Genomic DNA, 71,757 nt, shown 5'->3' with positions numbered 1-71,757 from the left:
GAAGAGCATAGAGCAGAGTGTAATAACTGAATTCGGCGACGGCTGTCCATTTTGATCCACCGCATCTCGGCCGGCGTGCCTATAAGTAGTGCTGCTACCAACTGAGTAGCTAGGTGTATATACACTCTGGCTCGTGACTCAGACCTTGCTCCGTCCGTAGTACTTCTCCAAGAGCTCCTCTGGCCAGCCATCTTCTCCGGCCTCTGGTCTCAATGGCGGACCAGAGCCCCGCCCCTATCCGTTGCAAAGGTAACTCCGAGACTCTTCATGCATGCTCGACCTGTCCTATTTTTCTTTGCTTCAATTCAACGAAGAGCTTGGTTAGCTGCTCACTATCGGTCCCATGGTGATGCCAAACGCAAACAGCGGCGGTGAGCAGAGCCAAGGGCGCGCCGCTCGTCATCGAGGACATCGTCGTGGATCCGCCCAAGGCCTACGAGATCCGCATGAAGGTCATCTGCACCTCCCTCTGCCACACTGACATCACCTTCTGGCGCGGCAAGGTACCTCCTACACGCTCACGTCCAAAGATCACTCAGTTAGAAGCAGTACGTGTACTTGCGAACTCAGATACGTACTTCCGATTTGGTAGGAAGACTTCCCGCTCCCACCCGTGTTCCCAAGGATCCTAGGCCACGAGGCGTACGGGTAAGCTCCTCAGATCCTGCTGCCGGCGAGCCCGCGAAGGCGGCCGGGAAGGGACGACGACGGCGAATGTATTATAAGATTGGGCGGTGCTGCGTGCGTTGCAGGGTGGTGGAGAGCGTGGGGGAGCGCGTGGAGGGGTTCGCGGTGGGGGACACGGTGGTGCCGACGTTCCTGGGGCAGTGCGACTCCTGCGCCGGCTGCGCGTCGGCGGGGAGCAACATGTGCTCCGCGCTGCCGTTCGTCGTCGGCCCCGGGATGCGCCGCGACGGCACCACCCGCTTCAGGGACAGCCAGGGGGAGCCGCTGCACGACTTCCTCGCCGTGTCCAGCTTCAGCCAGTACACCGTCGTCGACGTCAACCAGGTCGTCAAGGTCGACCCCGCCGTGCCGCCCAAGCTCGCCTGCCTCCTCGGCTGCGGCGCCGGCACCGGTGAGCAGGGCCTGCCTCACAAAGACTATCTAGCTATCACTGTAAGAATGATGGAGTAAAGAAGATGAACTCTCACATTGCATTGCTGATGCAGGGGTCGGGGCTGCGTGGAGGTTGGCCAAGGTGCAGCCTGGATCCTCGGTGGTCATCTTCGGGCTGGGAGCGGTGGGATTGTCGGTAAGCTGGCGCTGTGACGCAGGCTGCTGCTTCTCCTTCTGTTAAATGGCAAGCGGTTAGTAGATTTCAGTTGGTTGGTGCTGAAACCTACTGTGAACAACTTTTGGGTGGTCAGGTGGCGCAAGGTGCAAAGATGTGCGGAGCAGCCAAGATCATCGGTGTTGATCTGAACCCTGACAAAGAAGAACTCGGCAAGTCTTCTTTTCTCAGAGGAACGAGACACGGAGAAAACATTTGGTTGATTTCAAAATGCTATCTACTCGTGTTGCAGGCAAAAAATTCGGCGTGACAGATTTCGTGAACCCATCAAAACTCGGCGAGAGCCCACTCAGCCAGGTAAGAAGAATTTGGTACAAGGACAGCACAAAATACGCATCTGAATTCTGAGCTCAACGGATGCTTGTTCAGCCGTTCTCATTTTGCTTCTTAACTAACTTCAGGTGATCATCGAGATGACGGGCGGCGGCGCCGACTACTGCTTCGAGTGCATCGGTGTCGCGTCCGTCATGACCGAGGCGTTCAGAAGCGCTAAGCAGGTCCTCCATCTCCCACCACCACCACAATTTCGCTAACCCGCATCGTCGATTTTCGATGAGAACACGGCCATTCATATGTTGTGCTGTCTGTGTGGCAGGGGAATGGCAAGACGGTGATCCTGGGGCTGGAGAAGGACGGGAAGCCGATCAGCCTGCCGTCCATCGAGTTCCTCTTCGGCAAGTGCGTCATGGGGTCGCTCTTCGGGGGCATCAAGCCCAAGACCGACATTCCGATCCTCGCCAAGAAATGCATGAGCAAGGTCGTATGATATGATATCTCGTGGGTTCTGAGCTGACGCCCATTGTTTACACGAGTTCGGGAGCTGAAAAACGTCTTTTGTGTGGATGGATGCAGGAGCTGGAGCTGGAGAAGCTGATCACGCACGAGGTGGGCCTGCAGGAGATAAACACGGCCTTCGACCTGCTCCTGCAGGGGAAGAGCCTCAGGTGCATCATCTGGATGGACAAGCTAGCGGCGTGAAAAACCATGGGCGAAATGTTGGTCCAGGGCTGGCTGATGCGGCGAGCGAATAAAACTGTTGCTTGTTTCCCTAATAAAATTGTTGCTTGTGTTTATTCACTGGTGTTGCTAGAACATGGAAGCTACGTGGCTATCGTGACCGGACGCTTTGCCATCCTGTTCTTTTTAACCCTGGCCGTCGTGAATAATTGTGTGCTTGTTTGGGCATGGTTGCCATTGTTCGGTTGTCAAGAAGAAGATTTAAGGAACAAAACTTTTTTTTAAATACGCAACGCATACCATATCTTTATAGAATACCAGAAAGCTACCACTCGCTAGGATGCATAAAACATATTTTTTTTACTTTACCAGACTTTTGAATTTAGAATACCGACAGTTCAAATTTCAGATTTTTGTTATAACCCTGCAAAAAAAATAGATTTTTATTTTAATAAATAAAACAAGTCATATAATTCATTAAGGTTATGTTTACCCCATTTATGAATGGCCAACTCTTAGTACAAGGTTCTCTCGGAACAATTATTATTTATTTCAAGCTATTTCGGATATTTCTTAATCTTCAAAAAAAAAAGAATTCCGTAATGAAATTGTAGGATGAAAAAAGGAAGTGTGGAAAAAATGACAAGAAGAACGAGTGTGACACGAACACCACACTCGAACAAACACCACGTCAAATCAAGCTACAACGCAAAAGAGGCTATCCTAAGCTGATACACAACACCGCGTCACAAACGACGCCAGGCACCTCCGAAGACCACCAACTTCTACAGAACTTCGTTTGTCAACGCATTATCCACCCTGTACGCCTGAGAGAAAGTGGAAGATGAATGGCAGGACTCGGTCCGATCTAGGAAGACACTGTCTTGGACACACCGACGATGGGTGTACATAGTGCCGCGGAGGATCAAAAAGGACAGCGGCAAACACCAAAGGAGAGCAATGAGGAGCCAGTTGTGCCGATCCAAACACCAAATTGAGGCTTTCGCCCGGAGACATCCACCAACTCCATGAGAGCGAGAGGAATGGCGAACACGCTCGGCAACGCCTTCAAGGAGAGGAATGACATCCATGGGTGCCATCACCGTCGGCCCGGCAGAAGTCGAGTGAGATTTTCATCCGCGTGTCGCCCATCTCCACCCCTCCATGGAATTGGCCGTACTGTCCAAGAAGCCTCACACCGTCGCCACCGCAACACATGCTGACATAGCTGCAAAGCCGCTAGAGGAGGAAGAGGAGGAGGAGGCGTTTGCACCAGTGGAGAAGATGCTGTTGGAAATATGCCCTAGAGGCAATAATAAATGGTTATTATTGTATTTTCTTATTCATGATAATTGTCTATTGTTCATGCTATAATTGTATTAACTGGAAACCGTAATACACGTGTGAATACATAGACCACAACATGTCCCTAGTAAGCCTCTAGTTGACTAGCTCGTTGATCAATAGATGGTTATGGTTTCCTGACCATGGACATTGGATGTCATTGATAACGGGATCACATCATTAGGAGAATGATGTGATGGACAAGACCCAATCCTAAGCATAGCACAAGATCGTGTAGTTCGTTTGCTAAGAGCTTTTCTAATGTCAAGTATAATTTCCTTAGACCATGAGATTGTGCAACTCCCGGATACCGTAGGAATGCTTTGGGTGTACCAAACGTCACAACGTAACTGGGTGGCTATAAAGGTGCACTACTGGTATCTCCGAAAGTATCTGTTGAGTTGGCACGAATCGAGACTGGGATTTGTCACTCCGTATGACGGAGAGGTATGTCTAGGCCCACTCAGTAATGCATCATCATAATGAGCTCAATGTGACTAATGAGTTAGCCACAGGATCATGCGTTACGGAACGAGTAAAGAGACTTGCCGGTAACGAGATTGAACAAGGTATAGGGATACCGACGATCGAATCTCGGGCAAGTAGCATACCGATAGACAAAGGGAATTGTATACGGGATTGATTGAATCCGCGACATTGTGGTTCATCCGATGAGATCATCGTGGAACATGTGGGAGCCAATATGGGTATCCAGATCCCGCTATTGGCTATTGGACGGAGAGGTGTCTCGGTCATGTCTGCATGGTTCCCGAACCCGTAGGGTCTACACACTTAAGGTTCGGTGACGCTAGAGTTGTTATGGGAAATAGTATGTGGTTACCGAAGGTTGTTCAGAGTCCCGGATGAGATCCCGGACGTGACGAGGAACTTTGGAATGGTCCGGAGGTGAAGATCGATATATTGGACGAAGGGTATTGGAGTCCGGAATTGTTCTCGGAGTACCGGGTGACGACCAGCGTGACCGAAAGGTGTTTCGGAGGCCCCGGCAAGCGTTGGGGGGGCCTTATGGGCCAAGGGGAGGGGGCACATCAGCCCACTAAGGGGCTGTGCGCCCCTCCCACCCCATCTCACGTAACGTGGAGAGGTGGGGGCGCCTCGCCTAGGGCAGCCACCCCTCCCGGCTTCGGGGGCAAGTTTCCTAGGGGTGGGGGCGCCCAAACCCATCTAGGGTTTCCCCTGTGGCCGCCGCCCCTCCCCTAGGGAACCCTAGGGCACCTCCTCCACCCCCTTCCACCTATATATAGTGAGGGGGAGAGAGGGCAGCCGCACCCCTTCCCTGGCGCAGCCCCTCCCTCCTCCAACTCTTCCTTCTCCTCCGTAGAGCTTGGCGAAGCCCTGCAGGAATACCACAAGCTCCACCACCACGTCGTCGTGCTGCCGGAATTCTCCCTCAACTTCTCCTCTCCCTTGTTGGATCAGGAAGGAGGAGACGTCCCCGGGCTGTACGTGTGTTGACCCCGGAGGCGCCGTCCGTTCGGCGCTAGATCGGATCTTCCGCGAATTGAATCGCCGCGAGTATGACTCCATCAACCGCGTTCTTGTAACGCTTCTGCTGAGCGATCTTCAAGGGTATGAAGATGCACTCCCTCTCTCTCGTTGCTAGCATCTCCTAGATTGATCTTGGTGACACGTAGGAAAATTTTGAATTATTGCTACGTTCCCCAACAGTGGCATCATGAGCTAGGTCTATGCGTAGATTCTATGCACGAGTACAACACAAAGTAGTTGTGGGCGATGATTTGTTCAATTTGCTTGCCATTACTAGTCTTATCTTGATTCGGCGGCATTGTGGGATGAAGCGGCCCGGACCGACCTTACACGTACACTTACGTGAGACAGTTTCCACCGAATGACATGCACTTGATGCATAAGGTGGCTAGCGGGTGTCTGTCTCTCCCACTTTAGTCGGATCGGATTCGATGAAGAGGGTCCTTATGAAGGGTAAATAGCAATTGGTATATCACCGCTGTGGCTTTTGCGTAGGTAAGAAACGTTCTTGCTAGAAACCCATAGCAGCCACGTAAAACATGCAACAACAATTAGAGGACATCTAACTTGTGCAGGGTATGATATGTGATGTGATATGGCCAAAAGGATGTGACGAATTATATATATGTGATGTATGAGATTGATCATGTTCTTGTAATAGGAATCACGACTTGCATGTCGATGAGTATGACAACCGGCAGGAGCCATAGGAGTTGTCTTAATTTATTGTATGCCCGCGTGTCAATGAAAAATGCCATGTAATTACTTTACTTTATTGCTAACCGTTAGCCATAGTAGTAGAAGTAATAGTTGGCGAGACAACTTCATGAAGACACAATGATGGAGATCATGATGATGGAGATCATGGTATCATGCCGGTGACGAAGGTGATCATGCCGCGCCTCGAAGATGGAGATCAAAAGGCGCAAGATATTGGCCATATCATGTCACTTTATGATTTGCATGTGATGTTTGTCATGTTTACATCTTATTTGCTTAGAACGACGGTAGCATAAATAAGATGATCCCTCGCTAAAATTTCAAGAAAGTGTTCCCCCTAACTGTGCACCGTTGCGAAGGTTCGTTGTTTCGAAGCACCACGTGATGATCGGGTGTGATAGATTCTAACGTTCGCATACAACGGGTGTAAGCCAGATTTACACATGCGAAACACTTAGGTTGACTTGACGAGCCTAGCATGTACAGACATAGCCTCGGAACACAAGAGACCGAAAGGTCGAACATGAGTCGTATAGTAGATACGATCAACATGAAGATGTTCACCGATGATGAATAGTCCGTCTCACGTGATGATCGGACACGGCCTAGTTGACTCGGATCATGTATCACTTAAATGACTAGAGGGATGTCTATCTAAGTGGGAGTTCATTAAATAATCAGATGAACTTAATTATCATGAACATAGTCAAAAGGTCTTTGCAAATTATGTCGTAGCTTACGCTTTAGTTCTACTGTTTAAGATATGTTCCTAGAGAAAATTTAGTTGAAAGTTGATAGTAGAAATTATGCGGACTGGGTCCGTCAACTGAGGATTATCCTCATTGCTGCGCAAAAGGCTTATGTCCTTAATGCACCGCTTGGTGTGCTGAACCTCGAGCGTCGTCTGTAGATGTTGCGAAACATCTGACATACACGTTTTGATGACTACGTGATAGTTCAGTGCGTAATGCTAACGGTTTAGAATTGTGGCACCAAAGACGGTTTTGAAACGTCGCAGAACATATGAGATGTACCAAAGACTGAAATTGGGATTTCAGACTAGTGCCCACGTCAAGAGGTATGAGACCTCTGACAAGTTTCTTAAGCCTGCAAACTAAGGGAGAAAAGCTCAATCGTTGAGCATGTGCTCAGATTGTCTGAGTACTACAATCGCTTGAATCGAGTGGGAGTTAATCTTCCAGATGAGATAGTGATGGTTCTCCATAGTCACTGCCACCAAGCTATTAGAGCTTCGTGATGAACTATAACATATCAGGGATAGACATGATGATCCTTGAGCAACTCGCGATGTTTGACACCGCGAAAGTAGAAATCAAGTAGGAGCATCAATTGTTGATGGTTAGTAAAACCACTAGTTTCAATAAGGGCAAGGGAAAGAAGGGATACTTCATGAAACGGCAAATCAGTTGCTGCTCTAGTGAAGAAACCCGAGGTTGAACCCAAACCCGAGACTAAGTGCTTCTGTAATGAGGGGAACGGTCACTGAAGCAGAACTACCCTAGATACTTGGTAGATGAGAAGGCTGGCAAGGTCGACAGAAGTATTTTGAATATACGTTATATTATTGTGTACTTTACTAGTACTCCTAGTAGCACCAGGGAAATAAATACCGGTTCGGTTGCTAAGTGTTAGTAACTCGAAATAAAAGGCTGCGGAGACTAGCTAAAGCTGAGATGACGATATGTGTTGGAAGTATTTCCAAGGTTGATGTGATCAAACATCGCACGCTCCCTCTACCATCGGGATTGGTGTTAAACCTAAATAATTGTTATTTGGTGTTTGCGTTGAGCATAGACATGATTGGATTATGTTTATCGCAATACGGTTATTCATTTAAGGAGAATAATGGTTACTCTGTTTATTTGAATAATACCTTCAATGGTCTTGCACCTAAAATGAATGGTTTATTGAATCTCGATCATAGTGATACACATGTTCATGCCAAAAGATATAAGATAGTAATGATAGTACCACGTACTTGTGGCACTGCCATTTGAGTCATATTGGTATAAAATGCATGAAGAAACTCCATGTTGATGGATCTTTGGACTCACTCGTTTTTGAAAAGATTGAGACATGCGAACCATGTCTATTGGTAGATATGCATGAAGAAACTCCATACAGATGGATCATTTGGACTCACTTGATTTTGAATCACTTGAGACATGCAAATCATACCACATGGGCAAGATTGAAAGGCCTCGTTTTCAGTAAGATGGAACAAGAAAGCAACTTGTTGGAAGTAATACATTTTGATGTGTGCAGTCCAATGAGTGCTGAGCACGCAGTGGATATCGTTATGTTCTTACTTCACAGATGATTTGAGTAGATGCTAAGTATATTTACTTGATGAAACACAAGTCCGAATTAAGGTTTAAGTAATTTCAGAGTGAAGTTGAAGATCGTCATGACAAGAGGATAAAATGTCTATGATATGATCATAGAGATGAATATCTGACTTACGAGTTTGGCACACAATTAAGACATTGTGGAAATTGTTTCACAACTAATACCGCCTGGAACACCATAGTGTGATGGTGTGTCTGAACATCATAACCGCACCCTATTGGATATGGTGCATACCATGATGTCTCTTATCGAATTACCACTATCGTTTATGGGTTAGGCATTAGAGACAACCGCATTCACTTTAAATAGGGCACCACGCAATTCCGTTGAGACGACACCATATGAACTATGGTTTAGAAAAACCTAAGCTGTCGTTTCTTAAAAGTTTGGAGCTGCGATGCTTATGTGAAAAAGTTTCAGGCTGATAAGCTCGAACCCAAAGCGGATAAATGCATCTTCATAGAATACCCAAAACAGTTGGGTATACCTCCTATTTCAGATCCGGAAGCAAAAGTGATTGTTTCTAGAAACGGGTCCTTTCTCGAGGAAAAGTCTCGAAAGAATTGAGTGGGAGGATGGTGGAGACTTGATGAGGTTATTGAACCGTCACTTAAACTAGTGTGAGTGGTACGTAATCCTGTCTTGGAAGTCATGTTGCTAGACAACAATGAACCTACGAGCCATGGAGAAACGATGGTGGGCCCGGATTCCGACAAATGGCTCGAGACCATAAAATCCGAGAGAGGATCCATGTATAAAACCAAAGTATAGACTTTGGAAGAACTACTTGATGGTCGTAAGGCTGTTGGGTCCAGATGGATTTTAAAAGGAAGACGAACAATGATGGTAAGTGTCACCATTAAGAAAGCTCGACTTGTTGTTAAGATGTTTTCCGACAAGTTCAAGGAGTTGACTATGATGAGACTTTCTCACTCGTAGCGATGCTAAGAGTCTGTTGGAATTATATTAGCAGTTACTGCATTATTTATGAAATCTTGCAGATAGGATGTCAAAACATTGTTTCCTCGACGATTTTCTTGAGGAAAGGTTGTATGTGATACAACCAGAAGGTTTTGTCAATCCTGAAAGATGCTAACAAGTATGCAAAGCTCCAACAATCCTTCTAAGGACTGGAGTAAGCATCTCGGAGTTGGAATGTACGCTTTGATGAGATGATAAAAGATTTTGGGTTTATACAAAGTTTATGAGAAACTTGTAATTCCAAAGACGTGAGTGGGAGCACTATAGAATTTTTGATGAGTATATGTTGTTAACATATTGTTGATCAGAAATGATGTAGAATTTCTGGAAAGCATACAAGGTTATTTGAAAAGTGTTTTTCAATGGAAAACCTGGATTAAGCTACTTGAACATTGAGCATCAAGATCTATAAGGATAGATCAAAAACGCTTAATAGTACTTTCAAATGAATACATACCGTGACAAGATTTTGAAGGAGTTCAAAATAGATCAGCAAAGAAGGAGTTGCTGGCTGTGTTACAAGGTGTGAGTATTGAGTAAGACTCAAGACCTGACCACGGAAGAAGAGAGAGAAAGGACGAAGGTCGTCCCCTATGCTTTAGACGTAGGCTCTACAGTATGCTATGCTGTGTACCGCACCTGAAGTGTGCCTTGCCATGAGTCAGTCAAGGGGTACAAGAGTGATTCAGGAATGGATCACATGACAGCGGTCGAACTTATCCTTAGTAACTAGTGGACTAAGGAATTTTCTCGATTATGGAGGTGGTAAAAGAGTTCGTCGTAAAGGGTTACGTCGATGCAAACTTTGACACTAATCCGGATGACTCTGAGTAGTAAACCGGATTCGTATAGTGGAGCAGTTATTTGGAATAGCTCCAAGTAGCGCGTGGTAGCTGGATCTACAAGATGACATAGAGATTTGTAAAGCACACACGGATCTGAAAGGTTCAGACCCGTTGACTAATAACCTCTCTCACAAACGAGATATGAACAAACCCCATGGGTGTTGGATTCATTACAATCACATAGTGATGTGAACTAGATTATTGACTCTAGTGCAAGTGGGAGACTGTTGGAAATATGCCCTAGAGGCAATAATAAAATGGTTATTATTGTATTTCCTTATTCATGATAATTGTCTATTGTTCATGCTATAATTGTATTAACTGGAAACCATAATACATGTGTGAATACATAGACCACAACATGTCCCTAGTAAGCCTCTAGTTGACTAGCTCGTTGATCAATAGATGGTTATGGTTTCCTGACCATGGACATTGGATGTCATTGATAACGGGATCACATCATTAGGAGAATGATGTGATGGACAAGCCCCAATCCTAAGCATAGCACAAGATCGTGTAGTTCGTTTGCTAAGAGCTTTTCTAATGTCAAGTATCATTTCCTTAGACCATGAGATTGTGCAACTCCCGGATACCGTAGGAATGCTTTGGGTGTACCAAACGTCACAACGTAACTGGGTGGCTATAAAGGTGCACTACAGGTATCTCCGAAAGTATCTGTTGAGTTGTGTGACGCCCCCGATTTGACCGTACACTAATCATACACGCAAATGTGTACGATCAAGATCGAGGACTCACGGGAAGATATCACAACACAACTCTAGACACAAATTAAAATAAAACAAGCTTTATATTACAAGCCAGGGGCCTCGAAGGCTCAAATACATAAGCTCGAAAACACAAGAGTCAGCGGAAGCAATAATATCTGAGTACAGACATAAGTTAAACAAGATTGCCTTAAGAAGGCTAGCACAAAAGTAGCAACGATCGAAAAGGCAAGGCCTCCTGCCTGGGACCTCCTAACTACTCCTCGAAGCCGAACTCCACGTAGAATCATCCTCGGGATCTCTAGCTCCTGGACTCCAGCATCTGGTTGCGACAACCAGGTATAGAAAGGGGAAAAGAGGGAGAAAAGCAATCGTGAGTACTCATCCAAAGTACTCGCAAGCAAGGAGCTACACTACATATGCATGGGTATATGTGTAAAGGGCCATATCGGTGGACTGAACTGCAGAATGCCAGAATAAGAGGGGGATAGCTAATCCTGTTGAAGACTACGCTTCTGGCCACCTCCATCTTGCAGCATGTAGGAGAGAGTAGATGGTAAGTTCACCAAGTAGCATCGTATAGCATAATCCTACCCGGCGATCCCCTCCTCGTCGCCCTGTTAGAGAGCGATCACCGGGTTGTATCTGGCACTTGGAAGGGTGTGTTTTATGAAGTATCCAGTTCTAGTTGTCATAAGGTCAAGGTACAACTCCGGGTCGTCCCTTTACCGAGGGACACGGCTATTCGAATAGATAAACTTCCCTGCAGGGGTGCACCACATAACCCAACACGCTTGATCCCATTTGGCCGGACACACTTTCCTGGGTCATGCCCGGCCGCGGAAGATCAACACGTCGCAGCCCCACCTAGGCTCAACAGAGAGGTCAGCACACCGGTCTAAATCCTATGCGCACCGGGGTCTGGGCCCATCGCCCATTGCACACCCGCACGTTGCGTACGCGGCCGGAAGCAGACCTAGCCTAGCAGGCGTTCCAGTCCAATCCGGCGCGCGCCGCTCCGTCGCTGACGTCACGAAGGCTTCGGCTGATACCACGACGTCGAGTGCCCATAACTGTTCCCGCGTAGTTGGTTAGTGCGTATAGACCAAATGGCCAGACTCAGATCAAATACCAAGATCTCGTTAAGCGTGTTAAGTATCCGCGAACGCCGACCAGGGCCAGGCCCACCTCTCTCCTAGGTGGTCTCAACCTGCCGGTCGCTCCGCCACAAAGTAACAGTCGGGGGCCGTCAGGAACCCAGGCCCACCTCTACCGGGATGGAGCCACCTGTCCTTTCAGCCCCCTCATCAGAATCACTTGCGGGTACTCAACGAGCTGACCCGACTTTAGTCACCACATGTGTCATGTATATAAAGTATATAGTATATACCCGTGATCACCTCCCGAAGTGATCACGACCCAGTAGTATAGCATGGCAGACGGACAAGAGTGTAGGGCCACTGATGGAACACTAGCATCCTATACTAAGCAGTAGGATAACAGGTAAGGGTAACAACTGCAGCAACAATGACAGGCTATGCAACAGAATAGGATTAACCGAAAGCAGTAACATGCTACACTACTCTAATGCAAGATGTATAGAGAAGAATAGGCGATATCTGGTGATCAAGGGTGGGGGGGGGGGCTTGCCTGGTTGCTCAGACAAGAAGGAGGGGTCGTCGGTGACGTAGTTGACCACAGGGGCATCAACATCGTCACGGGGTCTACCGAAGAGAAGAGGGGGGAGAAACAGTAAATACATAGCAAGCAAGTGCATAACAGGACAACAGGCAGAGCTAGACGTGTTCTAACGCGGTATGAGGTGATACCGGTGAAGGGGGGAAACATCCGGGAAAATATCCCCGGTGTTTCGCGTTTTCGGACAGACGAACCGGAGGGGGAAAGTTGCGTGTTTGCTATGCTAGGGATGTGTGGCGGACGAACGGGCTACGTATCCGGATTCGTCTCGTCGTTCTGAGCAACTTTCATGTACAAAGTTTTTCCATCCGAGCTAGGTTTATTTTATATGATTTTCTAAAGTTTTAAATCATTTTTAGATTTTATTTAATTCAACATTATCCAGAATAGTGTTTGCTGACGTCATCATGACGTCAACAGTCAACAGAGGCGTTGACTAGTCAACTGACGTGTGGGTCCCGTTCGTCATTGACTGTTTAGTCTAATTAGGGTTTAACTAATCTAATTACTGTTTAATTAAACTAACTAGTTAATTAGATTAAATAAATAGGATTAATTAATTAATTTAATTATTTTTTTATATTCATTTTTTAACGTTCCAGGGGCTGGGCCCCGGTTGTCAATGGCCAGAGATTGAGGGGGGAGGTGGGGGGATCGTCGGAGAGGCTCACTGCGGAGCTCGTGGAGGGCTCGGTGAAGCCGTGGGAGGTCGAGGTCGTCCGGCGCGGTGGGGATGAGGACGACGGTTCCGGGCGACGACGGTTGGCGTCAGGGCGGCGAGCACGGCGTCCTGCGAGGCGGGCGACGGGGGGGGGGGGGGGAGGGAGCGGCGCCGACGTCGGGGCCTCAGGCGGCGGTGGTCGGAGACGGACGATAGGGACGACGGGGCGCTGGCGATGGGCACAGGGGCAAGGCGCCCCGATCCAGATCGCGTTCGGGAGGAGGAGCGAGGGGAGACGGGTTCGTGGGGAAAGTGGGGTTCGGTTGGGCTAGGGTTTCCCCAGGGGGGTTATGGAGAGGAGATGGGTGGGCCGGCTGGGTTAATGGCTGGCCGGCTGGGCCATTTGGCCCAGTTGGCCAGGGGGGTTCTCTCTCTCTCTCTCTTTTTATTTCCTTTCTGTTTCTTTACTTTTTTTACTGTTTTCTTTTAATTTACTTTTGTTAGTTTAGTTTCTTTAAAATACCAAGTTAGCACCTAAATTAGTATTATCAAAATAGGCCACTGCCAAACCTTGTTTGGACCCAAAATTATTTAGTTTAATATTTTTGTACTTTCAAAAGCAATTAAATTATTATTTTAGCCACTGTTTTTACTTAGTTCAGGGCATTTAAACACTTTGTAAAAGGTTGGTTGCACCATCAAAACTAGTTAGGGATTATTGGCCACATGATGAACATTTTAGTTTTAATGTTTCAAAACTTTTGTTGTTGGCCCCTATTTCAAATTTGAATTTGGATCGGTTATGAAGTAATGTGAGATTAGCAACAGTGATTGTGGTGACGTGGCATCATTAGCAGGGTTTTGCTGTAGCTTAAATATCCGGGCGTCACAATTCTCCTCCACTACAAGAAATCTCGTCCCGAGATTTAAGAGGGGAGTAAGGGGGAAAGTTCTGGTTACGATATTCTATCGAATCTTCTCGTTCTTGGTTGCTCTTCTCGAGTAGGTCGACCTAGTACGTTGATGTCTTCATTTCCCCTGCTCCAGGTCATCATGATGAAGTCATCATCCTATCTTCGGGAACTCCATCGTACTTACGAAAGAATGAAGGGTGGGTATTCCGGGAGAACGGACCTTCGTAAGGTTGACTATCTGGTCGATAACATCGGGGAAGGTGGCGGAAAGTAACTCTCGAATTGCAACTTAAGAAATTATCGAGAGCAAAGTAAGAAGGTACAAAAATAGAATTTCAAGCGCATAGGCAATCGTTCGTTGCCTGAAACGAAGTGTTGAAGGGGTTTAGAGCAATGTGAATAAGCATTGCATCTGATACGAGTATAGATCACTAGGCAGGTGGCCCGTGAATTACATACAAAGTCAAGCGCGAGGAATAACTCTGACAACAAGGTGTACAGGAGAGTCAGGTTTTGATCCTGTGGAACTGTGGGTTATGGGCCCACCATGTGGGTTAAAGTAAGAGGGGCAGCGACATCTTGTATGGTCATGATAGCAAGGCATGTCAGAGGGTAGCCTGCTAGTTATGATGGCAACAATGCTGGTACCAAGGGCGAGGGACGAAGAGAACCATTTTCCTGCTCGTTGAAACGAGACAGACCAAAAAGTTCTCGTCCATCGGTGGTTACCGGAATGCTGTCAACCGTAGTAACAGGGTCTTACTGACAAGGTTGTACACCGAGGTGTTTACATAAGCAGGGAAATATTACTACTTATATCATATAGATCACCAGAAAGGTTAAACAAAACAATGGAAAGGAAAATTGTTTATCAGATTTAATCAGAACAATGGAAGGAAAATGTGTTTAAACACATATTTCAGGGGTATATCCTTCCCAAGGACAAGCAGAGCATGATATCCATGACAGGATATAATGTAGAAAACTCTTTAGGTAAGGGGAGAGAAATTTCATGACATTACCCATACAACGGTGTTTGGATAATTGAGCAAGAAAACATTTAGCATTGGGCTTCAAATGTTCTTGTCAAAAACGGAGTACCACAGACATGCTTCGGGATAGCATTGACATGGTCTTCAAGCAAGGGTCGGACTTTGGATACTCAATGGATGCATCAGGAATAACTTGTAGAATAAGTCTTACAATTTCCTCATGGAAGAATGGATAACCTTGCTGAAAGGAAGAACTATAACAATAGGTCCTCCGGTCAAGTGTGCTAGGCATGACATCACCTTACCGAGTCATATAAAGACCAATGTTATAACTCTTGAAAATATGCTCCGACCATCATAGCTGACCGAGATTCAGATCTGATCGGTGTTAGGAAACCTCAGACTCAAGATGCCTGAGAAGAAAAGGTGCCAGACAAATTGACGGGATGACACTGTAAGATTCTCAGGAAATGAACTATGAAGTGATTTCCGTTAAAAAGAGTTCATCATTAACCCAAGGAGAGGACAAGGAGGTGGTTGATGGGCTAAGGACAATTCATTGAGATTTCCAAAAGATGGATTTCCACAATTATGTGAACAAGGAGATAACACTTGTTAATTCAAATGATATAATGTTGTATGCTCTACGAAAACATACACCATCAATCATTAGTCGAAAGGTGTGCCCGGAATATGACCTTAGGCAGCAAGATCAATGTTAGAGTGACAATTCAATAACCAACAGTCTAAGAACTAACTGTCGATCGTTAACTTCAAAGCAATAGGGTTGCTAGAAGTACAGAACTCAAACAACCTCGTTAGCATAATGGTATCCTAGTTAAAAACAACACGGGGACCAAGGAAGAATGGTGATGGTGAGAAGTATCATCATACCGAGAATTTCTAAGAGGTGGAGAAATGCTCACGGCATTCTTGACATCAAAGATGGTAATACTCCACGGTAGAACATAACATAAGTTGGATAGCAAGGAACTCAAGGTACAACACAAAACAAGAACAAGTTTTTGTGTTGGGGGGAATGCAATAATGTTGTCGATGATAACCCAAACCATCGAGGGCAAAGGATGGTATTTCTCATCAAAATTCGATAGATCTCTTGGAAGAGCTCAGAATGTTGATGATATTCACGACACATTTGTCGCGAGAGTTCATGAAGATGTAATCGATCGGCGACGACATCGAGTCAAAGGAATGATGAAGCGAAAGGTTATTGGAACCAAGGGTACGACACAAACTCGAAACCAAGCTTGTTGTTCAAGGCGAAATGATATGACGAGGAGGATCGACGTAAGGTTAGTTCATCGTCGAAAATTGTGCTCCGGGAAGAAGGACCAGGTAGCACAGTTAGAATTTAGCATGGTAATGATATAGCCGATCAGGCTAGGGATGTCGTGATCGAGTACAAACTCGTAAGCAAAGAAGATTACTAAGAATTGTTTAATCGCGATGCGGACTCGATTCAGTTATCGATGTCCTTGAGTGTTTAATAACTCGAAGCCCGTGAAAATTTGGAATCAATGAGAATGTAGCACTTGATGGAGAACTCATAAGAAGTTATGCAGTTCCATGATAATCTCGAGATACCAGGGGGGTAATACTCGATGACAAACCAAAGTAGAGGTTGGACTGGGGTATTGCTCCGCAGAAGACAAGTGCTTAAACTTGTACGAGGAATGGTATTTAAAGGAGAACATGGTCCGAACCACGATTGCAAAAGGCCAGATCCCAGATATAAGATGAACTTATACCAAGGGAATAATTAATTTAAGAGAAGCTTTTAATGATAAGATCTTCATCATGTCCATGGGCATGAACACAAAGTTCAAGGTCGACTCCCACTTCTCCAATGCACAACCTTTCATTTACTTCTCGTGTTCGATGAAGTTGTAGTGTTGAAATTTTATCTGGCAAAATACCAGAAGAGTATGACTCGTGAAAACTTTCGAGTTCACACATATTAAGGAAGGCATAGGTTCAACCCATCGGGGCATCTTAGGAACATATACCACAATCTGTAGGAGTAGTTAGCACAAGCTCGAAAGTAGAGCACGGTTGACAAGCAAAGGATACAAGTCTCCAAAGGCAAAATACAGGATTTACCAAAAGGCATTATGTATCCGAGGAAAACTCACAAGTTTATTGAATATGAAGGACGTTGTTGGATGAAATCCAACAAAGGATCTGGCGGTCCACAAGGGATCTGATGTGAGCATCGGTACTCAACTAGAAGGAGAAAGAATGCAAGGAGATCATATTATAGAAACAACTGACTAATTCAAAGCTCAATGTAAAGCGGTTATGATTTCCAAATCTAGCAATCAGAAGCAAACACTCTGATTAAGGACGGATAAGTTGAGTAAGCTTAGGGGTACAATCGACGACAATTTGACTGGTCGAGATCCAGCTCATGTTTAAAATGCCGTCTGAGCCGGAAGGATGAATTCTAGGATCTGGTTGAGGATTGCGAGCATTCGCAACATATTGAATCAACAGACTCAAAATGAAAATGATGAGGGATACCAATAAGATTACGAGATTTATGGTATTAACCATAACGCAAGCAAGAATTTCCGGAGCAATAGGCTGCTCAGGATTTTCGGAAGACCCAATGGTATTTCGAAGAATTTTGTGAAATACATGAATCATTTGGGGATGAGCGGATACTCGATAAGTGCAAGAAATTATCCGTAGGGGTATTCAGGTGGCAAAGAACTGCAAGGCAGTAGGCACAAAGTATTCTCGGGGTATTTTGTAATAACAAGATCGACTGGGAATAAAAGTAAGAATGACAGGAGTAAGTATTTATCCATAGGGATATTTTGGTGGTAGGGTATTGCAAAAGCAACGGGCACAAGGTCTCGAGAGAATATCGGAGAGTATCTTCGAAATCTTCTGGTGCAGCCGGCGATCATCTGGACCGAAGGGGCTCTCCGGGAGAAAGTATTTTCGAGAACCTAAAGTTCGATTTTAGTAAATTCATTAAACCCAAATAGAAGAGAGATCAGAGTCCCAGAGTATAGACGAGGAATAAAAGATCCTAATACCACCCAATGGCGACGTGGGCCCGTAAGCCACACAGCCATGTTAGTAAAAGTTTTTCAATGACTAGACTCGACTTCGGCCAAGGAGTTGGAAAGGGGGATTCCTACAGGCAGTCGGCTCTGATACCAACTTGTGACGCCCCCGATTTGACCGTACAGTAATCATACACGCAAATGTGTACGATCAAGATCGAGGACTCATGGGAAGATATCACAACACAACTCTAGACACAAATTAAAATAAAACAAGCTTTATATTACAAGCCAGGGGCCTCGAAGGCTCGAATACATAAGCTCGAAAACACAAGAGTCAGCGGAAGCAATAATATCTGAGTACAGACATAAGTTAAACAAGATTGCCTTAAGAAGGCTACCACAAAAGTAGCAACGATCGAAAAGGCAAGGCCTCCTGTCTGGGACCTCCTAACTACTCCTCGAAGCCGAACTCCACGTAGAATCATCCTCGGGATCTCTAGCTCCTGGACTGCAGCATCTGGTTGCGACAACCAGGTATAGAAAGGGGAAAAGAGGGAGAAAAGTGAAAGGATCGATATAGTTGACTAGAGGGGGGGTGAATAGGCAACTAACAATTTTTAGCTTTTCTTTACCAAATTAAACTTTGCATCAAACTAGGTTGTCTAGATATGCAACTAAGTGAACAACCTATATGATGCAATGACAACAAGCACGCAAGCAAGTAAGAGATATAACCCGAGTAAACTTGCGAAAGTAAAGGAACGAGATAACCAAGAGTGGAGCCGGTGAAGACGAGGATGTGTTACCGAAGTTCCTTCCTTTTGAAGGGAAGTACGTCTCTGTTGGAGCGGTGTGGAGGCACAATGCTCCCCAAGAAGCCACTAGGGCCACCGTATTCTCCTCACGCCCTCACACAATGCGAGATGCCGTGATTCCACTATTGGTGCCCTTGAAGGCGGCGACCGGACCTTTACAAACAAGGTTGGGGCAATCTCCACAACTTAATTGGAGGCTCCCAACGACACCACAAAGCTTCACCACAATGGACTATGGCTCCACGGTGACCTCAAGCGTCTAGGGTGCTCAAACACCCAAGAGTAACAAGATCCGCTAGGGATAAGTGGGGGGAATCAAATTTCTCTTGGTGGAAGTGTAGATTGTGGCCTTCTCAACCAATCCCGAGCAAATCAACAAGTTTGATTGGCTAGGGAGAGAGATCGGGCGAAAATGGAGCTTGGAGTAACAATGGAGCTTTTGGGGGAAGAGATAGATCAACTTTGGGGAAGAAGACCCCCTTATATAGTGGGGGGAACAAACCAACCGTTACCCCACTTCTGCCCCGCAGAGAGCGATACTACCGCTTGCCACTATAAGCGGTACTACCGCTCCTCATCGCGGTACTACCGCTTGGCCCACAGCGGTACTACCGCGGTGGGAGGGCGGTACTACCCCATACGAGCGGTACTACGGCCCCCCACAGCCGCGGCCAGTACCGTAAAACCCGACACGAAAAAAGAGCCCTCGAATTGAGGCGGTACTAGCACGAGACCACCGCGGTACTACGGCTGGGGGCTACTAGCGGTACTACTGCTCTGGAGCGGTACTACCGCTCCCAGAGCGGTAGTACCGCTTGTGGCACCCAAGCGGTACTACCGCTCTGTCCTGCGGTACTACCGCTGGGACCAGAGTGAGCACACAAATGGGGGCTACTAGCGGTACTACTGCTCTGGGCGGTACTACCGCTCCAGAGCGGTACTACCGCTTGTAGCACCCAAGCGGTACTACCGCTCTGGCCCGCGGTACTACCGCTAGGACCAGAGAGGGCACATTGAGAAGAGAAACAAGCCCATCATCGAAATGGAAAGGCTCGGAGGGAGGGGCAAAGGAAGTGTACGTGATGATTCCGCCCTAGCCTTTCCAAAACGGACCCCCTCTTGATAGTACGGTGATCCCTATGAAACTAGTCCACCAAACTAATCCGAAAGGACTACACCGTCTTCGCTTCAAGCTCCGAGGGGAGGGAATCGTCTCGTGCCAAAAGGATGAATCTCTGAAAAACACTCAATGCACACGATTATTCCGCAAAAGCATTGTCATCAATCACCAAAACATCTTAGGGATAAATATGCCCTTACAATCTCCCCCTTTTTGGTGGATTGATGACAATACGGGATTTGCACAACTGGGAAAAGACAAAGGACATAAGCAAACCCCAAATCTCTAAAATATAGACGGGCTCCCCCTAGATGTGTGCCATCAAGATAAGTGCTTTGGACTGCACGACACACATACTAGGATCAACACTCCCCCTGTATTTTAGAGACCAACAACCTAAGCGAGATACAAGATAGCAGGATATATAACATAATGAAGCATATAACTCATGAGATATCAAATGACTAGAGACAAAGATAAAGATATGATAAGGATAGGGTAGCATATGTGTCACACCATATGACTTGAACTAAAGTCTCACTGAACACAAAACCAAGCAAAGCACAAGGTAGCACACAACGAAAGCACAAAGGCAAAGACACACTCGCAACACAACGACGCAAATCCCTAAACTCTCTCCCCCTTTGGCATCGAGACACCAAAAGGGGCAAAGAGCTAACCTACGGCTCCAGGTGAGAGCATGCTGAGGATCTCGAACATCAAGACTCTGCGTGATCATCTGCACTGCCGTCCTCGCCCGGAAACTGCTCGGCATCTGAATCGGTCCACGGACAGTGCTGCTGGATCCACTCCTCCTCCTCAGTAATCTGACCCTCAGAGCCGCTGGTGACGGTCGCACCCATCTGACGCATAAGTTCCTTGTGACGTCCCCTTGCCTTCTTCTCAGCCACATGAGTCATGTACTGACCATGAGACTCCATGCAGAACAGCTTCTTCATCTTGTGTTTGAGCTTCTTTGCCCAAGAGGGCTCTGCCGCAGAAGGCTCTGTCCCAGAAGGCACATAATCCTCATCATCATCACCGGCATCAGCCTCGTCCTCGGTCTCCATGGCAGGAGCAGAAGATGGAACTCCAGATCTACCCCAATTATCCTTCTTCCTCAGACGCTTGATCTCATGAGAGACCAACTCTCCAGTTTCCAGCTGCTCCTCAGGATAGGTATGTCTCCAGGCCCTCTCAATAAGCAACATAATGAACGGACCATAAATTGGGCACTTGCGCTCAGAAACAGCCGCCAGAAGTTCAGACCACATGACATGAGAGATGTCCAGGGACTCGCCGGTGTTTGCTTCCTTCTCACGCTGGCAGAAGAGAAGCATGTCCACAAGATAAGAGTGTACCATGTCCAGATTCCCAATACGAGGGAAGAGAGTCTCACGGAAGATACGGTGAAGGATGTCCAGATAGGCAGACAACTCATAGGTTTCCTTCCTGGTCTCAGGGTTGACCTTTCGAGTACAGTAGGGCCAGAGGGCTTGCTTGTGAGTGGAGGTAACATTTTGGTGAGGACGAAAACCGACTGGAGTCTCGAGCCCTTGATCTTCCACCTCAAGCAGCCCCATGAAGGCCTGCCACTTGACAGCTAGCACCTTCCCATTAGTCATCCAAGTCAGAGTCCTGTCTGCATCAGTTCCTAGGTGAATAGTGGCAAAGAACTGTGCCAGCAAATCTGCATCAAAGTCCTAGTTGAACTGCATGATCCTGAGAATGTTCAACTGAGAGCACATCTGAAGGGCATCACCAGACTACTCAGGGTCCTTCTCCATAACCTCCGTGTTGATGGAATGAACCTTGAAAAAGAGGTTCTTCTTAGCCTTGATCACATCAAAGTATGTGGCATACTGAAACCGGTTCCAGAACGGGCGATTGACAATATTGGGTTCTTGGTCTTCCTCATAGGGGTTGCGCCGACGCCTGTCCCAGAATTCCTTGCTAGACATCTCAGTCACTTTCTTGCCACTTGGCTTCGGTCGGCTGGCAATCTTCTTCTTGCGAGGAGGATTAGCACTTGAGGAAGCACCCCCTGCCGGCGGTGGAGCACTGGAAGAACCACCTGCAGTCTCAGATGAGCGGTACCGCTTTGACGTTGAACGCCCTGGGTTGACACGGCGGACTTGCTACTCAGGATGTTCATCACCTGGAACCAAACACACGGACACAAGAAACAACCAGAAGGAACGATCAAAACCAGATAAACACAACACAAATGGATCAACATGTGGTAGGAAATAGGGATGGCACCCGCAGGGTATGGGTACGGGTGGAGCTACCCCATACCCTTACCCGTCCGCTGTGAGTTTACCCATCACCCATACCCATACCCGTCAAGGGTTTAATTTTTTCCCATACCCGTCACCCGACAGGGTTTATGGGTACCCGCAGGTAAAAGTACCCGCGTTTAGAACACATCAATTGAGTAGAAAATAGTTGTAAAAAGCAACATATAATCATAAATTATTAATAGCAACACATCTTAAACAACAATGTGCAACAACATATTGTAACAACAACATATTCTCATAAACAAAAGTATTTGCCTATGAAGTGACATATAAAAATGTTAAACAACAACACATAATCATAAATAACAACACATATGCATACACTTTAAGTTCACGAAATCATGATAAATTATAGAGATAATTTGAATACATATTAGAGTTTTTACCTAGCATGATTAGGAGGGAAATGAATACATTGGGATATTAACGGAAACCCACCTGTCAACATTTTAGATGGGTACATGGGTACGCGGGCATGGGTTATACGATCCCATACCCGTACCCTCTCTACCCGATGGGTATGATATTTTCCCATTTAAGTACCCATGGGTAATTTTTTGTCCCATACCCTTACCCTAATAGGGTTTTTACCCACAGGGTACGCGGGTAATGGGTACCCATTGCCATCCCTAGTAGGAAACGATGGAACTGGGCATCCAGCGGTAGTACCGTGCCTGTACTGCGGTAGTACCGTGCCCTCCCAGCGGTAGTACCGCTCTGGCGGTAGTACCGCGCAATATGGGCGGTAGTACCGCCCGAGACGGGGCACGGAGGATCCCTACTTCTGTGGTCAGATCCGGCACTACCGGGGATGCCAAATTCAAAAATAAACCTACCAAACATCAATCCAAGGAGTCTAGTTGCCTTCTCCAACCTACTCAAGCCTAGATTTGGCCAAAAATCTAGAGATGCAACTACTACTGCCCCTAAAACGCGAGATCTGGAAACTAGACAAGAAGAGAAAAGGAACGGGGGCAATACCGGCATCCATGGCAAGAGGACGAGGTGGGGATCGACTCCACCGAAGGGAATGGAGAGGGACGGTCCGGAGACGGAGGGCCGCCGGAGCCCTCCCGCGGCGAGATGGCGCTGGAGAGAGAGGAAGAGGAACCAGGGGACGAAGCAAATGGGTATGGGGTGGAGGAAACCACCCCTGCCCACGACTTAACCCCCTGGCCCCGCCCCTCAGCGGTAGTACCGTGGTGATGGGCGGTAGTACCGCTTAGCCACATAAGCGGTAGTACCGCTCTGTGGAGCGGTAGTACCGCTCCAGCGGTAGTACCGCACCTTCACAACGGTAGTACCGCCCAGCGCAACTCAAACCAGACTCAACACATACGGTGCAAAACGAAAGACGGGAAACAACGGCAAGAAGACCAACAAGAGCACTAGCAAGAAAACAAGAATCACACGCCTCTATACGAGAGGGTGGTGACCGAGGCCACCTATGTTTGAGTCACTTGGTATGGCACCGCGAAGAATTATCCTTGGGCCCATGACCAAAGCTCGTCTTTGAAGCACAAGTACCATAAAAAATGGCTAATGTGAAAGAGTGAGATCAGTTTATGCATTGTGGGGGGAGGGAAAGTTCATTGAGAGAACAACACTCCCCCTACGTCCATGCCTACACCTAGACAAGAATGCACAATGAATGTGAGGGGTGTGCAAAGGTTCAAACCACATTGCTCGAATCAATGATATTTAGCTCATGCCTTAACTCGCGAAATCTTGCTTCATCCAATGGCTTCGTGAAAATATATGCAAGGTTATCATGAGTGTTGACATAGTTGAGCTCGATCTCCCCTCGCCTAATATGATCCCGGATGAAGTGATACCGAATCTCAATATGCTTTGTCTTGAAGTGTTGCACCGGGTTGAGAGAAATCTTGATAGCACTTTCATTGTCACACCAAAGAGGCACTTTGTCACAAATGACACCGTAATCCTTTAAAGTTTGCCTCATCCATAAGAGTTGTGCACAACAACTTCCGGCCGCCACATACTCCGCTTCGGTGGACGAGAGAGACACACAACTTTGCTTTTTAGAAGACCAACTTACCAAAGAGCAACAAAGAAATTGGCACCCTCCGGAAGTGGACTTCCTATCCACTTTGTCTCCCGCCCAATCGGAGTCCGAATAACCTACAAGCTTGAAGTTTGCTCCTCTTGGGTACCATAGGCCAAAGTTTGGGGTATGAGCCAAATATCGAAAGATTCGCTTGACCGCCACAAAGTGGCTTTCCTTAGGTGCGGCTTGAAACCGTGCACATATTCCCACACTCAACATGATATCCGGTCTACATGCACAAAGGTAAAGCAAGGATCCAATCATGGAGCGATATACCTTTTGATCCACCACTTTACCATTGGGATCAATGTCAAGTTGGCACTTGGTGGGCATTGGAGTGGAAGCCGGCTTGACATCACTTAGCTTGAATCTCTTTAGCATGTCTTGAGTGTATTTGGCTTGGTTGATGAAGGTTCCTTCTCTTCTTTGTTTGATTTCGAATCCGAGAAAAAACTTCAACTCTCCCATCATAGACATCTTGAACTTTGAGGTCATGAGAGCGGCAAATTCTTCATTGAAGGCTTTGTTAGGGGAACCAAAAATAATATCATCAACATATATTTGGCACACAAACAACTCCCCTTTGACATTCTTAGTAAAAAGAGTGGGGTCGATTTTCCCGATTTCGAATCCACGATCTTGTAACAACTCCGTAATATGCTCATACCACGCACGTGGGGCTTGTTTAAGGCCATAGAGCGCCTTGTGGAGTTGATACACATGATCGGGGAAATAGGGATCTTCGAACCCGGGGGGTTGTTTGACATATACCAACTCATTTATGGGACCATTAAGAAAAGCACTTTTCACATCCATTTGTTGCAATGTGAAATTATGATGAGAAGCATAGGCAATCAACAAACGAATAGATTCAAGGCGAGCGACGGGGGCAAAGGTTTCACCGTAGTCGATACCCTCGACTTGGGAGTAGCCTTGTGCCACCAAACGAGCCTTGTTGCGAACAATGATTCCATGAGCGTCTTGCTTGTTCTTGAATATCCACTTGGTTCCAATGACATTATGATTTCCGGTTGGCCTTGGCACTAACTTCCACACTTGGTTATGTTCGAAGTTGTTGAGTTCTTCATGCATGGCGTTGAGCCAATCCGGGTCCTCGAGCGCTTCATAAACCTTTTGGGGTTCGACACACGAAACAAACGCATGATGTTCACAATAGTTTGCTAATTGTCTACGAGTGCTTACCCCCTTTCTTAGGCTTCCAACCACATTCTCCATGAGATGACCTTTGGTGGTGAGCTTGGAAGTGATCTTAGCGGCACGACGCTCCAATTCCTCCTCGGAAGTGAAGTGAGGAGGGGTTACTTGATCATCTTGAGTGTCGTCTTGAGCTTGTTCTTGATCTTGAACTTGCTCGAGGGGAGGAACTTGACCTTGGGCATCATTTGGTGGATTACCACCATCTTGAGGTTGATCTTGCCCTTGATCTTGTTCATGAGGTTGAGGGCCTTCACTTTGTTCTTCGGAAGCGTGTGGGTCTTGGGTTGGTGATGGCTCCACTTGAGTGTAGCATTGTCCTTCTCCTTCGGCCACAAGGGGTTCCTCAATGGGCAGGATATATCCAACACCCATTCTTCTTATGGCTTGGGGAGGAATTTCATCACCTACATCACAAGTACCACTTTGCTCCACTTGGGAGCCGTTATTCTCATCAAACTCCACGTTACACGTCTCCTCAATAAGTCCCGTGGACTTATTGAGAACACAGTAAGCATGGGAGTTTGTAGCATAACCAACAAATATGCCCTCATGAGCTCTAGTCTCAAATTTAGACAAACTAACACCTTTCTTGAGAATGAAACACTTACACCCGAACACCCGAAAGTACTTGAGGTTGGGCTTGTTACCGGTGAGTATCTCATATGGAGTCTTGTTCAAGCCTTTGCGGAGATAGAGCCGATTTGAAGCATGACACGTGGTGTTGATGGCTTCGGCCCAAAAGTTGTATGGAGACTTGAACTCCGCCATCATGGTCCTTGCCGCATCCATCAACGTCCGGTTCTTCCTCTCCGCAACACCATTTTGTTGAGGGGTGTAAGGTGCGGAATATTGATGCTTGATCCCCTCATCACTAAGAAACTCATCTAGGGTGTAGTTCTTGAACTCGGTGCCGTTGTCACTTCTTATAGTCAAGATCTTTGCATTGTGTTGACGTTGGGCTTCATTTGCAAAGTCAATGACTGTTTGTTGGGTCTCACTCTTCCTCTTGAAGAAATACACCCAAGTGTATCTAGAATAGTCATCCACAATTACCAAGCAATATTTTCTACCCCCAAGACTATCAAAGGATGGAGGCCCAAAGAGATCCAAATGAAGGAGCTCCAAGGGCCTCTTCGAGTAAATGAGAGTCGTGGGAGGGTGAGCCTTCTCATGAAGTTTTCCTTCGATACAAGCACTGCAAGCACGATCTTTAGCAAAACTAACGTTCGTTAGTCCACGGACATGGTCCCCTTGAGAAGACTTTGCAAAGATCTCATATTGACATGGGCTAAACGGCGATGCCAAAGCCATCCCACGTCAACTTTAGCCATTAGGCATGTCGCGGTCTTAGTGGGTCGCTCCGAAAAGTTAATCACATAGAGACCGTTCTCGACATGCCCAACAAAGGCTACTTTAAGAGTCTTGCTCCACAAGAGGGCCACGGTATCAATATCAAAGAAAGTGGCAAAGCCCATGATAGCAAGTTGACAAACGGAAAGTAAATTGTATGCAAGGGACTCAACTAGCATGACCTTCTCGATCGTGAGATCATGAGAAATGACAACTTTGCCGAGTCCCAATACCTTAGAAGACGAGGCATCACCCCACTCGACATTGGTGGGCATAGATGGAATATTGTGCACGTCCACCACCAAATCCTTGCTTCCGGTCATATGATTTGTAGCTCCACTATCGAGCAACCATGATCCCCCACCGGAAGCAAACACCTACAAGAGATCAATGCTTGGTTTTAGGTACCCATTTTGTAATGGGTCCTTTGATGTTAGTAACAAGGGTCTTCGGAACCCAAATGGACCATTCAATATACTCATGAGGAGAACCAACAAATTTGGCATAAACATGCCCATCACTTGCACGACATAACACATAAGAAGGATTAAAGTCGCCGGCTTTGTTGGATGGGGTGGAATTGCCCTTCTTGACACCGTCACCCTTCGCATTGTTCTTCTTCTCCTTGGAAGTACCCTCTCCCTCTTTCACAAAAGTTTTCTTGAGAGGGGGAGGTCGTTTGGTCTTGTCATTCTTCTTCTTGTTCTTGAGCTTGGGAGCGAACCCAATCCCCTCCTTGGCTACAACTTCCTTTTGGTTTCTCAAAAGGTCGTTGAGGTTCTTCTCACCTTGTATGCATGACACAAGGCCTTTCTCAAGTTGCTCCTTCAACTTAGCATTCTCCTCAACAAGATGCACATGCTCACAACAAGGATTAGTAGCATTTGCATTATCAATTAGCACCATATGAGGAAAAGTGGCTTTCTCCTTAGTGAGCATTACTTGGAGTTGATCATGAGACTCCTTGAGGCTAGCATGAGCACCCTTCAAGACCTTGTGAGCCTTGTCGAGAATGTCAAACTCCTCTTTAAGTCTAGCAAGATCAACCCCAAGTTTTGCCTTCTCGGAGTTTAGCACACGAGACACAACAAGAGCATGATCAAGATCTTTCTTTAACTTAGCATGATCATCGTTGTATGACTCCTCAAGAGCCAAACGAAGACCACGCTCTTCGTCAAGAGCATTGGAAAGATCCGAAATCTCATCGGCATAGTCACGACTATGCCCCTCCATCTTAGAGATGGTATCTTCATGAGCCTCGATCATGTCATTGGCTTCACCAAGTTGTTCCAAGAGAGCAACGAAGTGCTTCTTGGATTTACCCTTGAGTTTACCCATAAAGATCTCAAACTCATTTTCCTCCACATTTGTCCCCTCATGTTCATCAATGCTATCCGTCGAAGAAGGATGATTAATGATGGTAGTTTTGATGTTGGAGGTTACCTTATTGGTGGCTTTAGCCATGAGGCACTTGGCGGTGATGTTCTCATTGGGTGAGTCGAAGAGAGACACCCGTGGAGTCTTCGCAATGGCAACGGAGGCCATGGCAACCGACTCACCATCTTCATCATCGTCATCATCCTCATTGTACTCTTCTTGTACCACCAACGCCTTGGGAGGAGTCTTCTTGGTGAAGTTGCTCTTGTTGGGGAACGACTTGGCCTTGTCTTTTCTAATGAGCTTGCCACCATTGTCTTCCCTCTTCTCGTAAGGGCACTCCGCAACAAAGTGGCTCACATTGCCACAATTGAAGCAAGTCCTCATCCGTTGCTTGCCCTTTGCGCCACTTGAATTGCTCTTGTTGAAGTTTGGCCTTGTGTTCTTCTTGCTCCAAAATTGCCTTGAAGCAAGAGCCATGTGTTCATGATAGGCATACTTCGTATCTTCGAGGTTGCCCTCCTCTTCTTCCTCTTCATCCTCTTCCTACATACTAACCTTGGCCTTTAAAGCAAGGTTGGGCTTTTTTACTCTTTGAGAACGAAGAACCGCATTGTCGGCGGTCTTGTCCAAGATGCTCATAGCAACAAATTCATCCAACACTTCACTTGATGATAAGGTGTGGAAGTCCGGCCTTTGACAAATTACGGAGGACATGGCTTTGTGGTAGGGCATCATTGCCTTGAGGAATTTGCGCTTGATCCAATTGTCATCCGTGTCCTTACTTCCATGATCTCGGAGAGAGACCGCGAGTTTGGTTACTCTCCGGAAAAGCTCACGAGGTTCTTCATCTTCTTTCATTGCAAACTCGTCGGCTTCATCTTGCACCACTTCATAGTTGGAGCGTTGAATGCTTGCGCTTCCCCGATAGAGGGAAACAACTTGTAGCCAAGCATCTTTGGCCACGGTGTAAGGCCGAAGATGAGGAAGATCTTCGGGTGGGATTGCTTCTTGGATGATGAAGAGGGCATTCTCATTGAATTGATGATCCACAACTTCTCTAGGAGTGAAGTTACTTCGGTCATGCGGATAAAAACCCTCTTCAATGATTCTCCAAAGGTTAGTGTTCACATGATTTAAATGACGCTTAAAACGATAGACCCAAGAATCAAAATCTACATTGTTCTCAATCTTAGGGGTCGGGCCGGCATGATTCAAATGAGTGGAAGGGAGCTGTCCACCATAGACAGGTCGAGGTTCCACATGGGCAAAGATGCCGGTCCCATTTTTATCACTAGAACAAGGAGCTTTCTCGCTAGAAGCTTCCCCCTTGTCAGAGGTAGCATCCGTCACCTTGTTAGCGGGATCACCCACTTTCAACGGTGCGGTGGTAAGTTTAAGCCCTTCTAAGAATTTATTCAACATGCTTTCGACCTTGGTCGTCATGGAGGTTTTCAATGTGTCCAATGCCACATTGAATTCCTCACGAGAGACCGCGGTTCCCCATCTCCCGTAGACGAGACTGGATTCTCACCGGAGTGCTCCTCCACACCGTCTACGACATCAGCCATACTCTTTGGACGGTAAAGTCCTTAATAAAGAGACGAGGCTCTGATACCAATTGAAAGGATCGATATAGTTGACTAGGAGGGGGGTGAATAGGCAACTAACAATTTTTAGCTTTTCTTTACCAAATTAAACTTTGCATCAAAATAGGTTGTCTAGATATGCAACTAAGTGAACAACCTATATGATGCAATGACAACAAGCACGCAAGCAAGTAAGAGATATAACCCGAGTAAACTTCCGAAAGTAAAGGAACGAGATAACCAAGAGTGGAGCCGGTGAAGACGAGGATGTGTTACCGAAGTTCCTTCCTTTTGAAGGGAAGTACGTCTCCGTTGGAGCGGTGTGGAGGCACAATGCTCCCCAAGAAGCCACTAGGGCCACCGTATTCTCCTCACGCCCTCACACAATGCGAGATGCCGTGATTCCACTATTGGTGCCCTTGAAGGCGGCGACCGGACCTTTACAAACAAGGTTGGGGCAATCTCCACAACTTAATTGGAGGCTCCCAACGACACCACAAAGCTTCACCACAATGGACTATGGCTCCGCGGTGACCTCAAGCGTCTAGGGTGCTCAAACACCCAAGAGTAACAAGATCCGCTAGGGATAAGTGGGGGGAATCAAATTTCTCTTGGTGGAAGTGTAGATCGTGGCCTTCTCAACCAATCCCGAGCAAATCAACAAATTTGATTGGCTAGGGAGAGAGATCGGGCGAAAATGGAGCTTGGAGCAACAATGGAGCTTTTGGGGGGAGAGATAGATCAACTTTGGGGAAGAAGACCCCCTTATATAGTGGGGGGAACAAACCAACCGTTACCCCACTTCTGCCCCTGCAGAGAGCGGTACTACCGCTGTGCCAGCGGTACTACCGCTTGCCACTATAAGCGGTACTACTGCTCCTCATCGCGGTACTACCGCTTGGCCCACAGCGGTACTACCGTGGTGGGAGGGCGGTACTACTGCATACGAGCGGTACTACGGCTCCCCACAGCCGCGGCCAGTACCGTAAAACCCGACACGAAAAAAGAGCCCTCGAATCGAGGCGGTACTAGCACGAGACCACCGCGGTACTACGGCTGGGGGCTACTCGTGGTACTACTGCTCTGGAGCGGTACTACCGCTCCCAGAGTGGTACTACCGCTTGTGGCACCCAAGCGGTACTACCGCTCCGTCCCGTGGTACTACCGCTGGGACCAGAGTGAGCACACAAATGGGGGCTACTAGCGGTACTACTGCTCTGGGCGGTACTACCGCTCCAGAGCGGTACTACCGCTTGTAGCACCCAAGCGGTACTACCGCTCTGGCCCGCGGTACTACCGCTGGGACCAGAGAAGGCACATTGAGAAGAGAAACAAGCCCATCATCGAAACGGAAAGGCTCGGAGGGAGGGGCAAAGGAAGTGTACGTGATGATTCCGCCCTAGCCTTTCCAAAACGGACCCCCTCTTGATAGTACGGTGATCCCTATGAAACTAGTCCACCAAACTAATCCGAAAGGACTACACCGTCTTCGCTTCAAGCTCCGAGGGGAGGGAATCGTCTCGTGCCAAAAGGATGAATCTCTGAAAAACACTCAATGCACACGATTAGTCCGCAAAAGCATTGTCATCAATCACCAAAACATCTTAGGGATAAATATGCCCTTACAAAAAGCAACCGTGAGTACTCATCCAAAGTACTCGCAAGCAAGGAGCTACACTACATATGCATGGGTATATGTGTAAAGGGCCATATCGGTGGACTGAACTGCAGAATGCCAGAATAAGAGGGGGATAGCTAATCCTGTCGAAGACTACGCTTCTGGCCACCTCCATCTTGCAGCATGTAGGAGAGAGTAGATGGTAAGTTCACCAAGTAGCATCGTATAGCATAATCCTACCCGGCGATCCCCTCCTCGTCGCCCTGTTAGAGAGCGATCACCGGGTTGTATCTGGCACATGGAAGGGTGTGTTTTATGAAGTATCCAGTTCTAGTTGTCATAAGGTCAAGGTACAACTCCGGGTCGTCCCTTTACCGAGGGACACGGCTATTCGAATAGATAAACTTCCCTGCAGGGGTGCACCACATAACCCAACACGCTTGATCCCATTTGGCCGGACACACTTTCCTGGGTCATGCCCGGCCGCGGAAGATCAACACGTCGCAGCCCCACCTAGGCTCAACAGAGAGGTCAGCACGCCGGTCTAAATCCTATGCGCACCGGGGTCTGGGCCCATCGCCCATTGCACACCCGCACGTTGCGTACGCGGCCGGAAGCAGACCTAGCCTAGCAGGCGTTCCAGTCCAATCCGGCGCGCGCCGCTCCGTCGCTGACGTCACGAAGGCTTCGGCTGATACCACGACGTCGAGTGCCCATAACTGTTCCCGCGTAGTTGGTTAGTGCGTATAGACCAAATGGCCAGACTCAGATCAAATACCAAGATCTCGTTAAGCGTGTTAAGTATCCGCGAACGCCGACCAGGGCCAGGCCCACCTCTCTCCTAGGTGGTCTCAACCTGCCGGTCGCTCCGCCACAAAGTAACAGTCGGGGGCCGTCAGGAACCCAGGCCCACCTCTACCGGGATGGAGCCACCTGTCCTTTCAGCCCCCTCATCAGAATCACTTGCGGGTACTCAACGAGCTGACCCGACTTTAGTCACCACATGTGTCATGTATATAAAGTATATAGTATATACCCGTGATCACCTCCCGAAGTGATCACGGCCCAGTAGTATAGCATGGCAGACGGACAAGAGTGTAGGGCCACTGATGGAACACTAGCATCCTATACTAAGCAGTAGGATAACAGGTAAGGGTAACAACTGCAGCAACAATGACAGGCTATGCAACAGAATAGGATTAACCGAAAGCAGTAACATGCTACACTACTCTAATGCAAGATGTATAGAGAAGAATAGGCGATATCTGGTGATCAAGGGGGGGGGCTTGCCTGGTTGCTCAGACAAGAAGGAGGGGTCGTCGGTGACGTAGTTGACCACAGGGGCATCAACATCGTCACGGGGTCTACCGAAGAGAAGAGGGGGGAGAAACAGTAAATACATAGCAAGCAAGTGCATAACAGGACAACAGGCAGAGCTAGACGTGTTCTAACGCGGTATGAGGTGATACCGGTGAAGGGGGGAAACATCCGGGAAAATATCCCCGGTGTTTCGCGTTTTCGGACAGACGAACCGGAGGGGGAAAGTTGCGTGTTTGCTATGCTAGGGATGTGTGACGGACGAACGGGCTACGTATCCGGATTCATCTCGTTGTTCTGAGCAACTTTCATGTACAAAGTTTTTCCATCCGAGCTACGGTTTATTTTATATGATTTTCTAAAGTTTTAAATCATTTTTAGAATTTATTTAATTTATTAATTCAACATTATCCAGAATAGTGTTTGCTGACGTCATCATGACGTCAGCAGTCAGCAGAGGCGTTGACTAGTCAACTGACGTGTGGGTCCCGTTCGTCATTGACTTTTTAGTTTAATTAGGGTTTAACTAATCTAATTACTGTTTAATTAAACTAACTAGTTAATCAGATTAATTAAATAGGATTAATTAATTAATTATTTTAATTCTTTTTTTATATTCATTTTTTAACGTTCCAGGGGCTGGGCCCCGGTTGTCAATGGCCAGAGGCCTTAGCGGGTGCGGTGCTAACGGGTGGGAGCCCACGAGGAGTGGGCGTAGCCCGCCCGAGTGGGACAAGGCCGCCGGGCGCCGCGGGCAACCCGTGGGGGGGGGGAGTGGACGGCAGGAGGCCGTGGATGGTGCGGCAACGAGCCGCGTGGGCCGGGGAGTAGGGCGTCGTCCTGGCCAACAGCGGTAGGCGTGCATGCCGGCGCAGTGGCCGGAGGCGGGGCGTGGGTGGCAGGGCGCCGCTGGGGCGATGCGGGGCGGGACGAGCGAGGACACAGGCGGGGAGGCCGGGACGTGCAGTGATGGCGAGTGGCGGCGGTCGCCGCATGGCGAGCAGAGGCGGAAAGCGGCGGCAGTTCCGACAGCAGCAGGGACAGAGGCGCGCCTCGGGCAGACGTGCGCGAGCGAGGGCGCGGCCAAGTCGTGCGCGGAGCGGGGGTTACGGCAACGAGATTGAGGGGGGAGGTGGGGGATCGTCGGAGAGGCTCACTGCGGAGCTCGTGGAGGGCTCGGTGAAGCCGGGGGAGGTCGGGGCCCTCCGGCGCGGTGGGGATGAGGACGACGGTTCCGGGCGACGGCGGTTGGCGTTGGGGCGGCGAGCACGGCGTCCTGCGAGGAGGGCGACGGGGGGGGGGGGGAGGGAGCGGCGCCGACGCCGGGGCCTCAGGCGGCGGTGGTCGGAGATGGGCGACAGGGACGACGGGGCGCCGGCGATGGGCACAGGGGCAAGGCGCCCCGATCCAGCTCGCGTTCGGGAGGAGGAGCGAGGGGAGACGGGTTCGTGGGGAAAGTGGGGTTCGGTTGGGCTAGGGTTTCCCCAGGGGGGTTATGGAGAGGAGATGGGTGGGCCGGCTGGGTTAGTGGTTGACCGGCTCGGCCGTTTGGCCCAGTTGGCCAGGGGGGCTCTCTCTCTCTCTCCTTTTATTTCCTTTCTGTTTCTTTACTTTTTTTACTGTTTTCTTTTAATTTACTTTTGTTAGTTTAGTTTCTTTAAAATACCAAGTTAGCACCTAAATTAGTATTATCAAAATAGGCCACTGCCAAACCTAGTTTGGACCCAAAATTATTTAGTTTAATATTTTTGTACTTTCAAAAGCAATTAAATTATTATTTTAGCCACTGTTTTTAATTAGTTCAGGGCATTTAAACACTTTGTAAAAGGTTGGTTCCACCATCAAAACTAGTTAGTGATTATTGGCCACATGATGAACATTTTAGTTTTAATGTTTCAAAACTTTTGTTGTTGGCCCCTATTTCAAATTTGAATTTGGATCGGTTATGAAGTAATGTGAGATTAGCAACAGTGATCGTGGTGATGTGGCATCATTAGCAGGGTTTTGCTGTAGCTTAAATATCCAGGCGTCACAAGTTCGCACGAATTGAGACTGGGATTTGTCACTCTGTATGATGGAGAGGTATCTCTAGGCCCACTCAGTAATGCATCATCATAATGAGCTCAATGTGACTAATGAGTTAGCCACGGGATCATGCGTTACGGAACGAGTAAAGAGATTTGCCGGTAACGAGAATGAACAAGGTATAGGGATACCGACGATCGAATCTCGGGCAAGTAGCATACCGATAGACAAAGGGAATTGTATACGGGATTGATTGAATCCGCGACATTGTGGTTCATCTGATGAGATCATCGTGGAACATGTGGGAGCCAATATGGGTATCCAGACCCCGCTATTGGTTATTGGCCGGAGAGGTGTCTCGGTCATGTCTGCATGGTTCCCGAACCCGTAGGGTCTACACACTTAAGGTTCGGTGACGCTAGAGTTGTTATGGGAAATAGTATGTGGTTACCGAAGGTTGTTCAGAGTCCCGGATGAGATCCCAGACGTGACGAGGAACTCCGGAATGATCCGGAGGTGAAGATCGATATATTGGACGAAGGGTATTGGAGTCCGAAATTGTTCTCGGAGTACCGGGTGACGACCAGCGTGACCGAAAGGTGTTTCGGAGGCCCCGACAAGCATTGGGGGGCCTTATGGGCCAAGGGGAGGGGGCACATCAGCCCACTAAGGGGCTGTGCGCCCCTCCCACCCCATCTCACGTAACGTGGAGAGGTGGGGGTGCCTCGCCTAGGGCAGCCACCCCTCCCGGCTTGGGGGCAAGTTTCCTAGGGGTGGGGGCGCCCAAACCCATCTAGGGTTTCCCCTGTGGCCGCCGCCCCTCCCCTAGGGAACCCTAGGGCGCCTCCTCCACCCCCCTTCCCCCTATATATAGTGAGGGAGAGAGAGGGCAGCCGCACCCCTTCCCTGGCGCAGCCCCTCCCTCCTCCAACTCTTCCTTCTCGTCCGTAGAGCTTGGCGAAGCCCTGCAGGAATACCACAAGCTCCACCACCACGCCGTCGTGCTGCCGGAGTTCTCCCTCAACTTCTCCTCTCCCCTTGCTGGATCAAGAAGGAGGAGACGTCCCCGGGTTGTACGTGTGTTGAACGCGGAGGCGCCGTCCGTTCGGCGCTAGATCGGATCTTCCGCGATTTGACTCGCCGCGAGTATGACTCCATCAACCGTGTTCTTGTAACGCTTCCGCTTAGCGACCTTCAAGGGTATGAAGATGCACTCCCTCTCTCTCGTTGCTAGCATCTCCTAGATTGATCTTGGTGACACGTAGGAAAATTTTGAATTATTACTACGTTCCCCAACAGATGCCGGTGTCCGTGTTCAGGCACTTGCTGGTGGAGCACCAATACAATCTCCAGCTCCTGGAAGAGGACTAGCTGGAGGAGCGTGCGTCCGAAGCTCCCGTTGCGACCATGATTGAGGCGGACTCATACATCTCAAATGTATTTTTTTATTTCATGCTATTATATTATTATTATTGTATAATTTCTTTATAGCATTTTATATTATTATTTTTGGACAAACGTATTAATCTAGTGCGCAGTGTCAGTTATTGTTTTCTACATATTTTTTATTTTTACAAAAAACAATATCTACGGAGGTCAAAATACCCTGCCGATTTAATATGATCTTTTCGGGCACGAAGGTTCCAGGATGCATCAGATGGCAACAATCCTATAAATACAGAAACCCTCTGAGATTTGTTTATCTGAATTTTTCCACCGTCGTAAACTTGTGTTCCGTGGAGATCCAATCTGGAGGTCTGTTCCGGTGCTCTGGCGGAGGGGAATCAATTATCGAAGGCTTTTTCATCGACGTTACTATCTTCATGACTATGTGTGAGTAGTTCCCTAAGGACTAAGGATGCAACGACGGTGACTCATCATATTGATTGATGTTTTGCTGTCTACTTATGTCATCATGCATATTGCATGCTCTATTTCTTGGAAACTTAATAGTTTCAGATTCATGCTGGATAGCGATCTTGGGTGAAGTATTAGTACTAGATGAAGTTGGATTAACAGTTTACTTGTCATGGATGTAACTTCTATATGAGATTATACCATGAATGATTATAGTCATAAATATAAATATTGCAATTTAATCGTTGCCGAACTGTAATTGTTCACCACACGTGTTTGCTTGAGAGTGATGCCACTAGTGAACCTATGGTCCCCTGTGTCTATCTTCATGTATTGAAATCTTTGTTACAATTGTTATTTTTGCTTTTACCGTTTTACTTTGCTACCAACTATATCTATCACTTGAAGTTTAATCTTCTAACTAGAAAGACAAGGCGATTGCCAACCCTCTTGTCAGGTTAGGGACAAGTTTGTTTGTGTTTTATGTGCACACACCATTCACTTTGTTTTGCTAGGAGACTCCTACGGGTTCTATAAACCTTGGTTCTCTAACCAAGGGAAATACTTATTACTAAGTTACATCACCCTTACACAGGTCAATCAGGTCATGGTTGAGTCCCGGATGGCGCCCCTGTGATCCGCCACGAGCGTCAGCATCTCTGCGTCAACGAGGCGGAGCCAACTGACTCCTCGAAGGGCTGGCGGCGGAAGATGACGACGCGTCAGAGCAGCACCACGATGATGCCAAACAGGTATCTATCGTCACTTTGCCTCATTCGCGTCAGACACCAAGGACAACGAGGCTGAGCCATCCCATGTGGAGCTTGTCGACCTCACCTCCGATGGGTGGGGTAGAGTTGGATTTAGTTGTTTTTAGGTCCTTTGGCTAAGTAAAAGTAATTTCAAAAATCAATGAAAATTGGTCCAATTTTATGTGGTGACTCCAATTGGATGGTCGGCGCCCCACCCACCGTTCACGGACACGTCCAAACATGTGTGCAGACATTTGGTGTCGTCCATTTGGTGGTCCGCATCGGAGTTGCCCTTAGGGTTGTTATTTGGTCGCGAAAGTATACTACATGTCAAAGCCTCATTTTTTGGTAAATTCCCTAAAATACATTATCGGCTTCGTAAATTCTAGGCCGAAGTTTTGCACTCTAAAGCTTTCAAATTTTGAAATTTGCAGCTTTCAAAATTTAAAACTTAGGAGATTTTCGAAACTGTCAGAAAATCATGAATTCTACTTCCTTTGTTCTAGTATTCAAACAAATTCCCAACCTAGACAGATGGTGAGTGGTAAAATAATCTTCACAGTTTGGGAAAGTACTTAATAGTGCGCTTGTTTTTCTCTTAATACCTCGATGTAGCGATTTAATGCACCTCAAAATCTGAACAAATAATGATTGGCAAGATAAAAATAAACTTATAAAAAAAAAGATACGCCCCTAAATCGGGAGGGGAGAGAGTAAGGGCATCTAAAGCCAGACTGAGCAAATTTGGCCCCTTAAACGTCCACAGACGCGCCCGATTAGTATCCGGGCGTATTTGTTTTGACTCCCTATTTGTGCATCCACGCAACCACGTCCTTCACTTTTTTTCTATACATCTAGTCACATGCATGTGATTGATGGAGAAGGAGAGAAAGAAAGAAAAATCTCTACTCTCACAAAAAATAGAGTTGGTGATGATGGTGTGCCTGCCCGATTTATATCTAACGGATAGGAAAAGAAACTATGGCAATTTTCCAAAAAGATACCCACACCCCTCTGCACATTTGCAAATAAAGCCTTCCCTCGTTCATCCTTTTCTCCTACAAGACAAACTACTCATACAAATGCATCTTGATATTCCGTGCAACGCACGAGCATCTTGCTAATAATAATACAGAAAGTAAAAAAAGATGCTTCGTGATGGGCCAAATCCTATGTGACTCAGAACCACTGACTAGACACGCCCGGACACTCCTCATACTCATCCAATATATGAGGCCAATATGAGTATGTCTCTCCCGTCCAGTCAATGGTCTTGCGTCTGTCTTATTAAAAAAAATTGGAGTACGACCCTTTTAGGCATTTATTCATTCATCCATCGTACTCCCTCCGTCTAGGTGTGTAAATCATCTTATGTTGTGCACCGTGAGCAAGGCGGAGAGGAAAACGAGAAAACTGTCTTTTTGCTAATTAATAGTATTGCATGCAATGAACTAACCACTGCATGTCATGTTTGGTAGTCTCAAGTCATTGAAAGCATGCACGGCCCACATCTCTTATTGGTTGATATGTCACAAAACAAGAAAATGAGGAGGGAGTTAATGTACCGTGCCTAAGTGTTTTAGGATTATTTGGTTTTCGTAAGGTGACTTACACACCTAGACGGAGGGAGTACTGCACAGTCTAACTGCACCTCGTCATTGATCTTGCGTCCGTCTGGTTAATTTGGGGAGTCGGATGTAGATGCTGCTGTTATAGATTTCATACTCCCTCCGTCTAGGTGTATAAGTCATTTTAGATTGTGCACCGGGACCAAGGCGGAGGGGGAAACGAGAGAACTTAATGTTTCTTTGCTAATTAATAGCATTGAATGTAATGAACTAACCATTGCATGTCATGTTTGGTACTCCAAGGTGGAGTAGTCTCAAGTCATTGAAAGCATGAACAGCCCACATCTTTTATTGGTTAATATCTCACGAAACAAGAAACGAGAAGGGAGTTAATGTACCGTGCCTAAGTGTTTTGGGATTATTTGGTTTTCGTAAGGTGACTTACACACTTAGACGAAGGGAGTACTTCTAGAACAATACAGATTTTCAGAAATTTCAAATTCCACACAAGAAATAAGAAGACAGATGTCACATGATGGGTCCCGCTTCACTGGAGAGGGAAGCCCGAGGGAGAGAAAAATCTACATGGTCCCCAACGTTTGGCTGCGTGCACAGTACATGCATGCAACAGCCGCTGTGCGCCCCGGCGGGGGTCACCGCGCTCGCCCAAGAGTCATCTCGAGTTCTATTTTTCACCGAAAAGGAAAAACACTGTACTTATGTACTAGGCCGCGTTCCATCGCTTTCATGAAGTATATGTGTTGCTCCCCGAATGATTTTTCTCATCCGGTTTATTGCTACTTTTGTGTGGTCTAGGGTAAATAATCGGCATCTGGTGTTCTGGTGCAGATACCCTGGGCCTTTGTGGCGCTTTCGAAGATGAAACTGGAGAAGAATGCAGGTCCATATATAAACAGGCGCTATCCTGCCGGCCTCCCTCCCGAGCTCCCTTCAAACACTCCAACCAGACACCCCATCAGCAACATCGTCTTCTCCCGCCAACGCCGATGGAGGACAAGTGCCCCAAGCCCATCCGCTGCAAAGGTACGCCGCCAAAATCAAAATCACCGAGCTTTTCCGCATGAAACGTCCGCAGTAGCTAGCGATTCTGCTCCGTGCCCCGTCTTTTCTCGCGCGCCATGCATGGGCGTATGGCTAACCGTGTTGCCATGGCGGCGAGCAGCGGCCGTGTGCAGGGCCGCCGGCGAGCCGCTCGCCGTGGAGGAGGTGGTCGTGGACCCGCCCAAGGCCCACGAGCTCCGCATCAAGATCGTCTGCACCTCGCTCTGCCACAGCGACGTCACCTTCTGGCGCATGAAGGTACGCCCTCCGTCCATCCACCATCTCCGCTCCACCGTGAGCGCGCGTCCGCCATTGCTGTGCGCCTTTGCTGCTCCACAGCACAGCGGCTCACGCGCCGCCCAGGAGGACAGCCCATGCACGCGCGCGCGGTACTCGCCCCACACGTGTGAACGCCATTTATGACGCGTGTCTGCTGCTGCCCGTGCGTTTGCAGGACTTCCCCGGCGTCTTCCCGAGGATATTTGGCCACGAAGCGTTCGGGTGAGTGCTCCGTTTCCCATCCCTGTCTGTCCGTCCGTAGAATTGTAGTACCCCGCGCGCACTCTCTTTGAAAATTCCGCGCGTTCGTCTCCGGCGTTGATCTTGCAAGTCAAGCCTGCACGGCACATCATGGGTTTCGACCCAAATCGGCATGTGTACACACCTCTCACGACCCTCCTTTTTCTAGGGATGTACATTGCCCGGCACTGTTTGATAGGAACAGAGTAGAAAGTTGCTGCTTCCAGTGTACTGAATATCTTCTGTCTCTGTAAAAACGTGTGCATGTCATCTAATTGTCAACAAACTAATTAATGGGAAAATGCACCTCGACCAAGAAATATCAAGTGGGTCCTTATAAAGACTTAGAAAAAAAACAACTATTCTAAGTCTTCAGTAATGGTGAAGGAAACTTTAGAAAAGTGGGCGAACTTTAGTAAATTTGATGCAGAGGCCGGGGTAAACTTTAGTAAGTTTTTTGTCGTATACGTATAGAACACGTAATGCATCACTTGATGCAGAGGCCGGGGGGAAAACTTTAGTAGAAATATTGTGATCTTTTTTATGGCCAGCTCTTACTATGACTTGAAAACAAAATTAGAAAAGCGGGTGAACTTAAATTTGAAAAAACAGAAAATTCCCTGAAGTAACTGTTGGCTTTTTATCAATTTTTCTGTGTAGTACTAAGTCTCACGATGGACACAGTACACCCCCTTGTACGGCTTTGCCATCATAGTTGTAATGGACCTTCGCTATGCAACCGATAGATGAAGGGAAAATCATACTTTTCATCCCTCATCTTTATTGAAATAATTTATCCCCCAACTTCAACCCATGAAGCCGTAGTATCTCAACTTTCAAAACCAGGTAGTTTAGTCCTTCAGACCGTTTGAGGTGGTTTCCTGTCTGCATGGGCATGGTTTTGATAGAGACCCGACAAGTCGCATATGTTTGAATATTATCACATTATCTGGTATTAGCATGTTATTCTGGTATTTAGAAAACAATATTATTATCACATTATCTGGCTATTCAAAAACAAATTGAAGTCTATTATTCCGTTTTCTTTTAAAAAAATAATATGAAAAGACATATGCATTATCTATCAGTAACTGTTATAAGCAAGTACAGATTTTTCGCAAAAATAAAAATAAAAACAAGCAAGTACAGATGAAATTCTAACAAGACACAACTCTAGGGATTGTTCTAATGATTGGGATAGTAGGTTAAAGTGAAATATGATAAATGCCCCCCCATGTCATTGACTATGGTAGGCTGGAGCCTGCAAATGAGCTCGGCCCAAAAAACTGATTTATTTTTTGGATAATTCAATCAATCTTTACCTGAGTATTCTCGGATTTTTTTCACACATTTTGCTGGGCCGTCTGAAACTTTTGACAGTTTCTCTATTCTTCGGCCAGATGTGAAGTCACGCAAATTTGTGTTTCTGGTGACCGTCGATCCGTGACTGCAGGGTGGTGGAGAGCACCGGCGAGCACGTGGAGGGCTTCGCGGCGGGGGACGCGGTGGTGCCGACGTTCCTGGCGCAGTGCAGCGAGTGCGCGGACTGCAGGTCGTCGCGGAGCAACGTGTGCTCCAAGTACCGGTTCGCGGTGCGGCCGGGGATGCCGCGCGACGACACCACCCGCTTCCGCGACGGCGACGGGAACCCCATCCACCACCTGTTCGGCGTGTCCAGCTTCAGCGAGTACACCGTGGTGGACGTGACCCAGGTCGTCAAGGTCGACCCCGCCGTGCCGCCGGCCACCGCCTGCCTCCTCAGCTGCGGCGCCACCACCGGTCAGTCCACTACACCCACTGTTTGTGATCAGTATACAGTACGTACTAAAATGTTTGGGATCAGGCGTCGGAGCGGCATGGAAGCTGGCCAAGGTCGAGCCTGGATCTTCAGTCGCTATCTTCGGCCTCGGCGCCGTCGGATTGGCGGTAATATGATTCCTACTATTGTCATGGTTAGCCATCGCAGTCCATTGCAGAAACTAACTGACCAACGTTTCGCGGTCAGGTGGCTGAAGGCGCCAGGATATGCGGGGCGTCGAAGATCATCGGCGTGGACTTGAACCCCGATAAAGAAGAGCTCGGCAAGGCCTTCTTCCGCTTTACGCCATGAAATTGCTCTGAAAACTGCACTGAATACTTAAGTCGTTCTGTTGTCTGACACGTTCCAATTTCAGGAAAGAAGTTTGGCGTGACACATTTCATCAATCCAAAAGAACTTGGGGAGAAAACTGTGAGCCAGGTGAGCACCTGTCCATGCTGTTTCGCCAGTGGCCTCGTGATCAGGTCAATGTTTGTGTCGAAACCGTGCACTTAGACACCTCGTTTTTCCATGATATAAACAGGTGATCATCGAGATGACCGACGGCGGCGCCGACTACTGCTTCGAGTGCATCGGGCTGGCGGCGCTGATGAACGACGCCTTCCAGAGCTCCCGGGCGGTATGTGCACACACACTCGTCCATCTGTCATGCAAAGATGACTTTCACTTCCTGACATGGCTTTGCCGACGCAGGGATGGGGCAAGACGATCATCCTCGGGGTGGAGATGCACGGCGCCCCTCTCACCATATCTTCGCTGGAGATCCTTCACGGGAAATGCGTAATGGGATCGCTCTTCGGAGGCGTGAAGCCCAAGCAGGACATTCCGATCCTCGCCGACAAGTACCTGAACAAGGTGACACTCATCAGACTGACCATGCGTGGCACTGTCGATGTTCGAGAGCTTCTGATTCAGAGAATTTTTCCATGTGTTTTGTTTTGTAGGAGCTGGAGCTGGATAAGTTCATAACCCACGAGGTTGGCCTCAAGGACATCAACACGGCGTTCGACCTACTGCTGCAGGGGAAGAGCCTCAGGTGCACCATATGGATGGACAAGTGACAATGTTGCATGAATCTGAGGCAGTTTGGTGGAGTTTGCTGCTCGTTCCAGTACAAAATAATTGGGTTTCATTGCTGCCGCGTGTAGAAGTCCTCTTTGTGCCGTGCATGTGTTGACTTAATGTGCCGATGTAACTCCATCCATCCGTGTTAAACTTCATTGTTCATCAGTACACTATCACCAGTTGTGTGAACTGCAACAGTTATCTGTCTGTCTCCGTTAGTGCAATATACGTTGACTTGTTTCTTGAGTGATTCAGAGAAGTCTCGGGCGTGATCTTTTCTTGATGAAAAACCAGAACTTTCACATGTTCCTAAACCAAAGCTAACAACCGTCTCAACTTGTCATCACGCCCAAATTTAGGCACCCGGTTCCCAGCCACATATTTACCAACCACTTCGAGCGCACGCGCAATGCGCCTCCCTCTTTTATCCTCTTCTTCCCCCACATGCCTAAAATTTTAGCGCATTGCCAACCGCGGCACCGTTATGGCCTGAGCGTTCTTGCCCCGATCGCCGTGCAGCATTTCAACAGACGGATGCAGGCGGTCCGGCCGGACATGGAGCAGCAGGTCACCGAGCTCCGCGGCGAGCTGCGCAAGGTGCGGGAGGAGCGCGACCGCGCCCACCGCGTGCTGGAGGTGACGGAGTGGAAGGCGCTGGACTCGGCCAACGACCGCACCACCATCGAGACGCTGGAGGCGCGGCTGGACGCGTCGCGGGAGTCCGAGTCCCGGATGCTCGAGTCGCTGTCGCTGCAGACCAAGCAGCTGGAGATCACCAAGATGGCGCTCGAGGAGGCCAGGATCGACGTCGCGTCGCTAAGGGACACGGTGCAGCGGCTCGAGGCCAGCGCCGTCGCCGTCGCCGCCGCCAAGCCGAGGGGCCGCTACGACCGCGAGCTGCAGCGGGTCAGCGGCGAGCTGCGGGTGGCGCTGGCGGCGGAGGAGAAGAACAAGCGGGCCATGGAGGAGCTGGTGCTGGCGCTCAAGGAGGTGAACGCGGAGCTGCACACCACGCGGCAGCAGCTGGCGCGCGCGCAGCACGAGTCGGAGACGGCGCGGCTCGAGTCCGACCGGCTGCACGTGTCCCTGAAGCGCAAGGACGACAAGGTCCGCGCGCTGTCCGACGAGGTGGCCCGGCTCCGCTCCGACGCCGAGGAGGCGTTCGCCACGTTCCGGGGCAAGGAGGCCGGGTTCACGGCGTGCATGAAGTCCTCGGAGGCGGAGCTGGCCGCGTCCCGGCGCGAGAACGCGCGGCTGCTCGAGTCGCAGCGGTCCGGGCGGCACGAGGTGGCCAAGCTGCGGGACATCCTGAAGCAGGCCGTCAAGGACACCAAGTTCGTCAAGGAGGCGCTGGAGGAGGCGAGGAGCGAGAACGCGGCGCTCAAGGAGATGATCGGGAGCAAGGACACCGCCGTCAAGAGCAGCAAGGAGGAGCTGGAGTGCCTCCGGGTCAGCGAGGCCGCGGCGCGCGACAGCGTCAAGGAGCTGCAGAGCCTGCTGGTGGCCGTGAGCCCCACCCCCACCCCGTCCGCGGCGGCGGGAGCGGGCAGGTCGTTCGACCTGGAGGTCGACCCGTCGTCGCCGTCGCCGCGGACGCCGACGGATCAGCCGCCGCCCGAGGGCGAGAGCCGGCTGTCGGACGCGAGGATGAAGCCGCCGCCGGACGGGTTCACGCTGCCGCGGCAGATGTCGGAGAGCTTCGAGGGGTCGGTGTACGACATCTTCGGGACGGTCGAGGAGCCCAAGGCCGAGATGGGCGTCTTCACCAGGATGCCGACGATGCCTGGCCGGCGGCGCGTGGTCATGCGCAAGGTCGGCAGCTTGTTCCGGTGGAAGAGTTTCAACAACAAATAGCAACTTTGTGATGCTGGCAGTGGGATCGGTCTGCCGTGTATATGTTGTATAATGTCCTTGGTATTGGTAGTTTTTTGTTGGCTAATTGGCGTCTTTGTTCCGGTGGGCGGGATATTTCGTTGCCTAGTGATAAAAATTGCTCTTGTAAGTGACTAAGTGTGTATACGTGATCACCTGAATACTGCTTGGAAATGCTATTTTACAGCGCCGGCGCGTGACATGTCAAGCCCGAGGTGAGTCTTTTTGTTTGTAACGGAGGCAAAAGTTGTACCCTGTCTCATTCACAGATGCCCACGCTAGATAGCATGGAACATAAAATTCTCTAAGGCATACTCTCGACCAACCTATCTTACAACAAATACTTCGCACACAACCCCACAAGATAAAAAAAAGGCTAAGGTTATCGTCATCACTCCTCTACAAGCAACCGACTCCGATTTCATCATCGACGACAACCGATGAAGCCCTCCCCAAGTCCCAACAACATATGCGTGAAGCCGCGCTAAGGTCAACCAAATAATTGACCACATAGGCCGAAAATAAGATGGGTGTGTGCTTAATGAGTACAATACTCATGTTACTGAGTGCCGGACCTACTTTCCAAAATTAACCTAAATGATTCAATTTCAGGGATCACTCTCACATACCAAGGACATGACTATTCCGATGGCATGGGCGAAAAGTTTATCTGGGTTTGTACGTTGCATTAGGTACGGCGCGGCTCCTCGCGGCCGATAGGCTATCCGTGAAGGGGTGGTCTTGTAGCATGCTTGCCCCCTCCACGGTAATGCCCTTGAGACAATGAGTCGCCTCACTTAGGGGTGCAACATCTCGTGGCAGGTGCGGCACACGCTTCGCTTTGGTGACTAACCATGCATTCTCGAGTTCCAGGCTATGTTGACATTAAAGTGTTCTTTCATACATTGGTGTGATTGCGTTGGGGCCTCAATTCATGCTAGGGTTAGGTCAGTAGGTGGGTGATGACACAAATAGGTTGGTAATTTAGATATATTTTGTCCCAATAGGACATTGGCCACAACTGTTATGGATTTCGCCAATATTCGTATCATTTTAATTTCTAATAAAATTTACTTGATTTTTTTCAAAGAATAACAAAACTTCGAGCAACAATGGGTCTAGCTTGTAGGCACCTTCCCCCCTCCTCCCTCCTGAGAGTCACCATTGCTTCCCTGGCTCCTCTCCCTTCTCCTCCCGTGGTCTCACCGGAAGGAGTAGGGATGTGAGAGGCATTCGGGCTGTCGCTCTGAGTAGGTGTATGATTAGATCTAGGTCTAGGATTGCCTTAGGGCGATTGACTTGATGACGTGTCAAGTTGTTCCCTAGCACTCGCAAGTCACGCCTGCAAGTCGCGTACCTAACGGTTGATTCGATGGAAGCTCATGTAGTGAGTTCAACGGTTGGCAAGAGTGGGCTGGTGTGGTTGTCCATCCTATCCTCGTTGGTCATCATGGAAATAGAATGGGAGACGGGGACATATCTACATAACACTTGACCACATCTGGCGTTCTCGAGATGTTGAAGATGGCATGAGGTACCATTGTCATCGTCTGGCCACTACATTAGCGTCAGCTCGGGAAGCTGATGATCAAAGGGAGAATCTGTTTCGATTCGCCTTGTTCAACCTCCACACATAGGCCCTTCTTCCCTTGCTTGTTGCCAGCATTGATTGCACCAAAGATGGTGGCCAAAGCGTCTCCAATGAGGTCGCTATCTATGCAGGAACCCAATTACGGTCTTGTTGTTATAGGTGGACCCTTTTATTCAAAAGGAAGGGCATGCTTGTTATTTTGCTTTCTCCCTAGGTTCTTCTTACAATGTTGTAAACTTTTTGCTAAGAAGACGTTCGAGTCCCGGCGCATGTTAAAAAATTGTTCTAACTTCTAATCAAATAAGCAACTGCAACTTATTTCGGACCTCTTGCCTCTTCTAGTGCAAATGGCCAAACTGATAATATGGCCTCACATCTCGAAAAAGTTGATATTATTGTCGAAAGTGCTATTCTGCTCGCAAGCTCAAATGCACCTGCTATGAAATGTAAAATCAAAGAAAATAGCAAAGCAAATAAAAATTAAATTTTCTTGGCAACAAACATGGATGAATTCTCTACATATGTGCAAAATTTCATAAGACTTTATGTAGACAATTCAACAATGTTTGTTTGAAAAAAAATCTGATTTTTTATTTAACTGTTCTTGGGGGAGCATTTGAGCTCGTGAGAAGAAACTTCATGTCTTGTTATTTTTCGTGTTGCTTTCCATTATTGGTGCTGCTATATGGTGCTTTGTGTGAGCGGGAGCACCAAGCTACGCGAACGGAAGAGTAACGGGCCACTTACTAGTGCGACCCGTTAACAGGTCCAACATTTTTTATGTTAAATCTCATAATTTAAATACTTTATAATAATTTTGCAAATTGGTTTAATAAATAAAATATATATTATGTCTGGTAATTTTAAGAAATGCTTGTGCATTTTTAAGTTCTTCACGAAAATTTAAAAAGTGTTTGCGCATTTTCAAAACAGGTCCAACATTTTTTTGTATTTTCTTTAAATCACATAATTTATATACTCCCGCTTTAAACTAATATAAGATCTTTCAAATCACCAATCTACACCACTTTAGTGGTCTAGAAAATCTTATATTAGTTTACAAAGTGAGTACTTTCTAATAATCTCGAAATTGGTTTAATAAAGAAAATATACATCATGATGTGTAAATTTTAAAAGTGTATGCACAATTTTCGTGAAATTTTAAAAAGTATTCAGACATCTTCAAAATATGTACTTCTAATTTTACAAAGTGTTCCTTGTTTTCTAAAAATGTTCATGAAATTAGAGTTGACATATTTAGAAAAAAAATCATGCGCTCTCGAATGTGCTCATTTTTATTTAAATGTTTGTATGATTTCATTTTTGTGTAACTTTAAAAGTGTTTATTTATGTTAGAAATATTAGTTAAATGGTCGTGTATTTATTTCTAAACCGAGGAAGATACTTAACGCAGAAAATCTGTTCCTGAAAAAATCAAGGGAAACACGGGAACTAATAACAAAAAATGCAGCCGATAAAACTACATGAAATGGGCTAGCCCACCCTGCATCTCGCCAGCCCAGTGATGTATACTAGCATTTGCGTCATTGTGGCCTGGCCCATCAACTAGGTCGAAGTAGCAGAGCACGGCCACCGCCCGCTTCCCGCACGGCGACACGACGACCGTCCTCCGGCTCCGGCTCCGGCTCTCGCCCCGCGGCACCGGCCCCCTCATCTCTCCCCCCACACGCCATGTCCTGACCAAGTTTCTCCGGCCGGCCGTCCTTGGGTCGAAGGCTTCATTTGCCATTTCCACGTCGGCGCGAGGAGTCGTCGGGGTCGCTGCCAGGTCCCCATCCACCGGTCAGGGCAGGGGTGCAACTTCCACACAGTTGGAGGCGGGCGGGTGTACCAGTCACCATGGTTCCACCGGCCGCCGCCGTGCACGCGCCATCGACCGTGGACGGCACGATTCGGGGAGACATATTCTAATCTTGATTCGGAATGAGGATCCATATTCCGGCCATATATCTGGCCCAATCGGATGCAACCATTTAATCTGGTCTGCTGCACAGCTGCAGGGTACGGTCAACGGAGTTTTCTACCAGCTGTTCGTTTTTTAGACGCCTGCCGCGAAGGATTAGTATTCGGTAATGCTAAAAATCTCATTTGTTTTTTGGTTCCTCTGACCTTCTCTTGCTTCTGCGCCGGTCGTACACGGCTGCACGCACATTCCTCGTAGCTTTCGTCGTGGCCGTGGGTGCAGGCAGGTTTCCGAGCATGAACCACGTACCGTTCCTTGATCTGAGCTCGGCCTCAGGCTCAGCTACTTCGAGCGTTCGACCACTGTGCTTACATGCAGCTCGAAATGGTAACACAACTTTGTACTAAATCAACGACGATTAATATGGATTGAAGGGAGTATTGTTTTTCATGGTGGCTGTTCAGTTATGTGGGCGTACGTGTCGCGTTCTGGAGCTGCCTTACCCATCCAAGCAGGACGGACCGACGGGCTTTGGCCAAGATGGAAACAAGTCCGGATCGAGACAACCAGCTTCACGTCGAAACGATGGATCACCGGCGAAAAGATGGAAAGCAGCCGAGAAAATGGAAAGATGATTCAAGCATGACAAAAAAGCTAAAGTAACAAGAGTGGAGTAGCAGAGAAGCAATTATAGAAGAAGAAGTTAATTCTCTCTATCAGTGCGTTTGTGTGACCATCTGCGTGTATACGATGCAAACATTCCTTTCTCTTCCTCCTGATTTTGCATACTCCGTATGTTCAATCTCCTCCGTATGTTATCTTTGTCTCATATACATCGTCAATCAGAACAAGTAACGAGTACCAATAGTAACAACTAGCTAGATAGAGTAGTAGATACAAATACACGTTAATTTACATCTATACACTCTGTCCTAAAAAAATCAATAACCATATGCAATTTTTCACCATATACGTGTGCTTCTCCTTACGGTCAGCTACTTGATCTCGTGTATATACACGGCGCTTGAGAAAAATATCAAATCAAGCTCAAGAAGAGTACTTGTAAAAAATAACAGAGAAAATAAAGAAAAACAATACCCGATCGATCGAGAACCGAGAAAGGCCAAGCATGGTTTGTTCGTATGGTTGGTGGCCGGTGCCGGCCGGTCTGATCAAAAGAAAACCCACTTGGTCGACGACTTCTCCTTCATGGTGCTGGAATGGAAGAGCTCGCCGCCGTCGCCTGCTTCCCCTGTTTTCCGCCGCTTCTCCGTCCCGACCAGCCTCGACAAGAACCTCCCGATCTTCTTCTTGCTGCTGCTCTTCTTCTTCTTCTTCGCCTCGCCCTCCTTTCCCTTGGATTCTGCTGGTTTCTTCGAGGCCGTCGGCATGAGCGGCTGCGAGAAGGCGGAGACGTTGACGAAGGAGGAGCCCGCCCCGGCGCCGACGACGTGGACGGAGGTGGCGTCGGCGGAGAGGGCGGCGCGGTGGAGCGGAGGGGAGTCGGTGGAGGAGTAGGGGGAGGTGCTGGCCGAGTTTGAGGCGCGCGTCAGGGTGGTGGTGGCCGAGGAGTTGGCGGAGAGGCGGGCGAGGCGGTCGCGGAGGCAGCTCGGGCACACGCCCTTGGACAGCCGGTGCTCCGGGTGCCGCCGGCACCGGTCCTCCCAGTCCGACCTCCGCATGGCCGAAGCTCGAATCGATCGTAATCAGCTCGACCGATCGGCGTGCGCCCTCGCGTTGCCGTGTCGATCGATCCTCGTCGTGTTGGCGTTCGTGTTCTTGGCGGTGTTGATGCCCGGGGAGGGTGGGGGTGGAGAGAGGAGATATGAAGAGGAGGGGAGACCCGAGGTCGACGAAGCGAGGTGGAAATGTCAGCCTTGTCGCAAGAGGTGGTGCCAGGTGGTACTGTTTTATTGGCGCGTCAAAAGAAAAACATGAATGTTTTTTTTTCATTTCGGGTTCCTTTAGGATGCTTTTCCTTTTCCTGCCTAGTGGAGAGGGATTTTGGTGTTGGAACTGTAGCATCTATAGTAGAATTTGAAGGACAACAAGGTCACTGTGAAAGCCCGACATGAGTTGATCCCTCAACGCAAATGAGAGCGATATCACTTTCTCCGTTTGGCTCAAGGACATATTCATGTTATTTTGCTCTCATTGTATGGAATGTAATGCTCTATCCGTTTGCTTGCGCCAACTTGGTCATTTTAAGGTTCAATTGCTTGCGCCAACTTGGTCATTTTGAGGTTCGATTGCGCGCAGGATTGTAGGAGGCTATCGGACGGAGAGAGATGGCTGAGATCCACTCTCAAGCAGTTGGTGTTGGGGTTGGCGTCTCTTGAAAGAACGATCGCCAGACAACGATCGAGGATCAGGTACCTGCGGGACGGAGATGCGAATATCAAGCTGTTTCATCTGATTGCGAATGGGAGGAAGGCCAAGAACTTCATACTGGCATTCATGTGGACGGGCAGGTGGTGACAGACCAAAGGGCAAGGAGGAGGCCTTCTACTTGGCGTTCCAGGACCTGTTGGGGAAGGCATCAACGCGAGAGCATACACTCGACCTGGAATTCTTGAACATCAATCGTCTCGACCTCTCGGAGCAGGATATGATATTCCAGGAAGAGGAAGTTTGGAATGTGATCAAAGAGATGCCATCAGACAGAGCGCCGGGGCCGGATGGATTCATCGGCATCTTCTTCCAAAAAGCGTGGCCGATTGTCAAAGAGGATGTCATGGTAGCACTCCACAAACTGTTCATTGACAATGGAAGAGGATTTGGGAGACTCAATCAGGCTCTTATCACACTAATCCCCAAATGCCCAGAGGCATGCACTGTGAGAGACTTTCGGCCAATCTGTTTGGTCCACAGCATACCGAAGATTGCTTCCAAGTTGTTGGCCACTAGACTATGCAAACGAATGCCGGAGCTCGTCAACGTTAACCAATCGGCTTTCATCAAGGGGCGCAGCATACACGATAATTTCATCCTGGTGAGACAGATGGTACGAAGATTGCACAAAAGGAAGGCCAAAGGGGTGCTCCTCAAGCTGGATATATCAATAGCCTTCGACTCGCTGTCCTGGCCGTTCTTGTTCGAGGTATTAAGAGCCAAAGGTTTCTCTGAGCGTTGGCTTTCTTGGGTCGCGACGCTACTACACACTGCCAGTTCTCATGTGGTAGTCAATGGTTCGGCCGGGGAGAAGTTCATGCACGCATGTGGGCTGCGACAAGGAGAATCGCTCTCGCCTTTGCTCTTCGTGATAGCCATGGATGTGCTAACTGCGATCATCATCAAGGCCAATGAAGACCGACTGCTTAGCAAGATTAATGGATGTGATCCCACACAGAGGCTGTCGTTATACGCGGACGACGTTGTCTTCTTCACAAAACCGAATGCAGTTGACATGCATTTTGTTCAGGAGGTGCTACAGATCTTTGGCGAGGCTTCCGGCTTGCGGGTGAACTACGCAAAATCCTCTGCCATTCTTATCAGAGGAGAGGAGCGGGAGGAACAGCTTATTCGGAATACCATGCCCTGGAAGATGGAAAAGTTCCCTTGCAAATACCTCGGGCTGCAGCTTGCCATTAGACAGCTGACTCGTTCAGATTGGCAACCCGTCGTTGATGCAGCGCTCAAAATCCTCCCAGGCTGACAGAGAGGGCTGGTGACCAGACCGGGCAGGCTCATCTTGGTGAATCAAGTAATGAGGGCGAGACCCACGCATCATTTGATCATAGCGGATGCCCCCAAATGGGCACTGGACAGGATCGATAAAGGATGCAGAGCTTTTTTCTGGGCAGGCACGAATGAGGTAGTAGGAGGGAAGTGCGTGGTAGCATGGCAGCGCGTTTGCAGGCCAAAAAACCTTGGTGGATTGGGAGTCATTAACCTACATAAACAAGGGATTGCCCTCCGTCTGCGTTGGGAATGGTTGAAGCGAACGGATAACGATAAACCATGGCAGGGTCTGCATGAGATTGTTGACAAGGAGGCGTCAACGACGTTCCTGAGCTTGGTACAATGGCGCATGGGAGATGGCGCGAAGATACTCTTTTGGAAGGATAGATGGATTGGAGGGGCGAGAGTGAAGGAGCTGGCGCCCAGCTTACTGCCCAAGGTCAAAACTCGGACGATCAACAGGCGAACGGCGAAGGACGGGCTGTCTCTCCATACTTGGATGAATGATATTGTGGGGGACATGAACACCGAGGACTTGGCGCAGTTCATAAGGCTATGGGAGGCGCTGGTGAACATCCATGTCCACCACGGTTCGGAGGACGTGCCGTGCTGGGCTTGGAACGAGTCAGGCATCTACACAGCCTCTTCCGCTTACAAGATGATGTGTGAAGGAGGTATCAAGTTTCAGCCGGCGGCAGCCATCTGGAAAAGCAAGGCACCCCTCGCTTGCCAAATCTTTATGTGGCTGGCACTTCAGTACAGGCTATGGACTTTGGATAGGAGAGCTCGGCATGGTCTTCAAGAAACAACATCGCCATGCTTTCTTTGCGATCAAGAGGAAAGACATTGTGGACCACATTCTGTCTCAGTGCGTGTTCGCTAGGCAGGTGTGGTTCCTTTGCTTCGCCAGGACGGGGATTGATCTTACACTGCTGCCGGATGGCAATGCTCCCTTGCAAGTTTGGTGGATGAGAGCCAGGAAGACAGTGCAGAAGACCATGCGGAAGTATTTTGACTCATTTGTGATGCTCATTTCCTGGTGTTTATGGAAACAGAGGAACGGCAGAGTTTTTGGTAGGGATGGCATCACTAATGAGCTAGGCACTGTGGAGTGCATCTTTAGAGAGGGTAAGCTGTGGGAATTAGCCAGTAGGAATGGAGTGTTACATTTTTGTGAGTAGTCCCTTAGGTTTCCTACCGGAGTTCGGGAGGGCGGACGCTTATGTGAAGTGGACGCCGCTTTGTAACCTCTTGTACATACTTTTCTATCTTCTATAAAGCTAAGGTACGCCTTTGGCGTACTCTCGAAAAAGTAATGCCCTGTCCGTCTCTTTACAAAATTGTTCTTTATACTCGAGCTTTGAGCTTCAGCTCCAATATTTAATGCTCAAATCTTTGTTATGAAATCGTTGCTCTTTGGCTCTATTCATTAATTAAGAAGAAGAGAATTATTCGATGAATTAGAGAAAAACATATTGAAATTAGTTACATCACGCCCACAAAAATAGGGAACCCCACAGACCTGGTTGTCCGCTAAGACCCACCCACAGGCGGTCGTAACATTTGTTCGTATTGCCAGAGGGAGGGAGGGGGGGGGGGGGTGGACACACATAATATTTGTGGTCGGTACATGCCCGACTGGCAATCAGGATGCATATGTCAAGGAGGTTAGCCTGTATTTGGTAGCCTTATGACTTACTGCCAATATGAACAAGATCACCAGTCTTGAAAGCAAGGCTCCCAAAGATGGTTTCGTCGCAAGGACGACATCCTCACTCGACCCAACTGGGTCTTAAGCCAGATCCGGGGATGGAACGACCGAGAAATTGCACATCGGTGCCTCTAAAGTGGAGAACAACACGAGCATGCCTCGGCATTGCCAGACGACAAGAGCCGGGCAGGCTTTCGCTCAGAGCATCTTGGCAACCACCCACACGCAGCCGGCCCATGGCGACCCGCACCTCCACCGGCAGGCACACCTCTACGTGGCTCCACGCCGTTGGCACACCTCTACGTGGCTCCACGCCGTTGGCACGTAGAGATCACCTCTGCATCTCGCTTGCCAAATCCGACGTTTTTGAGTAACACATTACATTAAGGTGGCTACTTGAGAATTTCATGTGCATGCATTTATGTTGAAAATGAAACTATTAGCATGCGATCTTTATTTTGGCGTAATTTACACCATAGCGCCCCTTGAGAAAATGGCTCCCGAGTCATGACAGAATCAATCAAACAGGGAATGGCCGGACCACTAGCATGCAATCAATTCTGTCGGCAGTACTGACAACAACACCGGACTGAACTTCGTCACGACCACCACACGCGAGACGGCGAGAGGGGGAAACCTACCTGGTCGGTCATCCGTGCGGTGGGACGCGTCGATCGTACACACCCAGCTTCCGTGCTCGACACCCCGTTTCGCTTCGTCACCTCGCGCGTCTGCTAAGCAAAACAAAAACAAACATGCTTCTTGTTTTCCCAGCCCCTGTTGACCGGTGGAAACAAAAAAGAAAAAGGACTAGTACCACGGCGTGGCAAAAGATAAGGGCTGCCTCCCTCCATGGCCATGGCCACGGCGGTCAAAAGACGCTGGCTATCTTTAATCGCACGTCTCTCCCAGTGGGATCCGGTCGCGCTTTGCCTTCTCCTACCTCCTCCCTCCCTGCGTCCGAGTGTTTTACACCTGAAAAGTAAAAGGGAGATAGCAAAGTAAAGCCAAGAAAAGCGGTGAGAAAAATAAATAAAATGTATTATAGGGCTGTGGTCTAGCGGGAGACAGGGGCCCTGGCCCGCGACGGCGACGGGCGGGCCCATGCGGCCTCGTTGGTGGACGGGGGTACTAGAGCAAGACAAGAGTTTTGGCGAGTGGTGGCACTGGTCGCCGGTCGCCGCACGCGCACGCGCACGAGGAGACTGGTCAGACGCGCGCCTCGATCGCGCTAGCTACGGCGCGCTCCCGGCTCGGCTCTCCCTCCCCTGATGTGCACGTTCGCGCGTGCGCGTGGGGTCGCGGTACGTGCGTGGTGTGCCTCGAGTCGGGCCGCGTCGAGGAGTGTGGTGGTTTCGGTCTGCTTCCCTCTGGAGGCGAGTGACCTGTCTGCGCACGTACGGCGCGACGTCTTTGCTGGGGTTGGTGACTGGCAGATGGTGTGATCGTGCTCATGTTGAGCATGGGTTCGGACCATCGTGCACGGTCAATTCGTAATCTATACGGACCTGCGCGCGCAATCGAGCGGTGCCGCCCGTGAGTTTCCATGCAGTTTACTGGTGACGCGTTTGGTTGCCATCTCTTGTTTTTGGTATACTTGTTCTAATTGCGTCTGTTTGAGTAAATCAAGAAAGAAAAACTAATATTCGTTATCTTGTGACGCGTTTGGTTGTCTGCATTTAGACTAGATGCATCGGGGAAGCAATTTCTACCGCGGTATTTGGTTAACTAAGTCGCACTTGTTAGACGAACTTCACGTTGTGTGGCGAACATAATAAGGTGTGATCATCACTTCTCACTAGTGGTGACTTCACCACTAGTTTCAACTTCGTCTCGGTCTTGGCTAGAAAACAAATAACAGGTCATTTCAATTACTAACAAATGGCGGTACAAATTAAGAGTCATATGACTGAATAGGAGAAAGTTCATCTATGTTAAGTAAGTTGAAGTCCATCCTCCTCCTCCTCCTTCTCCTTCTTCTTGTCTCACTTTTGCTATCCCACATTGCCTCCTCCTCTTCCTCTTCTTCTTCTTCCTCTTCTTCTTCTTCTTCTTCTTCTTCTTCTTCTTCTTCTTCTTCTTCTTCTTGTCTGACCTCTACTATCCCACATTGCCTAAGCCCACTCCATCCTTTTATTCTTTCAGACTTCATTGTCAAATGCCACACCATGGTCGGAGTTGACAACATCATCTGGCGTCACGTCTTCCTCCTCTGGCACAAGCTCATCACAACCCCATTATAGGATCCAGTTATGAACGATGCAACATGCAAGAACAAGCTTAACTTGGGTAGGGTAAGGGTGAATGGTTTCTGATCTAGGATCTTAAACCTATTCTTCAGAGCTCTAAATGCCCCCACTCTAAGTATAGAGTGTCTGAGATTAAACAGTTCCTGTGGAGTCCTAGAATATTTCTTATAAGAGACCCCGTTCAAATTGTACCTGTTTTTTCTGAAGGGTGGAAGAACACCAGGCCGACATGCATATTGCTACTTCTTGAGCTTGCGTTGGTTTTTTTCTTGAAGAGAAAAGGGTGATGCAGCAAAGTAGAGATAAGTATTTTCCTCAGTTAAGAACCAAGGTATCAATCCAGTATGAGAAGAACGCGTAAATCACCAATACATGCACAAACAATCAAACACTTGCATCCAACGCGATAAAGGGGTTGTCAATCCCTTCACGGTCACTTGCAAAAATGAGATCTGATAGAGATAGATAAATAAAACTAAACAAAAGGTAAAATATTTTTGGGTTTCTGGTTTATAGATCTGAAAATAAAAGATTGCAAAATAGTAGACCGGAAACTAATATGATGGAAAATAGACCCGAGGGCCATATGTTTCACTAGAGGCTTCTCTCTTGAGGGCAAATAATATGGTGCGTGAACAAATTACTGTCGAGCAATTGATAGAAAAGCGCAAAGTTATGACGATATCCAAGGCAATGATTATGAAATATAGGCATCACACCCGTGTCAAGTAGACCGACTCCTGCCCGCATCTACTACTATTACTCCACACATCGACCGCTATCCAACATGCATCTAGAGTATTAAGTTCATAAAGAACGGAGTAACGCCTTAAGTAAGATGACATGATGTAGAGGAATAAACTCATACAATATGATGTAAACCCCATCTTTTTATCCTCGATGGCAACAATTCAATACGTGTCTCGCTACCCCTACTTTGTCACTGGGTGAAATCACGCAAGATTGAACCCAAAGCTAAGCACCTCTCCCATGGCAAGAAAAACCAATCTAGTTGGCCAAACCAAACCGATAATTTGAAGAGAAATACAAAGATATCAAATCATGCATATAAGAATTCAGTGAAGATTCAAATAATATTCATAGATAAGCTGATCATAAATCCATAATTCATCGGATCTCGACAAACACACCGCAAAACAAGATTAAAGTGGATAGATCTCCAAGAACATCGAGGAGAACATGGTATTGAGAATCAAAGAGAGAGAAGAAGTCATATAGCTACTAGCTATGGACCCGTAGGTCTGAGGTAAACTACTCACGCTTCATCGGAAGGGCAATAGAGTTGATGTAGATGCCCTCTGTGATCCAATCCCCCTCCGACAGGATGCCGGAAAAGGCCCCAAGATGGGATCTCACAGGAACAGAAGGTTGCGGCGGTGGAAAAGTGTTTTCGTGGATGCTTCTGGTGGTTTGGGAATATATGTGAATATATAGGAGGAAGATCTAGGTCAGGGGGTCATCGAGGGGCCCACAAGGTAGGGGGCGCACCCTACCCCTGGGCGTCCCCTCCACTCTTGCCACCGCCTCGTGACTCTTCTGACTTGCACTCCAAGTCTCCTAGGTGTCTTCTGGTCCAAGAAAAATCATCGTGAAGTTTTATTCCGTTTGGACTCCGTTTAGTATTCCTTTTCTGCGAAGCTCAAAAAGAAGGAAATAACAGAAACTGGCACTGGGCTCTAGGTTAATATGTTAGCCCCAAAAATAATATAAAATAGCATATTAATGCATATAAAACATCCAAAACGGATAATATAATAGCATGGAACAATCAAAAATTATAGATATGTTGCAGACGTATCAGACGACATCCATCATCCTCTGGCCAGACACAGGTGACTACGTCATAGGGATACCGGAACACGTTAATGAGAAAGAGGAACAAAACCAGTAACAGGAGCAACGGTGTAGTGAGCATGGTGATGACTCAGGAGGATACCGATGAATACTGGGTTTTGTAAAGTATCGGGAAGCAAAGGGAACATCACATGATAACCAAAGGTTCACTCGAATATCATTCATGTAATCATAGGGACCGATATGGATGTCCACGGTTCCGCTATCGGTCATTGAACGAAGGGGTTACGTCCATGTCTATGATTTACCGAACCTACGGGGTCATAAGCTTAAGGTAATCATGATCTGCTGAGTGTTAGTGGTACATGAGTAATGAGAATATATTTATGGAATTATTACATTAATATCCGAAATACTTTCGAGAGGTTCTGGAAGTGTTTTGGGGTCACCGGAAGGGTTTCGATGAATATCGGGTAATACCGGGTATTACCGATTAATATATAGGTGGAAAATATTTCCGGTGATGTAAAGTTATATATATATATATATAATGCTCTGAAATGTTTAGAATAGATATATACTTAATTTAATATCATTAATATCAATGGGCCTAATAAGGCGAAGAGGTGGAGAAGGAACTGGGCCACAAGAAGTAGGAAGGCGCCCCCTTTCCTTGTGGGGGGGGGGGGGTGGTGAATTGGACAAGGGGAGGGAGTCCAGCTCCCTCTCCCTAGGCAGGCGCCCCAAGAGGGACTTTCCCCACTTGTTGGCTTACCTCTCCTCCTCCTCCAACCTATATATACTAGAGGATTTCCACATATTGGTAGATATATGGTGGACTCATCTGGAATAACTTGGGTCTTAGGATTTTGATGCACAAGCAGTATTCCCTCTTAGTACATGCGAAGGCTAGCAAATAGGTTGAGAAGCAGCCAGCTAGAGAGCGAAAACGGTCATGAACATGCATTATGCATAAGTAACATTGGCTACTAGCATGAGTAGGATATGAACACCATGAACATAAATATCATAGAGGCTATGTTGGTTTTGATTCAACTGTAGGGGAACGTAGCAGAAATTCAAAATTTTCTACGCATAACCAAGATCAATCTATGGATTTTACTAGCAACAAGAGGGAAGGAGTGCATCTACATACCCTTGTAGATCGCGAGCGGAAGCGTTCAAGAGAACGGGGTTGATGGAGTCGTACTCGTCGTGATCCAAATCACCGATGATCCTAGCGCCGAACGGACGGCACCTCCGCGTTCAACACACGTACGGAGCAGCAACGTCTCCTCCTTCTTGATCCAGCAAGGGGGGAGGAGAGGTTGATGGAGATCCAGCAGCACGACGGCGTGGTGGTGGAAGTAGCGGGATTCCAACAGGGCTTCGCCAAGCGCTGCGGGAGGAGGGAGATGTGTCACGGGAGGGAGAGGGAGGCGCCAGGGCTTAGATATTGCTGCCCTCCCTCCCCCCACTATATATAGGGCCAAGGGATAGGGGAGGGCGCAGCCTTGGCCCTTCCTCCAAGGAAGGGTGCGGCCAGGGAGGAGTCCATCCTCCCCAAGGCACCTCGGAGGTGCCTTCCCCCTTTAGGACTCTCCTTTATCTTATCTCTTGGCGCATAGGCCTCTTGGGGCTGGTGCCTTTGGCCCATATAGGCCAAGGCGCACACCCCTACAGCCCATGTGCCCCCCCGGGGCTGGTGGACCCCCTTGGTGGACCCCCGGACCCCTTTCGGCACTCCCGGTACAATACCGATAATGCGCGAAACCTTTCCGGCGACCAAAATAAGACTTCCCATATATAAATCTTTACCTCCGGACCATTCCAGAACTCCTCGTGACGTCCGGGATCTCATCCGGGACTCCGAACAACTTTCGGGTTACCGCATACTAATATCTCTACAACCCTAGCGTCACCGAACCTTAAGTGTGTAGACCCTACGGGTTCGGGAAACACGCAGACATGACCGAGACGACTCTCCGGTCAATAACCAACAGCGGGATCTGGATACCCATGTTGGCTCCCACATGCTCCTCGATGATCTCATCAGATGAACCACGATGTCGAGGATTCAATCAATCCCGTATACAATTCCCTTTGTCTATCGGTATATTACTTGCCCGAGATTCGATCGTCGGTATCCCGATACCTTGTTCAATCTCGTTACCGGCAAGTCTCTTTACTCGTTCCGTAACACATCATCCCGTGATCAACTCCTTGGTCACATTGTGCACATTATGATGATGTCCTACCGAGTGGGCCCAGAGATACCTCTCCGTTTACACGGAGTGACAAATCCCAGTCTCGATTCGTGCCAACCCAACAGACACTTTCGGAGATACCTGTAGTGCACCTTTATAGCCACCCAGTTACGTTGTGACGTTTGGTACACCCAAAGCATTCCTACGGTATCCGGGAGTTGCACAATCTCATGGTCTAAGGAAATGATACTTGACATTAGAAAAGCTCTTAGCAAACGAACTACACGATCTTGTGCTAGGCTTAGGATTGGGTCTTGTCCATCACAGCATTCTCCTAATGATGTGATCCCGTTATCAACGACATCCAATGTCCATGGCCAGGAAACCGTAACCATCTATTGATCAACGAGCTAGTCAACTAGAGGCTTACTAGGGACATGGTGTTGTCTATGTATCCACACATGTATCTGAGTTTCCTATCAATACAATTCTAGCATGGATAATAAACGATTATCATGAACAAGGAAATATAATAATAACCAATTTATTATTGCCTCTAGGGCATATTTCCAATAGTCTCCCACTTGCACTAGAGTCAATAATCTAGTTCACATCACCATGTGATTAACACTCACAGGTCACATCACCATGTGACCAACATCCAAAGAGTTTACTAGAGTCAACAATCTAGTTCACATCACTATGTGATTAACACTCAATGAGTTCTGGTTTGATCATGTTATGCTTGTGAGAGAGGTTATTAGTCAACGGGTCTGAACCTTTCAGATCCGTGTGTGCTTTATGAATATCTATGTCATCTTGTGGATGCTACCACGCGCTACTTGGAGCCATTTCAAATAATTGCTCTACTATACAAATCCGGTTTACTACTCAGAGTCATCCGGATTAGTGTCAAAGTTCGCATCGACGTAACCCTTTACGAAGAACTCCTTTTCACCTCCATAATCGAGAAAATTCCTTAGTCCACTAGATACTAAGGATAAGTTCGACCGCTGTCATGTGATCCATTCCCGGATCACTATTGTACCCCTTGACCAACTCATGGCAAGGCACACTTCATGTGCGGTACACAGCATAGCATACTGTAGAGCCTACGTCTAAAGCATAGGGGACGACCTTCGTCCTTTCTCTCTCTTCTGCTGTGGTCAGGTCTTGAGTCTTACTCAATACTCACACCTTGTAACACAGCCAAGAACTCCTTCTTTGCTGATCTATTTTGAACTCTTTCAAAATCATGTCAAGGTGTGCGTTCTTTGAAAGTATCATCAGGCGTCTTGATCTATCTCTATAGATCTTGATGCCCAATATGTAAGCAGCTTTATCCAGGTCTTCCTTTGAAAAACTCCTTTCAAACAACCCTTTATGCTTTCCAGAAATTTTACATCATTTCGGATCAACAATACGTCATTCACATATACTTATAAGAAATGTTGTAGCGCTCCCACTCACTTTATTGTAAATACAAGTTTCTAACAAAATTTGTATAAACCCAAAAACTTTGATCACTCCATCAAAGCGTATATTCTGACTCCGAGATGCTTGCTCTAGTCCATGGAAGGATCGCTGGAGCTAGCATACCTTTTAGCATCCTTAGGATCGACAAAACCTTTCTGATTGTATCACATACAACCTTTCCTTACGAAAACTGGTAAGGAAACTTGTTTTGACATCCATCTGCCAGATTTCATAAATGCAGCTAATGCTAACATGATTCCGACGGACTTAAGCATCGCTACGGATGAGAAAATCTCATCGTAGTCAACTCCTTGAACTTGTGAAAATACTCTTTGCCACAAGTCGAGCTTCATAGACGGTAACATTACCGTACATGTCCGTCTTCTTCTTAAAGATCCATTTATCTCAATGGCTTGCCGATCATCGGGCAAGTTCACCAAAGTCCATGCTTTGTTCTGATACATGGATCCTATCTCGGATTTCATGGCTTCTAACCATTTGTCGGAATATGGGCCCACCATCGCTTCTCCATAGCTCGTAGGTTCAGTATTGTCTAACAACATGATATCTAAGACAGGATCACGTACCACTCTGAAGTAGCACGCATCCTCGTCGTCCTACGAGGTTTGGTAGCGACTTGATTCGAAGTTTCATGATCACTATCATAAGCTTCCACTTCAATTGGTGTAGGTGCCACAGGAACAACTTCCTGTGCCCTGCTACACACTAGTTGAAGTGACGGTTCAATAACCTTATCAAGTCTCCACCATCCTCCCACTCAATTCTTTCGAGAGAAACTTTTCCTCGAGAAAGGACCTGTTTCTAGAAACAATCACCTTGCTTCCGGATCTGAAATAGGAGGTATACCCAACTGTTTTGGGTATTCTATGAAGATGCATTTATCCGCTTTGGGTTCGAGCTTATCAGCCTGAAACATTTTCACATAAGCGTCGCAGCCCCAAACTTTTAAGAAACGACAACTTAGGTTTCTCTAAACGGTGTCGTCTCAACGGAATTGCGTGGTGCCCTTTTTAAAGTGAATGCGGTTGTCTCTAATGCCTAACCCATAAACGATAGTGGTAATTCGATAAGAGACATCATGGCATGCACCATATCCAATAGGGTGCAGTTATGATGTTCGGACACACCATCACACTGTGGTGTTCCAGGCGATATTAATTGTGAAACACTTTCCACAATGTCTTAATTGTGTGCCAAACTCGTAACTCATATATCTCTATGATCATATCATAGACATTTTATCCTCTTGTCACGACGATCTTCAACTTCACTCTGAAATTACTTGAACCTTTCAATAATTCAGACTTGTGTTTCATCAAGTAAATATTCTCAGCATCTACTCAAATCATCTGTGAAGTAAGAACATATCGATATCCACTGCGTGCCTCAGCACTCATTGGACTGCACACATCAAATGTATTACTTCCAACAAGTTGCTCTCTTGTTCCATCTTACTGAAAACGAGGCTTTTCAGTCATCTTGCCCATGTGGTATGATTTGCATGTCTCAAGTGATTCAAAATCAAGTGAGTCCAAATGATCCATCTGCATGGAGTTTCTTCACGCATATATACCAATAGACATGGTTCGCATGTCTCAATCCTTTCAAAAACGAGTGAGTCCAAAGATCCATCTACATGGAGCTTCTTCATGCGTTCTATACCAATATGACTCAAATGGCAGTGCCACAAGTATGTGGTACTATCATTACTATTTTATATCTTTTGGCACGAACATGTGTATCACTGCGATCGAGATTCATTTTAGGTGCAAGACCATTGAAGGTATTATTCAAATAAACAGAGTAACCATTATTCTCCTTAAATGAATAACCGTATTGCGATAAACATAATCCAATCATGTTTATGCTCAACGCAAACACCAAATAACAATTATTTAGGTTTAACACCAATCTCGATGGTAGAGGGAGCATGCGATGCTTGATCACATCAACCTTGGAAACACTTCCAACACATATCGTCATCTCACCTTTAGCTAGTCTCCTATTCCGCAGCTTTTATTCCGAGTTACTAACACTTAGCAACCGAACCGGTATCTAATACCCTGGTGCTGCTAGGAGTACTAGTAAAGTACACATTCATATAATGTATATCCAATATACTTCTGTCGACCTTGCCTGCCTTCTCATCTACCAAGTATCTAGGGCAGTTTTGCTTCAGTGACCGTTTCCCTCATTACAGAAGCACTTAGTCTCGGGTTTGGGTTCAACCTTGGGATTCTTCACTAGAGCAGCAAATGATTTGCTGTTTCATGAAGTATCCCTTTTGCCCTTGCCCTTCTAGAAACTAGTGGTTTTACTAACCATCAACAATTGATGCTCCTTCTTGATTTCTACTTTTGCGGTGTCAAACATCGCGAGTTGCTCAAGGATCATCATATCTATCCCTGATATGTTATAGTTCATCACGAAGCTCTATTAGCTTGGTGGCAGTGACTATGGAGAACCATCACTGTCTCATCTGGAAGATTAACTCCCACTTGATTCAAGCGATTGTGGTACTCAGACAATCTGAGCACATGCTCAACGATTGAGCTTTTCTCCCTTAGTTTGCAGGCTTAAGAAACTTGTCAGAGGTCTCATACCTCTTGACGTGGGCACTAGTCTGAAATCCCAATTTCAGTCTTCGGAACATCTCATATGTTCTGCGACGTTTCAAAACCGTCTTGTCGCCACAATTTTAAACCGTTAGCATCACACACTGAACTATCACGTAGTCATCAAAACGTGTATGTCAGATGTTTCGTAACATCTACAGACGACGCTCGAGGTTTAGCACACCGAGCGGTGCATTAAGGACATAAGCCTTCTGTGCAGCAATGAGGACAATCCTCAGTTTACGGACCTAGTCCGCATAATTGCTACTATCAACTTTCAACTAAATTTTCTCTAGAAACATATCTTAAACAGTAGAGCTAAAGCGTAAGATATGACATAATTTGCAAAGACCTTTTGACTATGTTCATGATAATTAAGTTCATATGATTATTTAATGAACTCCCACTCAGATAGACATCCCTCTAGTCATCTAAGTGATACATGATCCGAGTCAAACTAGGCCGTGTCCGATCATCACGTGAGACGGACTAGTCATCATCGGTGAACATCTCCATGTTGATCGCATCTACTATACGACTCATGTTCGACCTTTCGATCTCTTGTGTTCCGAGGCCATGTCTGTACATGCTAGGCTCGTCAAGTCAACCTAAGTGTTTCGCATGTGTTCCGAGGCCATGTCTGTACATGCTAGGCTCGTCAACACCCGTTGTATTCGAACGTTAGAATCTATCACACCCGATCGTCACGTGGTGCTTCGAAACAACGAACCTTCGCAACGGTGCACAGTTAGGGGGAACACGTCTCTCGAAATTTTAGTGAGGGATCATCTTATTTATGCTACCGTCGTTCTAAGCAAATAAGATGTAAACATGATAAACATCACATGCAAATCATAAAGTGACGTGATATGGCCAATATCATCTTGCGCCTTAGATCTCCATCTTCGAGGCGCGGCATGATCACCTTCGTCACCGGCATGACACCATGATCTCCATCATCATGATCTCCATCATCGTGTCTTCATGAAGTTGTCTCGCCAACTATTACTTCTAATACTATGGCTAACGGTTAGCAATAAAGTAAAGTAATTACATGGCGTTTTCATTGACACGCAGGTCATACAATAAATTAAGACAACTCCTATGGCTCCTGCCGGTTGTCATACTCATCGACATGCAAGTCGTGATTCCTATTACAAGAACATGATCAATCTCATACATCACATATATCATTCATCACATCCTTTTTGGCCATATCACATCACATAGCATACCCTGCAAAAACAAGTTAGACGTCCTCTAATTGTTGTTGCATGTTTTACGTGGCTGCTATGGGATTCTAGCAAGAACGTTTCTTACCTACGCAAAAGCCACAACGTGATATGCCAATTTCTATTTACCCTTCATAAGGACCCTTTTCATCGAATCCGATCCGACTAAAGTGGGAAAGACAGACACCCGCTAGCCACCTTATGCAACTAGTGCATCGGTGGAACCTGTCTCACGTAAGTGTACGTGTAAGGTCGGTCCGGGCAGCTTCATCCCACGATGCCGCCGAATCAAGATAAGACTAGTAACGGCAAGTAAATTGACAAAATCGACGCCCACAACTACTTTGTGTTCTACTCGTGCATAGAAACTACACATAGACCTAGCTGTGATACCACTGTAGGGGAACGTAGCAGAAATTCAAAATTTTCTACGCATCACCAAGATCAATCTATGGATTTTACTAGCAACGAGAGGGAAGGAGTGCATCTACATACCCTTGTAGATCGCGAGCGGAAGCGTTCGAGAGAACGGGGTTGATGGAGTCGTACTCGTCGTGATCCAAATCACCGATGATCCTAGCGCCGAACGGACGGCACGTCCGCGTTCAACACACGTACGGAGCAGCGATGTCTCCTCCTTCTTGATCCAGCAAGGGGGAAGGAGAGGTTGATGGAGATCCAGCAGCACGACGGCGTGGTGGTGGAAGTAGCGGGATTCCAACAGGGCTTCGCCAAGCGCTGCGGGAGGAGGGAGATGTGTCACGGGAGGGAGAGGGAGGCGCCAGGGCTTAGATATTGCTGCCCTCCCTCCCCCCACTATATATAGGGCCAAGGGAGAGGGGAGGGCGCAGCCTTGGCCCTTCCCCCAAGGAAGGGTGCGGCCAGGGAGGAGTCCATCCTCCCCAAGGCACCTCGGAGGTGCCTTCCCCCTTTAGGACTCTCCTTTATCTTATCTCTTGGCGCATGGGCCTCTTGGGGCTGGTGCCTTTGGCCCATATAGGCCAAGGCGCACACCCCTACAGCCCATGTGCCCCCCCGGGGCTGGTGGACCCCCTTGGTGGACCCCCGGACCCCTTTCGGCACTCCCGGTACAATACCGATAATGCACGAAACCTTTCCGGCGACCAAAATAAGACTTCCCATATATAAATCTTTACCTCCGGACCATTCCGGAACTCCTCGTGACGTCCGGGATCTCATCCGGGACTCCGAACAACTTTCGGGTTACCGCATACTAATATCTCTACAACCCTAGCGTCACCGAACCTTAAGTGTGTAGACCCTACGGGTTCGGGAAACACGCAGACATGACCGAGATGACTCTCCGGTCAATAACCAACAGCGGGATCTGGATACCCATGTTGGCTCCCACATGCTCCTCGATGATCTCATCGGATGAACCACGATGTCGAGGATTCAATCAATCCCGTATACAATTTCCTTTGTCTATCGGTATATTACTTGCCCGAGATTCGATCGTCGGTATCCCGATACCTTGTTCAATCTCGTTACCGGCAAGTCTCTTTACTCGTTCCGTAACACATCATCCCGTGATCAACTCCTTGGTCACATTGTGCACATTATGACGATGTCCTACCGAGTGGGCCCAGAGATACCTCTCCGTTTACACGGAGTGACAAATCCCAGTCTCGATTCGTGCCAACCCAACAGACACTTTCGGAGATACCTGTAGTGCACCTTTATAGCCACCCAGTTACGTTGTGACGTTTGGTACACCCAAAGCATTCCTACGGTATCCGGGAGTTGCACAATCTCATGGTCTAAGGAAATGATACTTGACATTAGAAAAGCTCTTAGCAAACGAACTACACGATCTTGTTGTAGGCTTAGGATTGGGTCTTGTCCATCACATCATTCTCCTAATGATGTGATCCCGTTATCAACGACATCCAATGTCCATGGTCAGGAAACCGTAACCATCTATTGATCAACGAGCTAGTCAACTAGAGGCTTACTAGGGACATGGTGTTGTCTATGTATCCACACATGTATCTGAGTTTCCTATCAATACAATTCTAGCATGGATAATAAACGATTATCATGAACAAGGAAATATAATAATAACCAATTTATTATTGCCTCTAGGGCATATTTCCAACATCAACTACATGCATGAACATGTGCCAAGTCAAGCCACTTGAATCATTCAGAGGAGGATACCATATCATCATACTACATCACAATCATTTTAACGCAATGTTGATATCCAAGATAAATCATTATCCACTCCTAGCTACTTAAGCATGGCATGAGAAACTATAATCTCTAATTGTCATTGCAAACATGTTTGATCATAATAGGCTGAATCTGTTGGGGAACGCAGTATTTCAAATTTTTTACCTACGATCACGCAATATCTATCTATGTGATGCATAACAACGACCGGGGAGAGTGTGTCCACGTACCCTCGTAGACCGAAAGCGGAAGCGTTTTATCAACGCGGTTGATGTAGTCGTACATCTTCACGATCCGACCGATCCTAGCATCGAACGTACGGCACCTCTGTGTTCAGCACACGTTCAGCTCGATGACATCCCTCGTACTCTTGATCCAGTTGAGGCCGCGGGAGAGTTCCGTCAGCACGACGGTGTGGCGACGGTGATGATGACGTTACCGGCGCAGGGCTTCGCCTAAGCACTACGACAATATGACTGATACGTCTCCAACGTATCTATAATTTTTGATTGTTCCATGCTATTATATTATCTGTTTTGGATGTTTAATGGGCTTTAATATGCTCTTTTATATTATTTTTGGGACTAACCTATTAACCGGAGGCCAAGTGCCAGTTTCTGTTTTTTTGCCTATTTTAGAGTTTTGCAGAAAAGGAATACCAAACGGAGTCCAAACGGAATGAAACCTTCGCGATGATCTTTCTTGGACCGAAAGCAAACCAGAAGACTTGGAGTTGAAGTCTGGAACGCCACGAGGTGGCCACGAGGCAGGAGGGCGCGCCCAGGGGGGTAGGCGCGCCCCCACCCTCGTGGGCCCCTCGTAGCTCCACCGACGTACTTCTTTCGCCTATATATACTCTTATACCCTAAAAACACCAGGGAGAGCCATGAAACTACTTTTCCACCGCCGCAACCTTCTGTACATGTGAGATCCCATCTTGAGGCCTTTTCCGGCGATCTGCCGGAGGGGGACGATCACGGAGGGCTTCTACATCAACACCATAGCCTCTCCGATGAAGCGTGAGTAGTTTACCACAGACCTTCGGGTCCATAGTTATTAGCTAGATGGCTTCTTTTCTCTCTTTGATCCTCAATACAAAGTTCTCCTCGATGTTCTTGGAGATCTATTCGATGTAATACTCTTTTGCGGTGTGTTTGCCGAGATCCGATGAATTGTGGATTTATTAACAATATTATCCATGAATATTATTTGTTTTTTCTCTAAATTCTTATATGCATGATTTGATATCTTTGCAAGTCTCTTCGAATTATCGGTTTAGTTTGGCCTACTAGATTGATCTTTCTTGCAATGGGAGAAGTGCTTAGCTTTGGGTTCAATCTTGCAGTGTCCTTTCCCAGTGACAGTAGGGGCAGCAAGGCACGTATTGTATTGTTGCCATCGAGGATAAAAAGATGGGGTTTATATCATATTGCTTGAGTTTATCCCGCTACATCATGTCATCTTGCTTAATGCGCTACTCTGTTCTTATCAACTTAATACTCTAGATGCATGTTGGATAGCGGTCGATGTGTGGAGTAATAGTAGTAGATGCAGAATCGTTTCTATCTACTTGACACGGACGTGATGCATATATTCATGATCATTGCCTTAGATATTCTCATAACTATGCGCTTTTCTATCAATTGCTCGGTAGTAATTTGTTCACCCACCGTAATATATGCTATCTTGAGAGAAGCCACTAGTGAAACCTATGGCCCCCGGGTCTATTTTACATCATATTAGTTTCCCGTTAACTTGCCAATTTCTGTCGCCGTTCTTTTATTTTGCAATCTTTACTTTCCAATCTATACAACAAAAATACCAAAATATTTACTTATCTTTATTAGATCTCACTTTTGCGAGTGACCGTGAAGGGATTGAAAACCCCTTTATCGCGTTGGTTGCAGGTTTTTGATTGTTTGTGCAGGTACTAGGTGACTTGAGCGTTGTCTCCTACTGGATTGATGCTACCTCTTGATCACTGCGTTGGTTTTCCCTTGAAGAGGAAAGGGTGATGCAGTAAAGCAGCGTAAGTATTTCCCTCAGTTTTTGAGAACCAAGGTATCAATCCAGTAGGAGGCCACGCACGAGTCCCTCGCACCTACACAAACAAATAAATCCTCGCAACCAACGCAATAAAGGGGTTGTTAATCCCTTCACCGTCACTTACGAGAGTGAGATCTGATAGATATGATAAGATAATATTTTTGGTATATTTATGATAAAGATGCAAAGTAAAGAAAGCAAAATAAAACGGTGCCAGAAATAGCTTGTTGTAGGGAGATTAAATACGATGGAAAATAGACCCCGGGGCCATAGGTTTCACTAGTGGCTTCTCTCGAGAGCATAAGTATTACGGTGGGTGAACAAATTACTGTTGAGCAATTGACAGAATTGAGCATAGTTATGAGAATATCTAGGTATGATCATGTATATAGGCATCACGTCCGCGACAAGTAGACCGACTCCTGCCTGCATCTACTACTATTACTCCACACATCGACCGCTATCCAGCATGCATCTAGAGTATTAAGTTCATAAGAACAGAGTAACGCTTTAAGTAAGATGACATGATGTAGAGGGATAAACTCATGCAATATGATATAAACCCCATCTTGTTAACCTCGATGGCAACAATACAATACGTGCCTTGCTGCCCCTACTGTCACTGGGAAAGGACACCGCAAGATTGAACCCAAAGCTAAGCACTTCTCCCATTGCAAGAAAGATCAATCTAGTAGGCCAAACCAAACTGATAATTCGAAGAGACTTGCAAAGATAACCAATCATACATAAAAGAATTCAGAGAAGATTCAAATATTGTTCATAGATAAACTTGATCATAAACCCACAATTCATCGGTCTCAACAAACACACCGCAAAAGAAGATTACATCGAATAGAGCTCCACGAGAATCATGGAGAACTTTGTATTGAGATCCAAAGAGAGAGAAGAAGCCATCTAGCTAATAACTATGGACCCGAAGGTCTGAGGTAAACTACTCACACTTCATCGGAGAGGCTATGGTGTTGATGTAGAAGCCCTCCGTGATCGATGCCCCCTCCGGCGGAGCTCCGGAAAAGGCCCCAAGATGGGATCTCACGGGTACAGAAGGTTGCGGTGGTGGAATTAGGTTTTTGGCTCCGTATCTGGTAGTTTGGGGGTCGTAGGTATATATAGGAGGAAGAAGTACGTCGGTGGAGCAACGTGGGGCCCACGAGGGTGGAGGGCGCCCCCCTACCTCGTGCCTTCCTGGTTGATGTCTTGACGTAGGGTCCAGGTCCTCTGGATCACGTTCATTCCGAAAATCACGTTCCCGAAGGTTTCATTCCGTTTGGACTCCGTTTGATATTCTTTTTCTGCGAAACTCTGAAATAGGCAAAAAAACAACAATTCTGGGCTGGGCCTCCGGTTAATAGGTTAGTCCCAAAAATAATATAAAAGTGTATAATAAAGCCCATTAATGTCCAAAACAGAATATAATATTGCATGGAACAATAAAAAATTATAGATACATTGGAGACATATCAAGCATCCCCAAGGTTAATTCCTGCTCATCCTCGAGTAGGTAAATGATAAAAACAGAATTTTTGATGTGGAATGCTACTTGGCATAATTTCAATGTAATTCTCTTAATTGTGGTATGAATATTCAGATCCGAAAGATTCAATATAAAA

At 47.4% G+C, this 71,757-nt stretch overlaps 4 protein-coding genes across 4 annotated transcripts in view; 3 read left to right on the top strand and 1 right to left on the bottom strand.

Moving 5' to 3' along the window:
• The window catches only part of LOC109756018 (alcohol dehydrogenase-like 2), a 2,582-nt gene extending 57 nt beyond the window's left edge, over positions 1-2,525 (top strand). The window contains exons 1-10 of the mRNA XM_020314890.4: positions 1-249; positions 367-503; positions 593-648; positions 753-1,078; positions 1,173-1,255; positions 1,371-1,446; positions 1,527-1,591; positions 1,696-1,791; positions 1,890-2,051; positions 2,147-2,525. The exon at positions 1-249 is cut by the window's left edge and continues 57 nt beyond it. Coding sequence (XP_020170479.1) covers positions 213-249; positions 367-503; positions 593-648; positions 753-1,078; positions 1,173-1,255; positions 1,371-1,446; positions 1,527-1,591; positions 1,696-1,791; positions 1,890-2,051; positions 2,147-2,272 — 1,164 coding nt within the window. The 5' untranslated portion in view covers positions 1-212 and the 3' untranslated portion in view covers positions 2,273-2,525. The remainder of the gene's footprint in view (positions 250-366; positions 504-592; positions 649-752; positions 1,079-1,172; positions 1,256-1,370; positions 1,447-1,526; positions 1,592-1,695; positions 1,792-1,889; positions 2,052-2,146) is intronic.
• Positions 2,526-39,913: 37,388 nt separating this feature from the next.
• Positions 39,914-43,744, top strand: LOC109784312 (alcohol dehydrogenase-like 7). The gene is made up of 10 exons (XM_020342909.4): positions 39,914-40,069; positions 40,209-40,345; positions 40,542-40,588; positions 42,060-42,385; positions 42,450-42,532; positions 42,612-42,687; positions 42,781-42,845; positions 42,949-43,044; positions 43,119-43,280; positions 43,370-43,744. The coding sequence occupies exons 1-10, from the start codon at positions 40,033-40,035 to the stop codon at positions 43,484-43,486; spliced, it is 1,146 nt and encodes a 381-aa protein (XP_020198498.1). The 5' UTR covers positions 39,914-40,032; the 3' UTR covers positions 43,487-43,744.
• Positions 43,745-43,820: 76 nt separating this feature from the next.
• On the top strand, positions 43,821-45,570 carry LOC109784310 (uncharacterized). The gene has a single exon (XM_020342908.4). It carries the CDS (start codon positions 43,935-43,937, stop codon positions 45,342-45,344), a length of 1,410 nt encoding a protein of 469 aa, XP_020198497.1. The 5' UTR covers positions 43,821-43,934; the 3' UTR covers positions 45,345-45,570.
• A 4,196-nt stretch (positions 45,571-49,766) lies between these two features.
• LOC109769043 (uncharacterized) lies at positions 49,767-50,762 on the bottom strand. Its single transcript, XM_020327781.4, has one exon. It carries the CDS (start codon positions 50,557-50,559, stop codon positions 50,050-50,052), a length of 510 nt encoding a protein of 169 aa, XP_020183370.1. The 5' UTR covers positions 50,560-50,762; the 3' UTR covers positions 49,767-50,049.
• Positions 50,763-71,757: the final 20,995 nt, after the last annotated feature.

The sequence above is a fragment of the Aegilops tauschii genome, chromosome 4 (assembly GCF_002575655.3).
Source record: "Aegilops tauschii subsp. strangulata cultivar AL8/78 chromosome 4, Aet v6.0, whole genome shotgun sequence".
Taxonomy (NCBI): domain Eukaryota; kingdom Viridiplantae; phylum Streptophyta; class Magnoliopsida; order Poales; family Poaceae; genus Aegilops; species Aegilops tauschii.
Note: the sequence above shows the minus strand (reverse complement) of the source record. Positions and strands in the feature narration are given on the sequence as shown.

Bases quoted from the DNA above. Each gene is read 5' to 3' on its own strand.
- LOC109769043 (XM_020327781.4), bottom strand. From the start codon at position 50,559: ATGCGGAGGTCGGACTGGGAGGACCGGTGCCGGCGGCACCCGGAGCAC.
- LOC109784312 (XM_020342909.4), top strand. From the start codon at position 40,033: ATGGAGGACAAGTGCCCCAAGCCCATCCGCTGCAAAG. The intron at 42,533-42,611 runs GTAATATGATTC...TTTCGCGGTCAG, and splicing joins TCGGCGCCGTCGGATTGGCG to GTGGCTGAAGGCGCCAGGAT. The intron at 42,846-42,948 runs GTGAGCACCTGT...TGATATAAACAG, and splicing joins GGGAGAAAACTGTGAGCCAG to GTGATCATCGAGATGACCGA.
- LOC109784310 (XM_020342908.4), top strand. From the start codon at position 43,935: ATGCCTAAAATTTTAGCGCATTGCCAACCGCGGCACCGTTATGGCCTG.